Source organism: Euleptes europaea, chromosome 2 (genome assembly GCF_029931775.1).
Source record: "Euleptes europaea isolate rEulEur1 chromosome 2, rEulEur1.hap1, whole genome shotgun sequence".
NCBI lineage: Eukaryota > Metazoa > Chordata > Lepidosauria > Squamata > Sphaerodactylidae > Euleptes > Euleptes europaea.
This window is the reverse complement of record NC_079313.1, coordinates 102,950,965-103,014,604: the sequence shown is the minus strand read 5'-3', so window position 1 is coordinate 103,014,604 and position 63,640 is coordinate 102,950,965. Positions and strand designations below refer to the sequence as shown.

The 63,640-nt window shown below is 43.9% G+C and overlaps 3 protein-coding genes across 3 annotated transcripts in view; 2 read left to right on the top strand and 1 right to left on the bottom strand.

The window, feature by feature from the left end:
* The window catches only part of KLHL12 (kelch like family member 12), a 23,175-nt gene extending 12,983 nt beyond the window's left edge, over positions 1-10,192 (bottom strand). The window contains exons 1-3 of the mRNA XM_056844172.1: positions 9,965-10,192; positions 5,075-5,228; positions 2,361-2,578 (exon numbers count right to left, since the gene is read on the bottom strand). Coding sequence (XP_056700150.1) covers positions 2,361-2,578; positions 5,075-5,228; positions 9,965-10,147 — 555 coding nt within the window. The 5' untranslated portion in view covers positions 10,148-10,192. The remainder of the gene's footprint in view (positions 1-2,360; positions 2,579-5,074; positions 5,229-9,964) is intronic.
* A 19,309-nt stretch (positions 10,193-29,501) lies between these two features.
* LOC130473336 (chitotriosidase-1-like) lies at positions 29,502-54,253 on the top strand. The gene is made up of 14 exons (XM_056844859.1): positions 29,502-29,574; positions 30,722-30,844; positions 35,122-35,233; positions 38,669-38,775; positions 42,809-42,940; positions 43,903-44,107; positions 45,457-45,510; positions 46,799-46,964; positions 47,281-47,405; positions 47,538-47,661; positions 47,755-47,937; positions 49,120-49,239; positions 51,788-51,923; positions 53,751-54,253. Exons 1-14 carry the CDS (start codon positions 29,502-29,504, stop codon positions 54,251-54,253), a joined length of 2,163 nt encoding a protein of 720 aa, XP_056700837.1.
* A 4,131-nt stretch (positions 54,254-58,384) lies between these two features.
* The window catches only part of SHISA4 (shisa family member 4), a 19,135-nt gene continuing 13,879 nt past the window's right edge, over positions 58,385-63,640 (top strand). The window contains exon 1 of the mRNA XM_056845375.1: positions 58,385-58,448. Within this exon, the coding sequence (XP_056701353.1) occupies positions 58,388-58,448 (61 nt within the window). The 5' untranslated portion in view covers positions 58,385-58,387. The remainder of the gene's footprint in view (positions 58,449-63,640) is intronic.

Sequence of the window (63,640 nt, the reverse complement as noted above, 5' to 3'; positions counted from 1 at the left end):
CAGATCAGATGGCCTTGACTCAGGAGGAAAGACAACTGCAGAGGCTGAATACAGGCGGCACCTATGTTGTAGGTGGCACCACCGAGATCTTTTTGCACTTCCAAAGTTTAACAAATTAAATGCAATCCTATGGAGACTGAACTAAAAAACTATTATGCAGATAGGAATGTTATGCAGAAAGGAACATTATTTTGTTCCCCACCCCGTGTAATCTTATGCTAAATTACTCCAATCTAAACCCGGTCAAATCAATAAGTTTAGACTGGAGTAACTCTTCACAGGATTGCAACATTAATGTTTTAATTTTTCTGTTTTGCTTAACATCCAACCTGATGACAAGCCTGGGGAATTCAAGGTTTCTTGCTACTTCACAAAGGTTCAGTTAGTCCTAATAAAGATATTGTGCTCCTGTTGCTTTCTTCCGTTGAGCCAAGACAGCTGTTTGTAAGTTTTGTCTTTTGTGGGAGAAGACACCTTTGTCCCAACTCTCAAACCATACGTTGTTTTTATTTTTTACTCTATACTGAAATGCCATTGTGCTGTTGCAGAAAGGAAAACAAAAAAAATTCTTCCAGAAAAAATGGTTTCTTTAAAAAAACAAAAAAAATATTTTAAAAAAATTGAACTCTGTTCTGGAGAGCTCTCACAACAAAAATACACAGAAGTAACCTTATGTTCCTTCCAGGGTTGAGAATGGTTTTTTTAATGTTACTTTATTTTTATTTTACATATACATTCTTTAAAAAGAAAAAGAATGGAAGCAAATAGAAATTTTTGCCAGACAGAAATTTTCTTCCTGCGGTTTTCTTGGGGGGGGGGGGCGTTCTTTCTGCACTAGTACTCCATTGTGGAATAAAAGTTTTTAAAAATAATAAAAAACTTCATTCACTGGTGGAAGAGTCTAATATAAAAGAAAGAACCTTTTGAGAATGTTAAGGGTTTTTTAGTTCTCACAGGTTCACCAGGATTGTTGGGGGTTTCAACAGAACATTGCATGGAGAGTGAGGGTCTAACACTAAAGAATTTATACACATGTGCCTATAAAGCAGTCTAATCAGCTCACAGATTGAGTCATGGAGGACGTCTTAGAGAAATGATGCTTAACTGATGATGCTCACGAGAACTGTGAGCTGATCACATTCATATTCTAAGTAAGGTAGCTGTGAACTCTGGTGGCACTGCCATTTTAAAAAGACTGCCAGTGCTGGAACTGTTGATCAGGAAATCGTTATCAGTATGAACTGAAATAAGAATTAAATCGAAGGAGAAACAAATTAGCTGCTGCAATTCTGCCAAACCATGACAACTGAAAGGATTACCGGTTCTTTAGATCTTATACACCATCCTTAAATATTTATTATTTATTTACAGAATTTATATCCCGCCTTTCTGCACTTACAAGGGCCACCAAGCGGCTAACAATTTAAAACATACATGATAAATTCCATTATGAAACCATTAATATCAACCCCCTTCTAAATGTACATTATTAAAACAACTTAGAAAAGAGTTAAAAAAACAGAATCAAAATACATACAATCTAGTTTAAATACAAACAAAACATAAAAATATTGGTTAGAAAAGAGGGATCACTGAGGGAATGCATGGTAATTCCGATGCATGTGTGCATGTGTTAAGTGCCATCAAGTTGCTTCCAACTCATGGCAACCCTTTGAATCCATGTTCTCCAAAATATCCTATCATTAACAGACTTGCAAACTACGGGCTGTGGCTTCCTTTATAGCGTCAATCCATCCTCAAACCCCACCCTCCCCAGGCTATGCTCCCAAGCCCCATGAAACTCCTCCACTGAGTTTCACGGGGCTACGCCAGGCTTCTTGCAGGTGCAAGTTCATGCCTGCAAAAGGGGGCGTTCTTAGGCCAATAGAGCTTAAAAACCAGATAAAAAACAAGTAAAACAGGGTACAGATTAGCCACTGATAGCATTTCACGTGTTAATTCTGGGATTCTGCTTGTCAGGTGCCAAAACTGAGCAGCATCTCTTAACTCAGGGGTCCCCAAGACGGTGCCTGTGGGTACCATGGCACAACCTACACTTTTTCTGGCACCCATGTGTCTTTCGGAAGTGGGTGGGGCCAGGTAGGGCTTTCCTCCAGCAGGGTTTCTGATTGGCTTTGATTTTTTTAAATGTTGCTTTGGCAGCAGCTGCCAGCACAGCACAAGGATCTATACTATGTTACTGAAGTTAAGCCATCATTTAGTGGCTGGCTCTGCCATCTTGTGGCAGCCCTTTTGTTGCTGTGCCCACTGTGCTGTGTCAGAATTCCAAATGTGCCCTCAGGCTCAAAGGGGTTGGGGACCTCTCTCTTAGCCCCTTGGGTAGTAAAACTAACTTTTACCTGAATTTCGTCACATTTAATGAGCTTCTCCACTTCTTCTTGACTTAAGAGGATGAACTCTTCATGTTGAACTACATCTGGGAAGTGCTTCTGGCTGAATACTTCTGCTGCCTGCATTAAATCAACACAATTGTGTGTTTCAGCGAAATCTCGGATCCCCAAACAGTTGGACGGATCCAGCTGGCTTTCCAGGAATTCACAACAAGCCTGCTTTACCCCTGTAAGGAAAGATTATTTATATTTCAGTTAGCCTAGCCGTAAGTATTTCAGAGAAACAAAGTCAGCTTTTCAAGTGAGAAAACTAACCAACCACTAAAAAGGTAATTTTTTTAGAGCACTAATTCTGGTAAATGTGAAGCCATCCTTTTTATCTCTACAGCTGGTAGGTTAACTGAATTATTAGCGTGTTTGGTATCTGCTTGGTCAGGAATACATTCTAAAAACTGTGCCAAGTTGGTAAAAATCTATTTATCAATATTAAATACACATAATCCTATATAAAGGCATAAATAACGTATAGTTCTGAGAGTCATCTCCTTTCGGCTGGATGCTCCCAGGATGAAAGCAGACAGCCCCCATCCGGAAAAACACAGGGGGCGCCTGCAGCAGGAGGAGAAAACTAGCATAAATTGCTGCCTCCTCTTCTGAAGACTTGTGTGTGTGTGTTAAGTGCCGTCAAGTCGCTTCCAACTCAAGGTGACCCTATGAATCAATGTCCTCCAAAATGTCCTATCTTTGACAGCCTTGCTCAGGTCTTGCAAATTGAGGGCTGTGGCTTCCTTTATTGAGTCAATCCATCTCTTGTTGGGTCTTCCTCTTTTCCTGCTGTCCTCAACTTTTCCTAGCATGACTGTCTTTTCTAGTGACTCTTGCCTTCTCATAATGTGACCAAACTGAAGACTTGTGCCCCAAGTTTTTGGAGCGCCATGGTTGGATATTTGGCAGTAATAAAGGTATATACCAACTACTAATGTTTCCATTTGTTTCATGATTCCAGTCCTGATATTCTTATAAAAGTGTTGCTTTCACCATCTCTACATACACTGAAGTCCACTGAAGTTAAAAGTGCTTAGGGTGGCACTGTTAGATAAGTTGTTTGATACACTGCATGAAACCTGTATCTTTCATCAAGGTTCTTTGTTTGTTTGTTTATTCCCTTATGGGTTTTATTTTGTCATATCCAAAATTATGCATATCTATACATTACTGAAGAACTAGGCTATAAGTCTGTGTCTGACAAACGTAAATAAGGAAACAGCATAATTGCCTGCAATATTTATAAAATTTGCCACCTTTAGGGAATCTTCTTTTAAGATACCACCTTTAGGGTCTGTGGGGGGTGTTGAGAGCCATGTTGTGTAGTGATTAGAGTGTTAGACTAGAATCTGGCAGAGATGTGAAAGCCTGGAAAAAAAAACCAGAAAAATTTGGGGGAAAACTTCCCCCCCCTGGTCGGTTCCAAAGACCTTTTTTGCCCCCTCCTTCAGGTTTGCTCTGCCCAGCATTTATAACTTTTAAATTCAATTCCATAAATATGTCAAATGTAGCAATTTTTATGCTAAGTAAGTTATAACTCATGCATTTTGTATTGTTAAAGCGGTAAAATTAGTGTAGGTTTGATAGGACACAAAGTATTGAATATATTTCAATTTTCCCCAAAATTTAGTTTCCCCCTCCCCCCCAAACGGGGGAGGGGAAAGGGTTCTCCCCCTCCCCACAGCTTCAAAGTTTCCAGAAATTTTACACCTCTACATCTGGGAGACCCGGGTTTGACTCCCCACTCTGCCACTGAAGCTTGTTGGGTGACACACGCGCCAATCACACACTCTCAGTTTAGCCTACCTCGCAGGGCTGTTGTGAGGATAAATGAAGTAGACGAGAATGATATCAGCCACTTTGGATCCCCATTGGGCTAAAAGTATAGATTGGGGCATAAATGAAATAAAGTTTGGTTCACTTGCCATTATAAAGGAATCAAATTCTTATACGTAACATTTTCAGTTACTGGCTGCATACTAGAAAGCCAGTTTGGTGTAGTGGTTAAAGTGTTGGACTAGTACCTGGGAGACCTAGGTTCGAATCCCTACTCTGCCCTGGTACAAGTCCTGTGAATGGGTGCTATCTAAGGGCTGTCAATGGGCAGGCAGGAAGAAGTTTCTCTAGCCTAAGCAAGGAGGCTTCCTCAGCTTAACTGGCTCTTTCTCTAAGGGAAGCCACTTAATATGGAAGAAGGCTTCCAGCTTTACTCAGTGGAGTTGTAGGATACAGAACAATGACTCTATTCTCTAAATATTTTTACATCATGCTCACCAGCATGTTATTAAATCTTTAGGTTCGCTTCTACTACCATGCTACAACTCTCTGAGTAATTTAGTGGAGACAGCTAATTAACTCATGAACATTTTACTAAAGATAATGAAAACACCTTCAGAGGTCAGCCCATTCATGGGTCATCTGCCATTAAAACTGTTAACTTTCAGCTGCCTAACTGCAAAATTTGGACCTTTCAGTGAGTTTAATTATGTAAAGGCATACTAGCATTACAGAGAGCAGCTGGAGTGGTATTTTATTGTAGTTTAAATATACTATGCTGTTCAATTCACCACTTTGAACTTAACTGTACAGTAAATAAATATATGAAATGGCCAATATGGCTCCAGAACTTGGAAAATATCTCCATTCCTGATCTACAAAGTTATTGTCACTGCCATTACCTTTCAGTTGAAGCAGACAGGCTGCTGGGAGCAACTCTTGAACATTTTCTACCGTCACATGAACTGTCTCTGTATATACAAAGTCCAGCAAAATTTCCATTGTAGAGGCTGTTAGACCTTGGATATCCACATAGGGTTTGTCCTTCTCTGAAAGCTGCAAATTATGAACAAGGAAGGCAACTTTTATTTTCACTGGGTTATATTAACATCCTGACAATGGTCTTTATAGTTTCACCCAGGAAACTCAGGTACAGGCAATGTAGAAGAAACAGGAACAATTTTCATACCCCCATGGAGACAGCAAATGAAACACATTAAAATGCCCTACAGAGTTGTTTTGTGCAAAGATAATACCTTAAAAGGCCAGAGGAATAATGTTTTTTTTTTATTTTAGGTCAGGCCCTGAACTAGATAGCCTGATCTTGTCAGATCTCAGAAATTAAGCAGTGTTGGCCCTGGTCATTATTTGGATGGGAGACCACCAAAAAATACCAGGGGTGCTACACAGAAGCAGACAATGGCAAACCACCTCGAAAACCCAACGAGATTGCCATAAGTCAGCTGCAACTTAACAGGGGGGAAATACTTCTGTCAGGAGACAAATGTATTTACCATAACTAATTAACCTGCACCTCTGTTTATTAAAAAAAAACCTCATTACACTGAAGTCAAGGAATGAAACAACAGGTTATTACAACCACAACAACATTTTGCACCCAACCAGCAACATTACCAATCCTTCATGTCACATCCTGAGTCAGGAAGAAGAATGTGTTCTTCTGCCCCACCAAATCAACAGATTATATAGTTCTGATCTATCCGGAACCAGAGGCCTATTTCTGCCATATACAGCTGAATGAGCAGTTCTACCTCTTCATTGAACAGTGCAGTGACTGACACCATACTCTCAGCATACCAGTGAACAGTGCACTGTAAACCAGCTGCCATCTTCCCAATGCTACGCAAAAAAGAACCCTATATGGATGCTTTCTGGCAGCTGCAACGCTTCACTGGAATTTTACACTGAATGCTTTCTTCACTGTGTGCATGTTCAGAAAGCACCATCATTTACAGCAGCGCTTCCCAACCTGAGGGTCCTAGCCAGCTGAAGTGGGTCGCGGGCTCCTATTGGCTTATGGCAGCTGTTCCTTTCCCCTCCTTGCCTGGTGCCCAGCTGAACTCACCCTGAAACTCCGAGGTGGAGGCAGTGGAGTGTAGCAAGCCAGCCAACCGACTAACAGTCTGTAGTAAGCACGGCTGAAGTTGCAGCTACGCTTGTGTGCTGGGAAAGGAGTGCGCACACCTTCTTACCAAGCACAGAAGCAGCTGCTCCGTCAGTCCTCCTTTTCCTCGATAGATAGCGGAAGTGAACTCGGGCGCTTGCAAAACGCATTAAGTGGCAGTTTCTGCTGCAGCAAAACGGTTTTCTACCCCCCCTTCACTTGCCAACTGATAGAAAGAGGCAGAGAGATGGAGGCTGAACTCTGCAGTAGGAGCAGAAGTAAGTGATAGTGAGCTGCTTGGACCTTATCCCTCCCACCTGGGTTAGGCAAGTCTAGCTGTTGCTTTGAAGCCCCTCCTCTGTTTTTCCCTGGGGAAGCTATTTTGCTGCAGCCTTCTGAATGGCTTTGGGCCCCTTCTTGATGCATCCTTGTTTGCCTTTTTGGCTCTTTTGAGTTGTTACCTTTTTAACCAGGAGCTCCTTGCCTTGCTGCACTGCATTTTTTTCTTTTCTTTGGCTGCCCCCTCAACATTTCCTTTGATGTTAACACCATTTAGCTGTTTCTCAGTGGCTGGTTAATGAGGTGCATTTTAAAAGCCATAGGTGAATTGTACCTGCTCTTGCAGTTGCTATAAATGGCCAAAGGAATGACCGGGAAATTGCTGGAGCACTGCTCCTCCCTGCTTCAGAGGTGCTGTTCCTTTGCTGCCGCTTGCTCCAGCCTTGCATGGGGTAGCAGCAGCTCCCAACAGCTGCGTGTATGCAAGGGCACTTGTGTGCTTGAGGACCAAGATATCCATGACTCTTTGTCTCTGACTGCTGGCAAACCACAATTTATACACATCTTCTGGCCCCACTTGTTAAATCGCAAAGGAAGAGCCAAGGCAAACTAGGGGCTCTGGGGCTCTGCTTGTGGCCTATCCAGGAAGATGATGGGAACTTAGCATCTGTTAGACATGAAACTTACACTCCATTTCATTTTTAAAGTTAACTAAGTCCACTCTGTTGATTCATGAGCAACTGACTATAAATGTTAGGTTTTTAAAGTTGCCATGTTGCTGGGTGGGGTTTGTGATCAGTGTGGTAACTCTGGTGGAGGAACAGAACAATGTTTTTGTACCTTCCTCTCATATGAGTCCATATTATTTTGATCTGAGAAGGATCTCTTTGACGTGCTGCCCAAGCCTGTATCTCATAAGCTTAAAATGCCAGCTTCGCTCCTTGGGTAAACGGCAACCCTGTGCAACACACAAGGCAACACTGCTGCAGGGGACGCAAAATGGCAGGAACTTCAAACAACATTCTAGGGTGTGTGTAACTTTTGACACAAAGCTAGACCAATGAGGTCAGTCTCTATGCAAAAGGAGAAATACACATTCAACGACTCATACATGAGGTAAGTACCATCATCTGTATAAAGGAGGTTCCAACTTTTTGATGGAACCAGTATGGTATAATAATTGGAGTATCACACTAAAATCTGGGAGATCCAGGTTTGAATCCCCACTTGGCCATGGAAGCTTGCTGGGTGACCTTGGGCCAGTTACACAAACTCAGCCTAATTTATGTCATAGGGCTGTAGTGAGAGTCAAACTGAAGAAAGGAGAATGACATAAGCTACTTTGGGTCCCCACTGGGGAGAAGGTCAAGGTAGAAATGAAGTAAGTAAATACAATGTAATGTACAGAAATGTCACATCAGATGTGAATTTTTAGTATCCTATGTCTTCGGGTATGGGGGGGGGGGCTGTTAAAGCCACTTGAATAATTTCTGTCATTCTTTACCATTCAGGCTGCTTGGATTGTTTGGAAATTTGTTATCAGGCATCACCACTTTGATAAGCATGCTCACTTAATTTTTTTAAAATTTTATGTTCAATGTGAAATTCAGTGAGAGAAGCATGCTATAAACCCAGTATTTTAGCTCACAACACAGACAAGCAGAATACCTGGATTAATTGCTACCTTCAAATATTTCACATAAACCAAAATTCAGTTCATCTGATTCACCATTTGTCTCCAAATAACGATATTTTAGAGGCTTTCTTTTTAAATAAGCCATCAGTTTGATCTGACTTTACAAGCATGCTTACTTAAATTTCCCCTTATCATAAATATTATCAGGAAATTAAGGTGCACTCGGGCATTCAATACCTTCAGAACATAAGGACTAACCAAGAAATATTCATTCTTAGCTGGTTGAGACTTACATGTATGTCTTGCTGGCTGGGTGGGAATTACAGACACAAATAGGTGCTGTGTGACTGACTCCCTGGTTGACCTAGCAACCATGGCAACATAAACAGAACCTGATGGACTAAGTTTGATTCCTGTCTGCTAAGGACATGGAGCAAAGGGCTGGTTTTAGTCCCTTCCCTTACACAACTACTGATAAGCAAGATTCAAGCTTATTTTACTGGACCGGTTGTGCTCAGTTTTGACTAATGCACATGCAGCGATGAGCTGAGGTATTTGTTTTTTATGGACTGGATTAAGACCCAAATCTCCTTATTATCTGCTTTGATGGGCCAATACACACCTTTATTGGAGTGTACCAAGAAACCTTAGATATAAGAATCTCGATTCAATATACAGGAGCAGCTTTGACAAATCCCATTAAGCAAGATGTTCGAAGAACCACGTTTCCTACCTGGTACAGCCAAGAAAAAGAACAGAACAAGAAGCCTCCTTCCTAACACTTTCCAGCATGTTGACTGATCAGGCCAGCTCATGCCAATCACATATAATCATATAAGACAGCCAGAATCAAAGTGGGCAGCTGTATGTTCACCTATCTGTTGTGATTCCTATAAAGAGTCACTGTCAGCTCTCTCAAGAGAGCATGCTTCAGAAGAGCAGCCGTACTATGTTTTGCCACACTTTTTAGCTCTTAAGATACAAGAATCAGGTGATCAAGGTACAATGTATTAAGCTTGCCAGGGCCACACAGGGCTCCAAACGTTTGTGACAAATTGGGAATAGAGAATTAAAGCTAGGAGAACTTGGTTGAGCTGACTAGTCAGCCCCGCCCCTGGGAACACCTCCTTTGGCACCAACGTGAGCCCTTGCACTGGGGAAATGCTGCCACACAGCTCCCTGGCACTGGCATAAGTGGGCCTGTGCTGGCATTCATGCCAGCTCAGCCAGTGCAAGTGGAGGTCACACTGCCTCCTGAGGCAATTTGCTCCCCCCCACCGCCCGGCCAGGGAGGATTGCTTTGTATGTAACTAATGGACCAACATGCAAAATCTGCAATTGGTTGACTGTATTATGTGCATGAAAGAACATATTACAAAAACCTATGGGGCGGAAAGTGCTGTCAAGTCGCACCCAACAGGGTTTTCAAGGCAAGACCTTTGTTCAGAGGTGGTTTGTCTCTGTGTAGTGCCCATGAGATATCAGGCTAGCCTGGGCCATCCAGGTCAGGGCTACAACAACAACAAAAAATCTCTCTGTCTTATTTGCATTCCCACTAGATTTGACTGAAGGGGTTAAAGGTAGTGTCACAATTACATTTTGAAACTTTAATTTAGTTGAATATTTGGCTTCCTCTTGCGTTATCAACAGTTATTTACATTTTTACAATGCAATCCTATGCAAGCTTACTCAGAAGCAAGTATTTTCTTATAGCATGCATTAAAAACATTGCTCATGGTGCTTCTTGCCTACCTCACTGGTGAACATTGCACAGAAGTAGTCACTGCAAGCAGCTAATACAATACGATGGGCCGGAAAGTCCTTCTGTTCCACACGCAGAGTCACATCACAAAGGGTGTTACTTTTTCGAAGAGAATTCATTGCATTGAGAATGGACTTGGCATGAGAATTAGTCATTATATCTTTAGGAGCCATAGTGAGTTACTGCAGCCAGCAGGAGTGTTGAGAAGGCAGGTCCCGACTATCAGTAGCCTGTAAAGAGATGAATTTGCTTCACTGAAGGTATCTAAGAGCGATGAGGCAGAGACTGCCAAAGGCAAAAATGAAGAACCAGTACACTGGCCCCAGCTGATGTTTTCTCACCGGTTCTCCCATCTTTCCTACCAGACATAGCCAGGCTTATAAAGCTTGTTCTATTCAACTGCATTAGAGTTCTAACTGGGCTGATTGTACAGAGGTAGAATACAAAAAGTTGGTATGTTTCAACAGACTAAAATCTAATAACACACTATTACATCATTTACCTACCTCCAGATGTCTACCAGATTAAATGTACAACATCAGACAAATACAGCACAACACATTGTTTACAACACATTGGAACAAAGAGGGAGAACTAAGCTTGATAAATGTGGGGCTGGTGTGAAACCCACCCTGGACTCACTTCTGTGGGGAAAAGCGGATTATTAATAATATTTTAATATACACTGCCATGAACCTTCACACTCTAATAGCATGGTCAGCTAAATACAGTGTCACTTGTGTACCATCATCAATCATTTCAATTTAATTAAAAATTATAATAGTGGGCTGGATTTAAAGATGCCCTCTGCAAACAGAAGATACTCCAGTGAAACAAGTTGGGCTCTGCAATTTTTGGATATTTTCTCATTTGAGCTGCAGGCCCCCTGCACTGAAGCTTACACTGAACATTCAGATCAACTGTTATGGTTAGGGTTGCCAGGTCCCTCTTCTTAACCGGTGGGAGATTTTGGGGGCGGAGCCTGAGGGCGGGGTTTGGGTAGGGGAGGGACTTCAATTGCCAAAGCGGCCATTTTTCTCCAGGTGATCTGATCTCTATCGGCTGGAGATCAGTTGAATTAGCAGGAGATCTCCTGCTACTACCTGGCAGTTTGCAACCCTATTTATGGTAGCACAGGAGGCAGGAAGAGTTTGTTCTGCCATTTTTTCAGGGGAAAGGGGAACACAGGTCTCATCTCACTGAAGAGGTCTAGCTATGAAATCCAAGCTATGAAATATCCAAGCTATGAAATATCACCTAACGTTTTTATAATGCTTTAAAGTGTTCAAAGTGCTTTCTGCATATTATATCAGTAAGTGCTACAACATCCCTATAATGCAAGTCATTATTATTAGTCTGTATGGCAAATGGGGGCTGAGACTAAAAGACAATAGTTTGCTGTTAAAACAGCTTACAACCACAGTGAGATTTGAAAGGTGAATTTCCCAACACTGTACTGCTCATCAAATTTTAACAGAAAAGGTGGCATTTCTCAGTTTCAAGTCTCCCTTCAGATTTACAGCTTAGTAACCCCATCTAATATTTCACATCACAACATATTTTTTGTTTTAAAAAAATAATATATGCAAACCAAGAAAATACATTAAACATAAGCTAGTGGGCTTATTCCTCCCAGCCAGCTATTCATCAGGGGAAGTAGGAGAGGGAGTTAATTTATCATTTGAACAAGACTTCCAAGTCCCATTGCAACAGACACACAAGCTTCATTCAATGTTTGGTTGCAGCTCCTCTTAGCAATCACTATGTTTCAAAAACAGTGTGTGTGTGTGTGAGAGAGACCTATCTCTGCACTAAAAACTGAAACTTGGTATAAAATGGAAAAACTGTAAAGTTCAAGCAAAGGCATCCTGGAAATCTCTCATATATGAAGGTACTGTAGGCAGACTCGTGGAATGGGCTCTGGCTCAATGTACTGGATGCATGATTTTTGCAAGGCAACCTAGCACAGGTGTTTCTGGTGATACAATTAAGGCTTTCAGATAGCACCATAAGGATCTATGCCTGAAATCTATTTTGTACTACATAGGAGCCTCGAGGCAGTGGATCTACAAATTCTGTATAAAATCTATACACAGAGCTGTGAGTAGATGATAGAATTTTTTATGTATGGGACTACACTCCCCCACCTGTGCTAGGAACTGACAGTGGGAAGGCCCAGGATGAGATATAACCTGCTGTACCACCACTGCCCAAGGCAGCACTGTGCTGCTCTGGCCTGGGTCCTAGGTGGGGGCAAAGGCACACTGTTCTAGACCCCACTGATACCTTACGGGACAAGGTGTCCCATTGCTCTGCTGCTATCTGTGGAGCTGGCGTGGCATGAGATGTCATCCCCCCTATGCCACTGCCTCCCCAGGCTGAAGGCAGGCTACAAAGGCACTGCTACTGGCATCTCTCAGGGCAGCATAATATGACACCTGTCCTCACAGGCACTTCTACTGCCCACTGTGGTGGCATTCAGAGGAGGTATCCCACAACTGTGGCACCACCTCTGAAGCAGGAATGTCTAGGGTTAGCTTCAAAAGGTCTGGACCCCTCTGGGGCAGTTTAAGGGGAAGTCTTCCTACAGCTAAAATTCCTGAGGTTTAGTACTCCTAACATACACACATGAGCACGTGAAGCTGCCAAATACTGAATCAGGACCTTGCTCCATCGAAGTCAGTATTGTCTACTCAGACCGGCAACGGCTCTCCAGGGTCTCAGGCAAGAGGTCTTTCCCATCCCCTACTTGCCTAGTCCCTTCAACTGGAGATGCCAGGGATTGGACCTGGGACCTTCTACATGCCAAGCAGCTGCTCTACCCTTGAGCCACATCATTCAGCAAGAAACCCCACTGGCTACTGCAAAACCACTTGTGCTGGGCCGCAGAATTATCCGGTGACCTAAGTAACTTTGCAACATGGGCATCTATACCTTTAGTTTATCATAACGGGATCTATAACGGGCACTCAAGAGATCCCTGTGAAGGAAGCAGGGCACCCTGAGGAGGGCTAATCCTCATCCAGGCGCATGTCGGTCGTGGGCCACGGGAACGGTAGCTCAGCGGGGTCTCTTTCCCCCCCGGAGCAGCTCAGCACCCGCGGCCATGGCAACCCCCGTCGCCCGAAGCTCACCGCCGCGCCCTCCCCGGGAGGGGAGCGATTCCCGGCTCCTCAGGCCTTCACGGCGCCTTCCTCCTCCGCATCAGGCGCGCGCTGATGACGTCACTGTGAACGCCGAACCATAGACGGCAGGAGCCCATGCCTTCCCCCGCCCGGGCGGAAAGGCTAGAGCGACGCCCGGCGAGGGCCGCTCTCGAGAACAACTGAAGCGCGCTTTTGGCCTGGATGCCTTGCAGGCGTCCGGAAGCGGCGTTCACCCCCCCGTACTTAAAACAACAACAACACGTTAAAAGCTCTGTAGCGCTTTTTCACCTGGTTGGAACTTCATTTCATTCTCTAAGGCGGGCTGTAAGGATGAAGAAGAGCGCTCCAGGCTCCTGGGCGAATAGGCCCCGTTTAACGTCGCATTGCATACTTAGCCAGCCAAGAGCTTCGTGATTTCTGCACGTACCCCAGGGTTCAGGTTACACCAAAGGGCGGACTTTAAAAGAGATTCAGTGCTTTCCTTTGGCAAAGCTGTCCAGCTCATCGCCAGACTACGGAAATCGGGTCCTCTGAGAAAAGGAATGCTTTGGAGGATGGCAGGGTTTATTTTAAGCTTCCCCCCCCCCCCCCAACTACACAAGAAGCCAATGCAAGCACAAAATCTGCAATCCTGTGAGCACTTCCTAAATTTGTTCTAACTGAAAAAATAATAATGTGAAGGAGGATGATTAGAGAAAGGCACTGGAAGGAGCAGTTTACATCAGTACCCTTTCCTCACATTTTATCCCTGAATCCATGGTGATGGGGGGTGGTGGTGGTTTCAAACCTGAGTCTCCCTGATCCAAGTCTGAAATGCTAACCACCACACTACATTGGCTTTCATAGGGAGGCTGCTGTTAATCCCCCACGAATTCCTCTTTTCCTCACCCTGGTAGCCCCTCACCTTTCCCTGCTCCTTTTCCCTCACCCACCAATCAATCCACCTTTTATCTGCCCCCCATCTTCAGTTATGTTTATTATTTATTTACCTTATTTATACTCATCCTTTCTCTGCAATTGGGACCCAAAGCAGCTTATAACATTCTCCTCTCTTTTATCCTCAGAACAACCTTATGAAGTAGGTTAGGTTGAGTGTGTGTGACTGGCTCAGAGCCACCCAATGAGTTTCCACAGCAGAGTGGGGATTCAACTCTGGTTTTTCCAGATTCTAGTCTGACACTCTAACCACTATATCATGCTGGTTTTAATGGGGTGAATGTTCTTAGCAGTAACAAGCAGCCGGGCCTGGGTGAGTGATGCATGGTGTCAAGTTGCCTGGTTGTTGATGCCAGGACTGGCAGCAATGAGTCCTCCCTCAGAGGCCAAAACAGCATGGAAAGGGCTGTGGATTCTCCCCCCTGCCTTTTATTGTCAGATACCAGTGCTCGAATGCTAGCAATACTGTTGTGGTTGCCTAGCAATGGCCATTGAGGCATCCATTTCTTAAAGCCACCAAAGGTCCTTTTATCATCTTGGATTTAAAAAAACAACTTTTTTGGGAGGGAGGGGGGTTCAGAATTTTCTACAAACCTGGCGCTTTTCTCAGGTTTGTAGAAAGATGTCATTTCTTCATGGCCCTAGTCTTTGGATTTAAGTGGCCACAGATGGCGATACATTGAGAATTAGATATATTGATACTGTTGGACCAGAAGTAATTATTCTAAGCCCCTTGTTCAAGTGGCTCAACACACATTAGGCTGTATTGTCTATCAAAGTAGCTAAACTCGCACCCAGTCTGACATTTCATAAACACTAATCTGCAACTTTTTGGGAGGGACAACTTGAACATCAACAACGTAAAATGCAGAAAATCAAATACTTAGCTGTTGAGAAAATATAATGAAATATTGAACCAGATAAATAAAGGAATAAATAAGATGGATGATGTGAAAAGACAAGGTAAGACAACAAGACTTCTTCCCTGAGAGGAAAACTAATCTAAATAGATATAACATCTCTGTCTAGTTCAGGGTTTTAGACTTTTCATTTGGAGGTGAGTGGTTTGGATCAAATCTGGAAACGGGGTAGGGCTTAACCTTGAACTAAGGGTCAAGTTTAAGCAATGACAGCTCAAAAATAAAGAATATTACATAAATTAAAAAAAATATTTTGGTTTATTGGAGTACACTAATTAGAAGATATAAAGTCTATATACACATTCTTGGAATTCATCCATGCAGAATATATTCTGACTAATTCATGCTATCTTGATGTTTAGCTATATTAAGATCCAACTCCCAAAGGATCTATTTATGTCCATGTAGAAGAGCACCTTGACTGCAGCTTGCCTCTTTATTCCACCATAGAAAGATCTTGATTCTACAAAGGGACTAGAATTACATTTCTGATGTATAGGATGAAACAGCAGAGTAAGGCCTAATTTAATCAGCTTTGTCAGTTCTGGTAGTAACTGTCACAGATGATTTCCTTGTTTTCCACCCAGAAGATGAAACACATCCTTGACATTATGGTCAATATTACATGTAGTTCTGTTGAAGGCTTGGTATTTGCAAGTCATTTGTGAAAGTGTGCCATATACGCTTCCTTGATTGGCTGTCCCTTGGTAGACCTGGCTAAAGTGGTATTAGTGGTCAAATGCTCCTGAGTGGCCTAGTTCAAGAGCTCCCAAACTTGGGGATGGTAGGAGTGGTAGGCTTTTTATTCAAAGCTGGGGAAGGGGCTTGCTGCTTGCCCACAGAAGCTGACTGGCTCATGACCAAATGAGATTTCTCCACCTGCTACTTCTTGCAATTTCCAGTAGATGGTGGTAGCATATAACCAACTCCCATTACAGTTGGAGGAAAATAATTCCAGCAGCAGCAGTAATGAGCTGTAGCAAAAATAAAGTCTTGTGATGCCTCAAATACTAATACAGTTTTATTGCTGCATAAGCTTTCATGGACTAGAGCCCAGTTCTTCTGATGTCCACAGAGCTTATGCTGGAATAGCATTTTAGATTTTAAGGTACTACGAGATTCCTGTTTGTTTTCGTCAGAAGTAAGAATTGAGATATTCAGATATGCTAAAAATACCTCAATAAAACAAAAATATAGTGGCACATTAAAAACAAACAACATTTATTTCAATATGAGCTTTCATGGGTCACAGTACACTTCATCAGATAGATATCTGATAGAAAACCATACTGGGGAATTTTTATGGGGCAGGTTGGGGAGGGAGGAGTGCATTACACTATGAACCTTCCAAGTATAAATCTCACACAGGTGTTACATATGATTTCCAAGTATAAATTTCAGTGTTAGGAGGAGCTGATGTAAAAAAGGTAAGTAAAAATCCTGTCATAAATCAGCAGTTACAAATACTGGTCAGGGAGGTCAGAGGTTCAAACAGATAAGCAAATTATTTAAGTGAAAATTAACGAATTAGAAATAATTTTCAATTAAATTCATGGAATACTGATATATCACTTAAAACATTTGCATATTTGTTTGAACCTCTGGCCTTCCTCATCATCCAGTGTTTGTAACTGCTGATTCTGTTGATTTACAGTAGGCCTACTACAACCAAAGCAGATGTGGAATTACAAAGGCAGAAGACAATGCAGTAAAAGGAAGATAGTACCTACAACAGTCATTGCAGTAGACTACAGTCCTGTTCCATGATAAAGATGGCCTCCTGGGATGTATTACAGTTCTAATCCCTTAGTAGAAATGCCCTTCTGAAAATTTCTGCTTTGAGACATTTTTTACTTGAGTGGGCCACAAAGGACAGATACCTGTTGATTTTAAACTTTGAAACTATCTTGGATGTTATTTATTTATTCATTAATTCATTCAAATTTATAGCCTCATTCCCAGCAAGCCCGGCTCAGGGCGGGTAACAACCATTAAAATACATAAAGCCATCAAACATCAATAAAACATCAGCAACATCAACAAAACATTACAACCATATAAACAGGTGGCCTTAAAATTACCCAGATGTGACAGGATTTCAGCAGGTCAACCCCGGAGGGATGGGGAGGCCAGTAATGATGGATCCACTTGTGGCTGTTCTCAGTTATAGCCTGGTGGAATAGTTCCGTTTTACAGGCCCTGCGGAACTCCTTAAGATTCTTCAGGGCCCCGATGTCACCAGGAGGACTATTCCACCAGGCTGGGGTCAGGGCCGAAAAAGCCCTGGCTCTTGTTGAGGACAGCCGCACATTCTCCGAGATGGGGACCACCAGCAGATTACTGTTGGTAGAGTGTAAGGCTCTTTGGGGGGCATACCAGGAGAGGCGATCCTGCAGGTACTTGCCTTGCCTTTGGTCTTGTCTTGCCTTGTACTTGGTCTTGCCTTGCTTTTGCCTTGCTAAGTAACCTTTGGATTAGAGAACCATTATACTTAAGTATAATAGGTTAGCTATCTAGCTTTGTTCTTTTATTCTCACTGTTATTTGCTCTTTGTTGTACATTCCTGCACATCCTTTTTAATAAATCACTTTAATTATATTTTGGTGTGTTCTTGAATTTGGGAGGCTTCAATCTTGGCCCAAGATTCCAACTTTGGCCCAAGATGGCTGCAGCTAATTTGTTTTCGGGAGTCACCTTGTGAGTGTGCAAGCTTACAGGCTTGGTTTCTTGTTTAGACCTGGAAGGGCTAGAGGCTTGGTCCCTTGGTCTCTGGCTGTCTAGGTAGTTAAGGAACTGGTGGCAGCAATATCCTGACGTTTGTGGATTCACACTTCAGCCTTTTGTTTGTTTTGCCCCTTGCCCAAAGGTACCACTCTCCTGGAGTGGGCCCACCTGACAATGTGGAGGTGGTGAGTTTGTGACACACTGTGCTTCAATAGTTTTTGCTCTTACTTGGCTGGCCATGTTCAAAAGGTGATTCTGGGGACTAATGCTCAACCCCATGAGGTTCTACTCTGTCCTCCATGTTATTAAATATCTTCATGAAACTGCTAGATAAGTTTTGGGATTTGGAGTGAGGTACCACCAATATGCAGATAATACCCATCTCTATTTCTCCTTAACAACATAGTCAGATAGGTCTGTGGAAGTTCTGAACAAATTCTGGAGAAGATAATGTGATGAATCAGAGCAAATAAACTGAAGCTCAGTCCAGATAAGACTGGGAGGCTGTTGATCAGTGATAAATTTATTAAGGGAATGTCCTGTCCTGACAGGGGCTGTGCTATCCCTGTAAGGGCAGTTTCATCATTTGACCTGGCCTATGGCTGGTGACTCAGGTCTCCATTACACATAACAGGTTTGGTTGATATGCCACCTTTGACCATTCCTGGAAAGATTTGATTTCTCCACCCTGCTAATCTTATCCCATCCATTTTAGACTACTGCAGTGTGTTTATGTGAGGTATCCTCTGAAGACTGTCTGGAAACTTCAACGAGGTGGCTGTACATTGCTGGGAAATGTATGAACTCAGTATTGGCAAACAGTTTTTAAGAGGATAACAGTGGGATAAATAATGGAGAGTTTAATATTCATTCCAGCTTTGTGACTGGATTCTGGATGTGGTAAATGTGGTTGCAGCAAACTGGAGTAAAATGTCAGTGTGAAAGGCTGGTTATACTACTCCTCTAAAGTATAAAAAGACATCCTAAACTGAAACTAAACCATCTTCTGAATCTGTAACCATCAGCAACCCTCCACTGACCTTTGGAAGGGTCACTGAGCCCTTCTAGATTTGCACTGGATTAAGAGATTTTACTTGCCATGTTCTGCCAATACAAATACTTTCAGCAGACTTTCTACAGTGTTTGTTTAAATTCTGTACTTGGTGGTGGTGGATAGTGCCGTCAAGTCACAGCTGACTTATGGCGACCCAGTAAGGTTTTCAAGGCAAGAGACATTCAGAGGTGTTTTGCCACTGCCTCTTCGTCACAACCCTGGTAGTCACTTAGGGTTGCCAACTGCCAGGTAGTAGCAGGAGATCTCCTGCTAATTCAACTGATCTCCAACCAATAGAGATCAGATCACCTGGAGATAGACCAGGTACTAGCTGGAGATCTCCCGCTGTTATAACTGATCTCCAGCCAATAGAGATCAGTTCACCTGGAGAAAAATGGCTGTTTTGGCAATGGGACTCTATGGCATTGAAGTCTCTCCCCTCCCCAAACCCCGCCCTCCTCAGGCTCCGCCCCCAAAACCTCCCGCCAGTGGCGAAGAGGGACCTAGCAACCCTACCTGGAGAAAATGGCTGTTTTGCAATGGGATTCTATGGCATTGAAGTCTCTCCCCTCCCCAAACCCCGCCCTCCTCAGGCTCCGCCCCCAAAATCTCCTGCCGGTGGCGAAGAGGGACCTGGCAACCCTATGTCCACTAGAAGTCTCCCATCCAAATACTAGCCAGGGCTGACCAAATTCTGTACTTAGAAATTGCCAAATAATAATTTGATTATTTGGCCTGGTTATTTGACACTGAAATGAAATTTGGTTACCTAGGAACTCTTCCCATTTCCTTCAATGTTGAAGAGAGATTTTTTTAAAAAAAGAATGAGAACTGTAGTAGAACTACAGGAACAGCCCAGGGGCCTTTTTTTTATTTTAAATGGAATAGGATTGTATTCTACTGCAGTGATCATTATAGGTATCACCTTCTTTTGCTGCATTATCTTATAACATGTGTGGGTAATGCCCTCTACCCTAGTGTTCACATTTCAGCCAGTGGGAGTGCACTCTGCTTGTAAGTTATGATTGGGGTTCCAGAACCCATGGGGCAAACTGTTTATTTTCCAAAGAGGGGGAGAGTTGGAGAAAAACGAGAATTTTGGGTCAGTGGGAAACTCAGCCATTTGGCCAACCTGCCAAGGGGATCTGACAGATGGGCATCATAAAATTCAATCAGGGAGAGAGCTATGTGCAAAGAGGTTTTCTGGCAGAGAGTAGAGCAGCACCTACATGGGGAAGGATTTCTAAATCTGGATTGCGGGAAGGGAGGTTTCACCTAAGTTGGCGGAAGTGTTAAAAGGTGAACCTTTCCTTTGTTCTGGGTTCAAACACTTTGCTCAGATGCCATGACAGGGGGAATGTGTTTACTCCATCTGAAGGTAACTAGCAGGATGTAACTCAGTTAGACCTGTTTTCCCTTTATTTCCTTAATTCTGTATTCTCTTACTACGATGGCTATTTCCATGTATCTGCTCTAGGGTAATGTTTAGTAATAAATCCTCTTTCTTGTTCAAGAAGGCAGACTGTGCTTGAATTCCCATCCACACACTAAGACCACTCATACACACTAAGGGGAGAGCTAAGGTAATTGGAAGCTCTGCCTTTTGTACTTGCTCAGAGACAGCTTCACCAGCATACCCCAAGCCACTGGTTAATGAGAGCCTGGGTTTTATATCTTGGTGGCATGAAGAGGAAACATGCTTTTACATGCAGGCAAACATGCAACACGCATGTGAGAACACACAGACCCAGTGTGAGAATGTGATAGGTATCACGTACTTTTGCGGCATTGTCTCATAGCATGTGGAAAAAGGCCCTCTACTTAGGGTTGCCAGGTCCCCCCTCCCAATCGGTGGGAGGTTTTAGGGGGCGGGGCTGAGGTGGCAACACACATGCGCGTGATGATGACACTTCTGGTTTTACTTCTGGAAGTGCCACATCGCTGCAGCCAATTTAATACTCAAACTCCCAAAATTTGAGTGCAAAAGCAGCCACGGCAATGCAACGTTTCTGGAAGTAAAAACGGAAGTGCCGTCGCTGTGCGCGCGTGACTGCGTACACACACACGGCTCGGAATGGCTGGGTGGATTGGCGGGCAATTGCCTGCCAATGCCACTCACCTGGCAACCCTACTTCTACCCTAGTGTTCAACGTGACATTTCAACCAATGGGACTGCATTCTGTGAGGTCGAACCCTGCTGCAAATTTGTAGCTGGCAGGAAAGGGAGCTGGGGGTTGAACCATCAAGCCCAAGGACAGAGTTCTTGAGTGCATATGTATGCTAAGGGTACTGGCTGAAATAAGACCATGATTTACTATTTCTCACCTTGCTAGATTGTTGCACCTACTTGGACAGAGAGGGGGGGACAGCCAAACTGCTCGAAAGTAATCTCTTCCTCTTGTGCCAGAAAGATCTGAACAATCCCAGGAGGGGGGCTCCCCCAAGGGGAGATTATAAATTCTCTGGACACAGAGAATAAGCTCTCTTGCTCTTTTCCTTGGACAGGCACAAGGAGTAAGCTTTTATCTAGGGACTCCATTTTGTCCACATGGCAAAGGACAATGGGGAGAAATCCCAACCATAAGAACTAAGGTAATGCTGAACTTCAAACTACTGCGACTTCAAGTAATACTAGCCTGTCATAATTAAACAGTGTTCAGGATAAGTACTGAGTGAAGGGAAAGGGGACTACATGTTTTCATCTTTTCTTTGTGTCCTTGCTCAGCCCGTATGATCAAACAGGCCATGTATATTCTTATTATTCATTTATTAAATTTCCTTATGTTTTAAACGTTTCAAGCTGATCTCTGGAACCATGCCCTGCCTGTTGTTTGGAAACTTTCCAGTCTTTTTGTATTGTTTATATCAGTCTTTCACATTGAACCTCTGCCTGCAGCTGTGCTGCCGTTTCCCCTTTAAGTAAGAACCAAGAAGCTTTGCCTTCCTTTCAGCTTAAAAGGAGAATGCCCTGAGAGGCCTGAAAGCCATTGTCAGAAAGATCACAGGCTCATGTAGATACTCCTTAATAAAGTGGGGGCATGCTTTGTGCAGGGAGGGGGAATCCTGGTGAGGAAACAGCCTCTATCACTGGTGGTTAAAACAGCTCTTGAATCGGTGACACTCACTCACTGAACTGTTCTGGATATGTACTAAATTTAGAGACAGCTCTTCTACAGTCTGTTTGTTTAAATTGTGTGCTTTGAACCTATGAAACAATTTGGTAACTTGACCCTAGTTATTTTATTTGTTGACCTGACATTGAAGTGAACTTCAGTCACTTGGAAATTCTTCTTGTTTCCATTCCCTTTTTGCAGTTTAATGTTCCTAACCAATCAAAGCCACACCATTTTCATCTCAAACGTTGTTTAGGCTCTCTTAGTTGTTACTCCAGAATCCAGATGACCTGCCCAGGTAGGTGTCATTGGTGAGTATGTAAACTCTAGAGATGTGTGTAGAAATTTTATTCAGGTATGAGTTCAACTTGTTTTGTTAATTTTTTGTTCAGGTTCTTTAATAATCACCTTTTGGGGTTCACTATTGTACGTGGGTGTCCCACCTCTAACTTGTGTCTAAACGTCAAATTGAGATGAAATTCTCAGAAACAGTAGCATCCTCAAAAGGATTCTTCCACCCCATAATGTCAAGAAAATTGGAAAGGAATGGAAAAGTGCAACGTTTTTCTGGATCCAGCTCCCTACATCAATACAATAGGAAAGGGATTGTAGTCTTCACTACAATTGTCAAATTGTAGAAAGAAAGGATTTCCCTCCTGTAATTTATTACTTAATTTGTGTCAAGAACGCACCAGGGCTTAGACCAGGAGATTGCTTTCAATGCTAGGGATGGTACTTTGAAGACCAAGCACTTCTGAGAAAGCAGAGCACCTTTTCCTCACTACTAAATAATTGCAGGCAGCTGCTTCCCAACAAACTCAATAATTCAGGACCAGGTTGTCTCAAATATAAGGGCTGCGCATACAATCTCTTTCTATCTCTGCTCTTGATTTTCTCCCTGCCACCTCTTTGTCAGCTTCTAGCCACACATAAAACAAAGACGCGTTTCTTAAAACAATTTACCAGAACCTTAGAAGAAAGCAATTTTGGTACTTCAAATATTGATTTTGGACTTTATTACTAAACTGAAGTGTGTGTGTCACCTCTATTTTGAAGTCCTAGAAACTTACATTGCAACCACTGTCTGGCTTCCTGAATCTGAGTGGGCTAGATGTTACGCCAAGCACAGAGGGTCTCCTTTATTTGGGGAAATTAGCTGGAGACTAGATAGAGCTTTGCAAGAGGCTGGCATGGGGATTTTTTTAACCAATTATGCGCCAGTTGAGCAAACCAATGGAAAATACCCAATAAAGAGGAGGCTTTTATGTATTTTAAGGATTTTATTAAAGATAATTAAATTATTGCACACACACACACAAAATTCCCAACACATACAGAGCTAAGAAAGCAAAGGTTTGAAGGGGTGGTCACAAGGATAAAAGGGTTCCAGGGGGAAATTATATTACCTTCCTGAAGATCAAGGTCCAGAATGGAAACAGCTGCAAGGAAAAGCTAGCAGTGACCTGCACCACTGGCAAAGGAGCGGTACATGCAAGCACAGTGGCTAACACCTTGGATCCAGGGGAAAGTGACAGCACCTTTCTGGACTGACTGGGTCATATTTATACCAGATTTCTGCCCTGAGGCAGGGTGAGTTGTTGAGAGTGGACAAAGGTTTAATTGCTCGATATTGGAATAGGAAGGTGCAGTGAGTAAGGTCATCAGAGATGATGGCTGAACACTTAAGAATTCAGTGTTTGAGCCTTGAGTAACAGAACTGGAAATTGAGGTGGGGTCTGGAAGGAGGAAGTCAGAGAGGGCTTGCCTGGGTTTGGGATGAGATTAGGAGTTAGTTACAATAGCATCTATGGGATCTGGCAGGATGCTTGCCATCTATTGCAGAAAAAGTATAGAAACGCTAAATGCTTATCCATTGTCTCTTTGTCCTCTTCGGAGAGCTGCGACATTCCTTTCCTGGGAGGGTATGGCTCACCTTTTGCTGTTTTCAACCCTGTCAGCTCGCTTCAGCCTTGCACAAACAAGATGGATGCCAGGAGACCCCTTTTGTCTCTGGCTGCACAGCACTGTGCCATCCTTCTGCACCACCTTTTTTATCCTGTACACCATGTAGGGGTGTCCCAAGATTGCCCAGGGTCTGGTCTGATGCCATAACATAGAGCCAGAAGACTCCAACAGTAAAGGCATCCAATTTCCATTTAACGTTTGATCTTCTGGAAGTGAGATTCAAGAGTGGATAAACTAACTAATCTAGTTTCTTTGCTTGCCTCAGTAACTTATGTGACGAGCAATGATAAAGAATAGAGGTGTGGTATGTCAGTATAATCTGTAGGGCTTCACTCGAAAAGTGTGTAATGTCTTGCTCAGTGTGGGTTTGAGTGGGTATTGTTTTTTTTTCTTTGTTCACTTGTTGGTGAAAGTATGAGAGGAGACTTGAGGGTCTTTTCTATTTTGGTTGTGAAAAGCCCTCACTTAATAAACTGCCACTCTCCTCTGCTTGGTAATATGTTACGTATAATAATGGAAGGGTCTGCCTGCCTGCCCATCTGTCTGTCTGTGGCAAGCATAATATCAGAAAATGAACCAAAGAGTCTCAAAATCAGCCACTAGTATCAGGATTGTGGGTGTTGTAGTGTCCAAACTGCAGGGACTAGGACCATGCTGGTGCAGGCTATGGCAAGAAAACTCGTCCCCCCTCAGTGCTATTTCCAGTGGAAGCAAAAGGTTGCTTGTCGGTCATACACATAATATTGGTCACCAGCTTTAGGACAACAGCGGGAGTTGCAGTGCCAAAAAGTGAAAGGAACCAGAACTTCCTGTCCCCTCTTAGGCCCTGAAAATACCCCCTCCCCTGCTATTTGCAATGGAACTGAAGGTTGACAGTTCGTGGCAGGCATAATTAACCAGAACATAAAGCTAGGAGTCTCAAACTTGGCCACCACCTTCAGGATGATGATGGGATTTGCAGTGCAAAATATGAAGGAAACCAGAATATCCTGGCCCATGTTATCTTAAGAAACCTTCACTTCTATGCTATTTGCAATGGAAGCTAAGATTCTTTGTGGCATGCATAACACATCAGAAAATAAAACCAGACTTCCCACAATTGATGGTTGTTGTGAGGACAGAATGATGTGAGCTGCTTTGGGTTTATATTGAGGAGAAATGCAGTACAGAGAGGGAGGATGGAATACATCCCCTCCTTTCCAAACCAAAGGGAGTTGAAGAACCTCCTGAGCTGTCACAGCCAGTGTGTAGTGGTTAAAGTGTTTGACTAGGATTTGGGAGAGCCAGGTTTGAATCCCACCTCTGCCATCGAAGCTTGGTGGGAGACCTTGGGCCACTTACACACTCTCAGCCTAATCTACCTCACAGAGTTGTTGTGAGGATATAATAGAGAGGTAAATGAGCCCTGTGGCACAGAGTGGTAAGCTGCAGTACTGCAGTCCAAGCTCTGCTCACAACCTGAGTTCGATCCCAACGGAAGTTGGTTTCAGGTAGCCGGCTCAAGGTTGACTCAGCCTTCCATCCTTCCAAGGTCGGTACAATGAGTACCCAGCTTGCTGGGGGTGAAGGGAAGATGACTGGGGAAGGCACGGGCAAACCACCCCGTAAACCAAGACTGTCTCGTAAATGTCATGATGTGGCATCACCCCATGGGTCAGGAAGGACCCGGTGCTTGCACAGGGGACCTTTACCTTTAAATGATAAAACTAATTTTTACTATAGTTTACTAAAAGGGATGATCACTGTAGCTGTTGCTTCATCAGGTATTGCTGCGACTCCTTTGGCAGAAGGCAGAACTGCTCATTCAGTATTCAAAGTACAGTCAAATATTAAAAGTGCAGCAAGCTCGATGGGGTTGGCAAGTAAAGCAAGCAGGAACACCTCTAGTTTTTTTGAAAGAGAAGATGGATGCCCATGTCACCCTGCCCTGCCACCAGGCAAACTAAAATTGTAGAGAAGTCAGAGAATTCTGAAACCCTGGCCTAAGAGAGTTTACTAGACCACTGGATGGTAACCACCTGCGATTAAATGTAGAACTATTGTGAGGCACTCCCACCTGCCTCTGGTGTGCTCTGGAGACACTTCCCCCCTCTCCAGTGCCTTGGTATTTTACCTGTTATAACTTTGTCCACTCAGATATACCAAGGAGATGAGAGGCAAACAAACCCAGAATTTTTGTTGTTTCTAAACAGGGGGAATAAAGATTTTGGAGCTCAGGAATAAACTATGTGAATGTGGCTGTGTGAGAGACTAGAGAAACAGTTTTACTATAGGAACTAAGAGAAACTGAGAATAAGAGCCAGCCAGAAACTGACAGTCACATGAACACATGAACCTGCCTTATACTGAATCAGACCCTTGGTCCATCAGAGTCAGTATTGTCTATTCAGACTGGCAGCTAGGGCTGTCGATTCGGTTCGGCCCGAACCGAAAAACAGCCGAATTTTCCCCGATTCAGCGGTTTTTAGTTCGGATGGAACCGAACTCAAAAAAGGCTGGAAACCGGGGAGCCGAATTCGGCGAGTTTGGGGTGTTCGGCGAATAAATTCAGCAAATTCGGGGTTCGGCACAGCAGCATAACCGTCAGTTAGTAAGCAGCATTCTCCCGCGGCCAATCGGTGGCCAAGCAGGGTCTTCTTCTGGCCAATCAGTCGTGATTGAGCACGTGAGCCCAGCTGCTGCGTGGCCCGGGGAGAGAAAGAGAGAGTATCTGTTTGTGTGAGAGAGAAAAAAATTTTTTACATTAAAAAAAATTTTTTTTACATAAATTTTTATTGAGTTTTTTTAACAGAATATATATATATAAACAAATTATAAACAAACAGTACAAAACAAACAAATAATTTTTTTTCAACAGCCCTACTGGCAGCGGCTCTCCAGGGTCTCAGGTAGAGGTCTTTCACATCACCTACTTGCCTAGTCCCTTTAACTGGAGATGCCAGGAATTGATCCTGGGACCTTCTGCATGCCAAGCAGATGCTCTACCACTGAGCCACAGCCCCTCCAACAGTCTACCTTGTGGGGGTAGAATAGACATGTTTCCCTCTGGTTTCCTAAACCTACTTAAAGATCACTTGAGCTTTTAATGCATTGACCTCAGCCTGCTCCTCAGCTTCCCACTTCTTTGGAAGCCTAAGTTTCAGTGCTAACAATGCAGTTTGTGCCCTTCCTAGACAAACACACTAACCCAGTCTGCTTCTACTTGAAGAGTCTACGAAGGACAAATTATAACCTCTCTGTAGGACTTCCTGATCCTATCTGAGGAGAGGGCAGTTTAAAATGCACCTCTTTTCTCTTCCAGCTCCCCCTTCCCATCCCTTTTTGAGGGTTCCAAGGGGCCTGATTGGCTGGTTCTGGCTTCTCTTGTCTCCCAAAATAGTAAATGGCAACAGGCATTAAACAACAGTAAAATATAAATGAAGAGTAGCCAAAAGAAATACTTGGTGCTCCCTGCCCCCAGCCCACATTTGGGCAATTCGGTGGTAAATTGTTCAAATGGGGGGGGGGAGCACTGAGTCTTTCCCTCGGCTACTCTACATTATACTTACTATTGTACTGTTTTACTGCTGAAATTCCACTGGGCAACAAAAAAAACCCATGGGGGTGCTTTCAGACATGGGGGGGACATGGTCTGGAGAGCCTGCCATCTGCAAGCCAAGCCAGATTGCCAGATTTGTCTACTACCTGGCGCCACCACAGGGCCCGAGAGCAGACCGGTCTGGAAGGGGCTCACTGGCCAGCAAGCGGGGAGAGCGCCAGCCAGTCTCACCAGTCTGACTTGACCGGGTAAGAACATAAGAACATAAGAAAGGCCCTGCTGGATCAGACCAAGGCCCATCAAGTCCAGCAGTCTGTTCACACAGTGGCCAACCAGGTGCCTCTAGGAAGCCACTAACAAGACGAGTGCAGCAGCACCATCCTGCCTGTGTTCCACCGCACCCAAAATAATAGGCATGCTCCTCTGATACTAGAGAGAATAGGTATGCAGCATGACTAATATCCATTCTAACTGCCATGAATACCCCTCTCCTCCATGAATATGTCCACTCCCCTCTTAAAGCCCTCCAAGCTGGCAGCATCACCACATCCTGGGGCAGGGAGTTCCACAATTTAACTATGCGTTGTGTGAAAAAATACTTCCTTTTATCTGTTTTGAATCTCTCGCTCTCCAGCTTTAGCAGATGACCCCGTGTTCTAGTATTATGGGAGAGGGAGAAAAACGTCTCCCTGTCCACTCTCTCCAAACCATGCATAATTTTATAGACCTCTATCATGTCTCCCCTCAGCCACCTTCTTTCCAACTAAACAGCCCTAAGCGTCTTAACCGCTCCCCATAGGACAGTTGCTCTAGTCCCTTAATCATTTTGGTTGCTCTTTTCTGCACCTTCTCAAGCTCTGTAATATCCTTTTTTAGGTGTGGTGACCAAAACTGTACACAGTATTCCAAGTGTGGTCTCACCATAGATTTGTACAAGGGCAGTATGATATCAGCAGTTTTATTCTCTGTTCCTCGTCTAATTATAGCCAGCATGGAATTTGCCTTTTTTACAGCAGTTGCACACTGGGTTGACATCTTCATTGAGCTATCCACTACCACCCCAAGATCCCTTTCTTAGTCTGTTGCTGCCAGCACAGATCCCATCAGTGTATATGTGAAGTTGGAATTTTTTGCATCACTTTACACTTACTCACATTGAATCTCATTTGCCATTTTAATGCCCATTCTTCCAGTATGCAGAGATCCTTCTGGAGCTCTTCACAGTCTGATTTTGTTTTAACCACCCTGAATAATTTGGTGTCGTCTGCAAACTTGGCTACTTCACTGGTTAAAGGCTGCAGTCCTGTGCATGCTTGGGAGTAAACTGGCAAGATTTAGTGAGACTTGAGTAAACATGCCCGAGAGTAAGCATTTGCCCCCCTCCTTTTAGTTTCACAGTGGGAGTTTTCAGACATTGGGGCCACTCAGTTAATTACAAATGAAAGAATCCCACTGCAGGGCTGGTGACGTATTTCAAAAAATACACTAATACAAAGCAGCATTATCAGGAGGGAGAGACTCAGAAGTTTTATATTTCACTGGGGATGCATAATTGATTACAAGGTACTCCTGGAATTTCTTTGGGGCAAAACGCCCCCATGCGTAGAGTTTTGAGAATTCGGATTAGAAAACTGCATCTGCAGAGCGACAAACCCAACGCAATCTTTCCGTGCATAAATGGCCCATAAGGCCCTGGACAGCTGCCACCAGTAAGAGCAGACAATACCAATGGCCTGATTAAATATAAGGCAGGCTAATGTCTAGTTCCAAATTCCCTTCTAGCAGAGGTCTACTTTAAGGTTAAAATTTTGTACTTGCTTTTTCATTTAAAAGTTTGGCATCATTAGGACTATTTATTGCTATTGGCATGTAGAGGTTTCATTCATGTCACATAAAGGTGAAAAATCATTTCATTTATGTGAGTGTAGCAATCTTCCTTTTGCTGAGATCAGTTGATGTGCAATGTCAAATACTCATGGGAAAATTAGCATCCATTTCCTACTAATGGGATTAGTGCATGCCTGATAATCTGATTAATGCTCTACAAATCTTCAAACCACATCTCTCAGACTGATGAAAAAGAAGTTATTTTATTTGCAGAATCTGTGCCTGCTTTGTGGTCTTAACAATAATGGAGAGCTTGTTGAGAAGTCTCCTAGTCCTGTTGTGCTTCCTGATTGCAGAACCAGTTGAATGTGTGAATGGTAAGATAATCTCTTTAAAGTGCCTTAATCAGTTTGGCGGGGGCAGGGAAAAAGAGAAATCAAATCCAAATTTTACATACCAGAAAATCATATATAATGAAGAAAACCCGTTCCGCCACTCATCATAATGTTCAATTAATTTCAAAACTTTTTACTTGTATCTTGTTTTAAACTGTTGATGTATGTGCCTTTTCCTGCCTTTATTCAATTTTCTTCGCACACCCCTAAATGTCTTAGTTTGTACTCCTGGGGGTTTGTGTACCCTAAGTTGGGAATCACTGCACATAAGAAGACCCCTGCTTGACTAGACAAATGGTTCATCAAGAAAGAGAACCAGCATGATGTAGTGGTTAAGAGCAGTGGTTTGGAGCGGTGGACTCTGATCTGGAGAACCAGGTTTGATTCCCCACTCCTCCACATTAGTGGCGGAGGCTAATCTGATGAACTGGATTTGTTTCCCCTACACATGAACTGGATTTGTTTCCCCTACACATGAAACCAACTGGGTGACCTTGGGCTAGTCACACTCTCTCAGCCCCACCTACCTCATAGGTTGTCTGTTGTGGGGAGGGGAAGGGAAAGTGAGTGTAAGCTGGTTTGATTCTTCCTTAAGTGGTAGAGAAAGTCAGCATATTAAAACCAACTCTTATTATTATTATTTACATTTTTACAATGCAATCCTATGCAAGTTTACTGAGATGCAAGTATTTTCTTAAGGCATGCATTAAAAACATTGCATATTGTGCACCTTGCCTACCTCACTGGTAAACACTGCACAGAAGTAGTTTCTCCTCCTCCTTATACTACTACTACTATCATCTTTCTCTTTACAGTGTTTGCTGGGCCAGTTTCCTCTTTCTCCCTCCTTGCTTCTGGCCTCCTCAAGCCCTAAAACACTCCCCAAATTCTAGGAGATAAATTACTCCCAGAATTTTGGGGGTGTTTGGGGTCATTTCGGATATTCCTGAACAGACCAAAGCAGTGTTTTTGTGTGTGATATATTTTGGCTTGGGTATACTGGGATGCATAACTCTTACCTAAGACCCTAGAAAGCGGCTGCCAGTCAGAGTAGACAGAGCAGGACTAGACTGATCACTGTTCTTGCTCAGTGTAAGCCCATTTAATATGTATTTGATCTTTTCTGCAGAGGATGCCACTGAAGAAAAAATTCCATCTAAATTCTGCAATGTCTATAAACATGTTGCCACTGTTGCTGGAACAGGAGGCTCTAAAACCATGTCCTTCTGGCATCTGAATTGTCCATTTGAAGGTAAGGAGAAAAATGTCAGTAGCTTCAACATTACTCTGCCCACATATTCCCTTAGGAAGATAAAAACAAGGATCTTTGAGTGATGCCTCCAATCTCCTGCCATTTTCAGCATAGTCATGGCATCTCTGCACCAAAATAAAAGGTGTCTTTACAAAAAACTGTGCTCTGTTATCATTGAACCATTTTGATTTGAAAAGAAAATGCATTTGCCCAAGATACACCAGGTGAAGAGCACATTTCTTTTCAAAAATTCTTAGCTGAATAAAAAGACAGGCTTAATACTGGTTTTGGAGCTGACCTATATTTGAGTGTGTGTGTGGGGTGAACTATTCAAAATAATCTTGGGCATTTGCAGGGAGCACTTAGTGGGTGAGGAAAGGGTTAACTAGCCCTTTCTTGCCCTAGCAGTTCCCTCCTGCAAGGGCTTCCTCCCTCCACACGCTGCATTTTCCTTAACAGATAAGCATAGGAATGGGAGCTTCTTCTAATATGTGGCTCAACCCTTAGTTCACATCCTGTGCTTGGGATATATTTCTTGTTGTTCTGACTGTAGAAAGCAGCACAGGATTAGACTGAATTGTCAGCTAATTCATATAGACAGAAGCACATAAAGCTTTCATTCATGTCTATATGGGAAGGCAGTGTGAATGAGTGGGAGAGAAGATGGCATGGCATAGGCCAGTCTCACCAGATATTGTAAGTGAAGCAGGGTTGATATTTGGATGGGAGATCATTAAGGAACTCTCTGCAGGAAGACTTTGCCCTGTATGGTGATCCCAGTTGCTGATTCTCTAGAGGTCTTTCATCACAAAAAGTTGGTTCCACACTAGAAATCAAATATTTTAGCTGCATGGATTTTTTTAAATTAATGTTTAGAATGTAGGGAACTTTTCCTGACTCTGTGGAATCAGGGAACACAGAATGTGTTTCACAACTTCAAAACTGTTATTTTTCTTCTTGAAGCCAATAAAAATCAGCTTTTTCCTTTGGCTGTTTTTTACATAAATGTTGAAACTATACTAATCTGCATTAGATACCAAAGGAATTAGAACAGTTTCAAAACAGTTGTAGGTGGGGAGAGGGACAGTTCAGTAGAATGTATGCCTTGGAGAAGGTCCCAAGTTCAGTTTCTGGCATCTCCAACTTAAGCATCTCAGGTGGGAAGGTTGGGGCAAGTCTGTGCCAGAGACGTTGGAGAACTGCTGCCATTGTGACTGGGAATGCATCCACAATCAGCATTTTTTCCCCTGGAGTATTTGCATAGTTTCCTTACTGATGTATTCCATGGAATACAGACAACACTGATTCCAGATTTTGGCATTCCCATGTTTTCCCTCATTGTCATTTGTTTTTTAAAATTCAAGTTCTGATTTGTCACAGATGTTTTAGTGTGCGACACAATTATAGCACAAAGCTTTCAGATGTGAAGGAAGTCATGTTGTCTCACCTGGGCTGCCTTCACACAGCAGTGAGCAGGACTGAAGCCTGCAGGAACAGTTTGGAGGAACGATTTTCTAATGTAGCTCATGAGAACATAGAATCTAGCCTGCCGCTCTGGCCCCACCACAAAGGTTTGATGAAACTGACAAGGTTAGGGCTGCCAGGTCCCTCTTTGCCACTGGCAGGAGGTTTTTGGGGCAGAGCCTGAGGAGGGCGGGGTTTGGGGAGGGGAGGGCCTTCAATGTCATAGAGTCCAATTGCCAAAGCGGCCATTTTCTCCAGGGGAACTGATCTCTATCGGCTGGAGAGCAGTTGTAATAGCAGGAGATATCCAGCTAGTACCTGAAAGTTGCCAACCCTAGACAAGGTGGAGAAAGTCTTGTCCGTTTCACCTACATTTTTTGGGAGGAGGAGCAGTATCACAGTGCACACAAGTGCTAGTATATATACTCTGCATTTTTTGTGTTTAAAGTGCTCATTTTGGGGAATATGGACAACAGGAAAGCCCTACGCCACACGCCCTATGCCACAAGGCCTATCCCAAAAGGGAAAGGGTGGATTCCATGAATACAGGCTGGAGGGAGGGGGAGACAGTGGAGAAGCTAATGACAGATGAGAAAGCTAACCTAATTCTCACCATGGCTTTGCCAAGTGCTGAACACAGCATGTGAGCCTCTCCCTGGAGATCAGAATATAGTTTGCCTTGTCTTCTTCTAATGCCACGGCATTCCCTCTGTCGCTGGGGCACCTGCTCTCTCCATCTGGGTAGGGACTCTGACTATTTTTAATATATCCAGTGTGATAAAATCTCTGTCACGTTAACACATAGGGACTAGATAATATGCAATTGCAACAGAATGGGACAAACACTGGTATGGTACTAACAACAAACATTGATATTCATTGGTTTTACTGAACATTTATGAAACCAGTGAATATAAATAAGTGGCCCCCACCAATAATACAATCACACTGGAGGACATGGGGGTGGGTTATGCACAGCAGCTACTGTCATTCATATCCAGACTTCTTAACTGGCATGCTTTTGAGGGCCCCTCCCCTAGCATGGTCTTTGATTGACTGAAGTCAGGTGCACTTTTGTATCTGCACCATCTACTCTCTTCATGGTGACAATATTTTCAAATGATGGCCATGATGCAGTGTGCAAGTATAATGTGTCTCCACAATGTGTCTATGAACTTGGGCAGTTCCTGGGAGGGGGGCATCTTGGCCATCTTCTGGGCACTGGGAATGTGTGGGGGAGGTAGTTGTGAGTTTCCTGCATTGTGCAGGGGGTTGGACTAGATAACCCTGGTGGTCCCTTCCAACTCGACGATTCTATGATTCTATGTGCACAATATATCTACTCAGTATATCTAATTCTCAAGGTGGCCCCATCTGTGGATGGAGCTTTGAATGGACAAAGCAGATCTTTCTATGAACCTGAAAAACTCCCCATGTCTGCAGAAAAACCTGAAACCTTAAAAATAAAAAAATGGGGGCTAATCCCCCCAAAATAATAAAAGCCACACCTGTACCTTGGTATCTGAAGAAGCGAGCTATGGCTCACAAAAGCTCATACCCTGCAAGAAATTTTTGTTAGTCTTTAAGGTGCTACTGGACTCTTGCTCTTTTCTACAGTACCTTTAAGAAATTAATGCCTTCTGCAGTGGCCATTATGGGGATGCTAGGCAACCACAGCAGTATTGCTAGCCTTCAAACCTTGGTTTCCATCAGTAAAAGGCAGGGGGATGGCCATTTTCAGGGCTGTTGTGACCTTTGAGGGAAGACTTATTGGGGCTGGGCCCAGCAGCAACCACTTGAGACCATGTGACTTGCATGGCTCATCCTAGACTGGCTGCTTGCTACTGTTCAACTGTAGCCACTCCCCATGGAAGCCAGTGTGGTGTAGTGGTTAAAGTTTCAGACTGTAGATTCCCCGCTGTGCAACTGGGCCTGGCTCTGCAGCGGGCACTATGCAACTGGCCTGGGCCTGGGCCAGTGGCCAGCAGTGCAGAGTTTTCTCAGGGGGAGTGAAGGAGGGAAAGGTGATGACTGGGAGAAGATAAAGGGAGGTTGGCTGGTGGATGGGAAGAGTAGAAGGAAGCAGGAAAAAGGGGGGCTATGGGGGCTCTCAGGGAAGGGAAAGGGGAAATAGTGGGGGAAGGGAAAATGAGATGCCCCTTGCAAGGCCTTGTGGGTCCCCCATTTGTCTGTTATGATTTTATCTCACCCATCCTCCAAGGAGCTCAAGATTAACAGACATGTTTCTCTCCTCCTCTATTTTATCCTTGCAACAACTCTGTAAAACAGATTAGGCTGAGAGACTGGTCCAAGATCACCTTGTGAGGTTTGTGCTAGAGTCCTGGACTCCCCCTGAACTCCCCAGTCCTAGTCATGGATCCAGCAATGCACAAAGAGAAATGTAAATGGTCTAAGCACAGTTCTGCTTGAGCATGACCATGTGAAATACCTAGGGCTTTCTTCCCTATATTTTACATTGCCCAGAAATCACTTCCACAATGTCTTCACACTTCTGCTTTCCCAAGGATCTTTGAGAAAATCTTCTGGTCGATCCAAGCCCTAGTCTAATACTCTAACCACTACTCCACACTGGCTGAAGAGTTCGTGTCTTTCACCAACAAAGCTTTTTGTGTCATTAAAATCCTTCTAATATATTTGCATATGACAGCAGACCTAGATATGAGCCACAAGAAGGAACCTGTATTTTTAAATGAGAAGTAGGCAGTGTTCACTGCTCAAAACTCTGCTTTGTTCTGAATAGTGTCAAGATGAGAACATTTTTGAGCTAATACCACCATGTTGTCCCCTTCCAGGCCATTATGCTCTTGGAGATGTGGCTAAAAGAGGTTCTGGACAACCTGTGACTTGGGCTTTGATGGTAAAGGAAGAGGGTAATGGTCTTCTGAAACATCCTCAAGGTTTCAGGTACTTTATGGAAGTGATAATTGTACAGAAAAATTGCTTTTATTTATTGAACTTAATACAATGAATTTGGAATCACTCCCTGCTACAAAGGGTGGCAGAAAACTACGAAATGGCCAACAAATGCTGAGAACTACAAGTAGATGTTTTGAGCAAGTGGGTATAGTAGGGTCACCTGTCCCCAGCTGGTGCCACTCAAAGCGGAGGTGGAAGAAATTTTTTTTAAAGGGCCATCTGCGTGGCATCACTTCCAGGAACAACCACAAATGACGTCACACCTCTCTAGGAATCACTGAAATCTGGCCAGTTCCTAAAAAGCTGTGATATCACCTCCAGGAAAACCTGTATGGCCACCCACATGTCCCCCCAGTCTCCCACTGGTTGCCAAGAATTTCATATTGAAATTCTGTACTGAGGTCCCAAACACTGGCATGTATCCAACCATGCCGTTCTACTGATGGAACAGCATTTCTCTTTGCAGAAGAAGAGATAGCAATTTCTGCTTCCCCCTTCTACTTTGCCCAGGTACAAAATTTAAGGTGGTTTAGTGGGCTGCTGCAGGCGAGGGAAACAGGAAAGCCCTAGTCTGCAAAGTTCTCGGATAGCAGGGCACATGTTGCTTTCCATTATCTTCTTGTCCCAAGACTCCTAAACAATGTTCTTATGCCTTCACTTGTGTTTTCCAAATGTCTTGAGCAGCAAACCTCAAGCTGTGGTTTCCTTTCTCTACCATTTAGCTGAGAAAAGCGGCTTAAGAATAGGGATGATCATATTTTATAAAATGAATGATAAAAGCAAATGAACAGGTTTCATTTGTTTCCATTCATTTTGTTTCTCTGATACCTGGCAGTCTAGGACATAGTGAAAAGAGAGGAATGGGTAACCGAAGGAGAGGGAGTCAGGAGAGATGAATTAAAAATATTGCAAGAGAATTATCCTGAAATGTCTAGTACAGCCTAGTTCTAAACTCTGCATTGCCAGAAAATCTAATCTTTCCTATGTTCTACCTGCAAATATATCATTCCCCAAAACTATGGAAAAGTCTTCAGATGTGACAGTTGTTCAGCACTATTTCTAATATTGTATTTTAATGTTTTGGATTTTTAGAGAACTCTGGAGAAAGAGAACCCATGGAACAAAGAATCAAGTTAAAATATTAGAAATGGTGTGTCCAAATGGATATAAAGCTCTAGGAAATGTAGTTATTAAGGGCTACAATCAGGATCCTGACCACCATAAATACAGGCAAGTCAAGAGCACAATTTTCTTCTCTTGGTTTAATATAGGTCTTTTTACAGAACTTTAAAAACCATAATAGCTAATTGTTACATTTTTAATTTTTATTTTGATTGTGGGTAAGAAAATAGGTCTGAAGGGGAAAACAACTACATCCAAGCTTTACTCATGTTAGGTCTCTAAAAAGAATCAGCTTAGCAGGATTTTGAGATCTATAAACCAGAAGGAGCCACAGTGTAATTCCACATGAAACACTTGTTGGGAAATACGTGTGAGGGTTTAGACAGGGTACAGTATATAGTAGGTGTCCAAGAACTGCATAAGAAAATGAGATCACCGGGTAAAGACAACAGAGGTCAATGGTGAAGGGCCTGAGAGAGAGGATGAGAAGTGAGAACCATTTATTATATTTATTGACTATATAATTGCTATTTAAAATATGGTGGCTGTAATCATATTCTGGCCCTGACCTGGATGGCCCAGGCTAGCCTGATCTCGTCAGATCCCAGAAGCTAAGCAGGGTCAGCCCTGGTTAGCATTTTGATGGGCGACCACCAAGGAATACCAGGGTTGCTGTGCAGAGGAAGGCACTGGCAAACCACCTCTGTTAGTCTCTTGCCATGAAAACCCCAAAAGGGGTCGCCATAAGTTGGCTGCGACTTGATGGCACTTCACACACACACACAATCTTATTCTGAGTTGCCTGTCCATAGACTTCAGTTGTGGCTCATGAGCCACATGGGGCTCTTTGACATGCCTCCAGTGGCTCTTCTGCCACTGTTCCCCAATGTGGTACCCACCCGATGTTCCAGGAAAGTGTGCAAGGCCATTGTCCTACAGGGCTTGTGGTAGGTAGGTAGTTCCCACCTTGAAACAGCCGCTGCTGCAGGTACTGGAGGATGGGTAAGCTGTGAACCTCCGTGAGCTGCAGGCCTCATGCTAGATATGGAAGTAAAGGGCCCATCCTCTCCACACCCTTCTTCATAGTTGCCAGACTTTCATCCTAGTACCCAGGCAGCTGCTGGGAGGTGAGCAAGCTGGCCACAGAAAAGGGAGAGAAACTGACTTTCAGCCATGTCCTCCAGCCATGCAGAAAATTATGTGGGTTGCCACAGCCTTTTCAGCATAGACCTGTGCCCTGATATGATATGATGAAGATGAAAGGGCATGAGATACCACTGGCTCGTAATTTTTTAAGCTAGTACTTTAATGTTGGTTGAAGCTGATTTAAGAGAGTACGTCTTCCAAACAGATGTCCAGTTGTCCTCAGAGGTATTAGATTTGATTTATCTCTGCTTCTTCTTAGTATATGAGGGAGCTAAAGGAGAGTTCTTTTTTCTCCAAGTAGAATCTCATCTTTGAGTTCTCAGCCCTCATGAGAGTAGAGTATTGCTCGGGTACTATGTCAAGAACAGATTTTAGACATCCAGCCACAAGACCAAAAAAAAAAAAAGAGGATGGAGAATTCGACACAACCAAAATATTGTCCAAAACTCTGAGCTTCAGGTGTGGCAGAATTGCAGTGAGCCTGGAAGCTGTTGCAATGTCATGGATCCTGAGTCTGTTCCAGAAATAGCATGTATCCCTATTACTTGGGGCTGTGGTTCAGTGGCAGGGCACCTACTTTGCATGCAGAAGGTCCCAAGTTTAATCTCTAATAGTAAGTGATGTGAAAGACCTCTACCAGAGACCTTGGAGAGTTGCTGCCAGTCACGATAGACAATACTGATACACTAGTGGTCTGTCTCAGTATAAATCTCTCTACAGAGGTTGTGCTAGACCTCAGCTTGCATGTTGTATCATTTTTATTATTTGTGGCAAAAAGGCTGTGACAGCACCAAGTTCAAGGCAGGGGAAGAACCTTAGAACATGTACAGAAAGGCTCTAGGCTTCTCTGTGCACACTCAGAGAGGATTGCAGAATGGGACAGAACTATTCCAGGCTCCATCAAAACTACCCAAGTAAAATCATATGATTTTACTCATCCCTGCTAGAAACCCATGATTTCAAATTTGCCTTTTGTTTTTGACTTTTTGTGGATGATAAACATGGGACAAAACCGATCTTTGGAGATTAGTGTGAGATACCCAAATTAGTATCATAACTGAACATTAACCAATAGATGCCACAATAGAGCCAATGACAAACAGCTTCAAATACATAGATAAAATTGATATTCTTTTAAAATGATGATTTCTGTAGATGTGTCAATGAAAGTCTGCTAGTACAAGGAAAATCTGCACTTATTTCAAGTCTGACTGATGATCTTGGAGCATGGGAAATTGAAGCTGATCATGCTGTAACTCCAGGTAATCCTAATTAATATAACTGCTACAATTACTTAAGAGCAAGAGAATAGTAGGGGGAAGAACATATAGCTATCTCTGTTTTGAAGATGAATCTTTCATAAAACTTGTGAGACCAGGTATGTAACATTTGGCAACTGGAGGTACTTTTTAATATGTATCTGTGTTGTGTTTACAGACACAATATTACGAACAGCTTTTGTGAGCTTAATATTGCCTAAGGAGGGCCAGTTTTCTTTGCTTCTTTACTTTGCTAGAGGAGCTTAAATGCTTATGTCCTTTCTTACTTATTTAGAAAACGTATATGCTGCTCCTCCAGAGACCTGATCAAGGCAGCGCACACAGTGAAGCAACAGACAATAAAATAATTTTTTAAAATATATATTATTAATTTTAAAAGCCATAAAAGAAGCCAGGGGCATAAAGCAGCATGAAAATATTAATCAGTCCTAAACATTATTCATAGAACAATCCCCAGGCTAGACAAGATGGACCATTTCAGTTAAAAACTTGGGTAAAGAGAAATATTTCGGCTTTGCACCTAAGGGACAGTAAAGTAGGTGCCAGAAAAGCCCAACAGGGAAGGCTTTTCAAAAGTAATATATGTGAGTATATGTAAAAGTGTTATCACGTCACAGGTGACTTATGGCAACCCTATAGGGCAGGGGTGGGGAACCTTTTTTCCGCCAAGGGCCATTTGGATATTTATAACATCATTCATTGGCCATACAAAATTATCAACTTAAAAATTAGCCAACCAAGCCCCAAGCAGGCAGCTGCCCCAGATGACCCCCCCCCCCGGTGCAGGCAAGCAGGCAGGCATCCAACCAGTGGCGCACTCACCCACCTGGTGGCACAGGCATAGCCGGGCATAGCCGTCCAGCCACACGCCGGGCATAGCCGTCCAGCCACACGCCAGAGTTGCTCCTGCTCTGCATGGTCAGGGCCGGAGTCTACAGCCGGCTCCTGCTACCTCTGCCTGCAGGGATGAAATTAGGACACACTGGCTAAGAACTCCCCCCCCCCCATGTGGTTTCATGAAGATATTTAACAGCATGGGAGACAACAGGTTCCCGTGAAGGGACCCTATAACACAAATTTAATGGAATCAAGCAACAGTCTTCCAGCACTACCTTCTGGAATTAGCAAGCCAAATAAGAATTGAACCATCAAAGGACGGTGCCCCCTATTGTCAATGCAGCCAGGGTGACCTAACCCAGGCTTGAACCTAGACTAAAATGGGTCTAGATCAGGGGTTTCAAACTCATTTGTTATGGGGGCCGGATCTGACATAAATGTCACTTGGTAGGGCCAGGCCATGCCTCGCCAGCCCAGATCGGGACTGGAGTGGGTGGTTTCCTCAGCTGGCTCGCGGGCTGGGTAAGAGCTCTCAAGGGGCCGGATCTGGCCCTCGGGCCTTATGTTTGACACCCCTGGTCTAGATAATCCATATCCTCAAAGAGCACCTGAAGCTGCATAGCTACCACCCACTCTAGCACTTTGTCCAAGAATGGAATTTTGGCAACTGGGCTAGCTGTTTAGGACATTTGGGTCCAGGGATCAGGGGCAGGTTGGGGGAGAAGGACCCCACCTGACCTACCTTGGCCTCATCTCCAATTCTATCCCCAGCACACCAGAGCTCTGCACCCCAAAGGAAGGAGGGACAGCCTTCTGGCCAGCCCCAAGCAAGAGCCTGAAAGAAGCTTTTCTCCCCTCACTTGATTTTCCATTCCCCACTACCATATTTCCCATTGATACCTCTGATAAACTTTGCAGGTATAAAACAGAAATCTACAAAGTCATTTTAAAATACTAATATTGAAAGAGCGCAGATCTGGTAGATAAAAAAAAAAATCACAGAGTAAGAAATACTCTGTGGAAAGTGCCGTCAAGACGCAGCTCACTAATGGTGACCCCGCAGGGTTTTCAAGGCAAGAGACATTCTGAGGTAGTTTGCCATTGCCTGCCTCTGAGTGGGCTGAGAGAGTTCTGAGAGAACTGTGACTGGCCCTAGGTCACCCAGCAGGCTTCATGTGGAGGAGCACGGAATCAAACCCGGTTCTCCAGATTAGAGGCTGCCACTCTTAACCACTACGCCACGCTGGCTCTCATGAAATACTAGAGGTTATCAAAGCATTAAATATTGTTAAAACTCCAAGAAAGAATGAACTCCAAGACAATTCTATAAGCAATTCAGCAACAAAATACTAACTTCCCTAATTTTTTTTAATGCTGTTCTAGAAAAGGGCAGAATTTCAGAGATATAGTGAAAAGCACAAGTAGTGGTAATTCGCAAAGCAGGTATGTGTTGCATTCCACAGTACATTATTTCCTGCTGAAAAAGGACAGAAAGATCTTTGCTGGCTGGCAGGATTAATAATAAACAATTATGATTTATGCTATCAAGCCAAATGTCAGACAACATCAGACATGCTTTATAACTTATCAGCTATAGCAAAATAGAGTCCATCACATCCCTGCTGGCTGGCACGATTAATCTTTTAATCAAGGAAGACATAATAGACATTAATGCTTTATGCTGTCGAGCCAAATGTCAGACAATATTAGACAAACGTTAGACAATATCAGACATGCTTTGAACATTATCCACTATAGCAAAATGAAGTCCATGCCTCTCCCAAAACTTTCACTTAATGCTGAGAGAGAGCTTGGTGGAATGATTCATCCCAAAGATGCTGAGACATATGAACTTTGGACCAAGTTCTTCTGGAAAATATTTTATAGCAACCTAAAGCCATATGTGAAAGTTAACTTCCAGTTGGTAGACTTCTTGGTTTGGGGAGAACTCAAGAGGGATAACTGCTGTCTCCCCTTTTCTTTGCTATCTCTCTAGAGTCCCCGGCTGAAGCAGTTAGATACAACCCCAATGTTATTGTTATAAAAACAAAACACCACAAAATTAGCCCTTTCTCTGATGATACCTTACTTTATGCCACCTTCCCAGAAACCTTAATTTCCTATATTCAAGAGAAATTCAATAAATCTAACAGAGTCTCGAGTTTCAAAATAATTATGACAAATCTAAAATTATATCCATCAATATGTGTAATACAGCCAGATAATAGCTGAAAAAAACTTCTTATACAAATGGATAACATTCCCATTGAAGAACTCAGGGGTTGACTGAAGCAGGCTTACTTAAACACAAATACTTGAAACGTTCTTTTCCAAATGCTCTGACTCGCATCAAGTGTCACTTTAGGCAAAACCATAATGACACACCCATTCAAAATAATCAGACAGAAAATGCACAAACAGTAATCCTATGAATAAATCATAGGTCCTAACAGAGGAAGCAAAAGAGACTCAGACTTTGTTTCTCTGGAACTTTTGGTGAAATGTGTCAGAAAGTCAAATGTATGACCTACATCATCTGACTATCTCTTCAAAGGGGAGATGCACAAGTTCTTCCTTTGCATATTAGACCAACAAGATGTAAAATGCATGATAGGGCTTGCAGTTTTTCTGTCAGTGCTCTAGTATGTTAGGCTGGCTCTTACAATCTGTCAGGGGAAGGTGCTGATGGTCACAGATCTTTTTGGCAATCCTTACCCCAGTAGTCCTTTATGACTCCAAGAAAATTTATGTCAAAGGTTGTGAGACTCTTGTGGAGTAATAGCCACAGGTAGGGAGCCTGCAATAGGGAGGAGGGAGGAGACAAAATCACCCTTTCTGGCTCTTCCATTAGCAGAATTCCTCTGATGTAGGAGAGACGAGAGGGTGATTTCACCCCCTTCCCTCTCCCCACTAAAGCCTCCCAACCTGTGTGGTTATTAGACCATGTGGGTCCCACCTTAGGAATAAACTTTCTCAGGGTTGGAAAGGGCTGCTAGGAAAAGAGGAATGGGAGAAAGATCCATGACCCTTGAGTCCGAGGATCACAGGATCCAACCCGGTGTACGAAGCCACCCTTAAATCTATTCAAAGTATTGACATTGGTCAAAATACATAGATAGCATGCTATCAATAGGACAACAGTGCTATTATTCTAACCTTTATATCTGGATTATTTTAGATGGTTTATCTGCAGGGACTTTTATAGTTATGACCACTCACAGTGACCCCACAGAAAATGTCTATGTCCTCAATGAATACAGCGTGATGTTAAAACAACATGCATCTCTTCAGCCAAACAATTCTGAGGATGGTAAGTTTGCTGGTGAGAAGAATAAAGTTATTTGATGTATTAATATCAGAATAACATATTGATATTTGTAGACCTTCTGCCAAACAGAATTGTTGGGGGCCAATGCTCTGTCCTGATTTGACCCCTGCCGAGCTGAGGACAGCCAGGGCCCGGATACCCCAATTGAGGGAAGCCAGGAAAGGGAGATGGCTGAGACCCAGGCATAATGCTCCAACCCACCCAAGAACAAGGCAGGGAGCCAAGCAGCAGTGGGGAGGGGTGTGGTCAGAATGCAAGGCTGAGCTCGGTCTTGGGGAAGGCCAGAATGGAAGAGGTTCAGAATGGGAAAGGCTAAGAGGCAGCCCTGAGCTGCAAGGGAAAGGGGCAAGGCAGGGAGACAGGCAGCAAGGGAAAGAGGCAGGAAAGGCTTTGCTTTCAGTCTCCCTGGTAGAGCAGGTGGAAGGGGATTGGAGACAGGCCAGAGGAGAAGGCACCACACCTGGCCAGGGAGGAAGCCAGCGACTGAGTTCAGGAGCGAGGGAACAAATCTCCAGGTACCAAAAAGCCCTTGCCTTCCCAATTCTGAGGCTGGTGGACCAATTGCCCCCTTTGGTGGTGGGATGGCAGAAGGCAGGGAGGCCTGTCTGTGGGGTGGCGAGCCTCACAAGAATGTTAGGAAAATTATGTATATAGCAAAAGGCTTACATACCCAAACATACACTGCCAATTTAGCAATGTGGTTGATAGATAAATAGATAATGTAGTACTGTGATACTGATTAATGTGGAAATGCTGCACTTCATCTTCTGCTTGGATTGGCAGTATTCAGAATGTGTTCTGTGCCATTCCCATGTGTCTCGCAGGTGTCAGATTTGGTGAGTCACCTGACGCTCCAAAAAATTTCTGATCAGCTTTACAGCATAAGCATGAAACAAAACTGTTAATTTGTTAAAACAACCACATAATCTTTGTTTTGTTACCAGGGTCTCCTTGCAAGATTGTATGTTACGTCACTAAGTGGTCTCAGTACCGGTCCAAACCTGCAAAGTTTTACCCAGAGGATGTAAACCCAAATTTGTGCACGCACATCACATTTGCCTTTGCGATTATAAGGAACAACCATCTCTCCTGTAATGGATGGAATGATGAAAGTGTTCTCATCCCCCAGATCCAAGCACTAAAGAAGAGGTTGGTTTTTTTAAAAAGATACTTAGATACACCATTGAGATATAAATGTGAGTTGAGAGGGAAAGACTGTTTTGATGCATAGGCATTCTGAGGGTAGCCTGGAGAATCAGATTCTATTGTAGCATAAATTGATCTAGACCACTGGTTCCCAACCTGGGGTCCATGGACCCCCAGTGGTCCTTGAGAACTAAATTAAGGTCCGCGAAACAAAGTTATAAACCCATAATAAATTAATCTTTTTAATTAAAAGTTATCTATTATAAAAAAACATATTCAAATATTATTCTAAGTTTAATGTTTAACTAACAGTTATGATTAAAGTTTATTTTCAAATTCTCTGAATTTTTTTGAACCTTGGGGTCCCTGCACCGAACAAAAAAGTCCTAGTGGTCCCTGGTCAAAAAAAGGCTGGGAACCACTGATCTAGACACTGGGAGGATCCAAGTGATTCTAGCACATCTGATGAAGAATTTGACAGGTTTTTAGGAATAAAGTTGTAAGAAAGGGAATATTGTTTTGGCCTTATGTTATATGATTTAGTAAACACCGCATGTACGGGAAGAACCCTAGCTCCCACCTCTAATCACTGGGGAAGGGGAGTCAGGAGGCAGTTGGAAAGATACAAGTGCTGCTAATGCTGTACAATACAGGCATGCAGGTACTGAGTGAATAGTGAAATCCAGGGCTGGCACATAGTGTCATCAACAGCATACATGACAGTTAGTACTATCCACTGACTAGCTGTGTGTCTGCACAATGCTGCAGTGCAGCCCTGGTTTCTCTGCTGCCGCCTCCAGATGTCCTCTAGTGAAAGCAACAAATTTTCTTCAGTGACTTTCAGGAGCCGTTGTTAGAGTTTTCCAGGCAAACTGCTACACAAGCCATGTTGGTTATTTAGGTAAGTGTCCAGTAGCTGCCAAAACTTCTAGTAATAAGAAGCATGTGTGTGTGTGTCAAGTGCATTCAAGTTGCAGCCGACTTACGGCGACCCCTTTTGGGGTTTTCATGGCAAGAGACTAACAGAGGTGGTTTGCCAGTGCCTTCCTCTGCACAGCAATCCTGGTATTCCTTGGTGGTCTCCCATCCAAATACTAACCAGGGCTGACCCTGCTTAGCTTCTGAGATCTGACGAGATCAGGCTAGCCTGGGCCATCCAGGTCAGGGCAATAAGAATATTTAAATATCCTAAATCTGAGTTCACATGTTTGGTTTGCTGAAGCCTTTGTGTGTGTGTGTGTGTGTGCGTGCGTGCGTGTAACAACGATGGCTATAGATTTCCTACATAAAAACCCAACAACTGTTCCCGATTCTTCCTTAAATATATCAAATATTTTTCCTTTTTTTCACAGAAACCCAGCCTTGTTGACTCTGTTAGCTGTTGGTGGAAGCAGATTTGGCACTGCGTGAGTTGTCTCATTCACTTTTGAAATGACAGGGATGGTGATGGCAGACTCGATGAGGAGCTGTGAACTGAGTTAGAACTGTCATCTGACCTCCATTTGTGACCCTCCTCCTGCTTGAGGCAGGGGAAGGTGGGGAAAGATCCACTCCGCCAATGCCTCCTATGACTTCTTGCAATTGATCCAATGTGTTGTCTCAATAGGCTCTGGTCCTGCATAAGCAACAGCAAATCCTGTTTGGTTGGTCTTCTCTTTTGTGGTGCTGTCTGTGCTAGGCAAGCACAGCAGCAAATGATTTGCTTGTATCCCCTGGAAGGCAGACACCTGAGGGGTAGAGACACAGGCTACATACCTTCCTTGTTGACAGACCAGGGCAGAGGCCATTTCCCCCCTGAACTTGGTAGAGCACAGGCTGCAGAGATGGGTTGCAGAGAGGCAGAGGCAACATTTTTCCCCAACTGCATGGTCAGACTTCGGGGCAGAGCTAATGAAACATGAAAAATCAGTGATAAGGAAGGATCCCAACTCTACCTGAAAGACTATGAGGATCATTCCGAGCTCGGGCAATGTTTTAATTGTATTTAAAACCTTGGGGGGTTAAGATCAGTGTTATGGCACGGGTGTGGGGTAGAGGCAAACATTTTTTAGTTCAGGCCCAGGTGAACTGAGAGAGATCAGATCACCTGGAGAAAATGGCTGCTTCGGCAATTGGACTCTATGGCATTGAAGTCCCTCCCCTCCCCAAACCCTGCCCTCCTCAGGCTCCGCCCCAAAAACCTCCTGCCAGTGGCAAAGAGGGACCTGGCAACCCTAATTATTATGATAGATCAGAGGCCGCTAATCTTAAACTTTTAAATACCAGAAGAAATTCTGGCCATTTTGAGCTGCTCTTACATCTTTTACTTCCTAAGGAATATAACAATACCTAATTCTTCTTCTGCTATGTTCATCTGTACCTCCCTGAAATCTGAAACCTAAAATCTCTGTTCGAACAGCAGATGTAATTTGTAATTCTATTTACAGAATTTATGGTTTCTTTACTAGCAGCCTGAAGAATAAAGTCATGAGCTCACAAGCTATTATATCAGTTTGGGAGCAGCAGTTTTTGTTTTTGTTACTTGCAAGAGGGGAAAGATCCATTGAAGTGAACCTACAGTGCTTTGATATATTTCTGTAGTGTTAATGAACCAGAGCCCAACAATTCCTTCACCAACTCATTCAGAAAGACGACTAAACTTTCAAGCTCTGTATAAAACTGTTGTTTAATGAAGCAGTCTCTCCCCCCCCCCAGTTTCAGCCCCATGCTTTCCACAGCAGCCACCCGCAAGAACTTCATTGACTCAGCTATACCCATACTGCGGAACTATGACTTCGATGGGATTGAGCTGCACTTTGAACATCCTGGGTGTAGGGGAAGTCCCCCTAAGGACAAGCATCGCTTCACTTCGCTAATAGAGGTATGAAATCAGTGGGTCTCTGATTATTGGGGAAGGGCCATAGCTCAGTGGTAGAGCATCTGCTTGGCATGCAGAAGGTCCTAGGTTCAATCCCCAGCATCTCCAGTTAAAGGGACTAGGCAAGTAGGTGATGTGAAAAAACCTCTGCTTGAGACCCTGGAGAGCTGCTACCGGTTTGAGTAGACAATACTGACTGATGGACCAAAGGTCTGATTCAGTATGAGGCAGCTTCATGTGTATGTGTTCATGTGTGTATGTGTATTTGTTTCTACTGAGCAAGCAGGGAAGAAAGTTGAAAAGACCTTTGCTTTCCTAGGAAATGACGGCAGCTTTCGAAAAAGAGGCCAAAGAGACTGGAAATAAGAAGCTGTTGCTTACTGCGGCGGTTGCTGCTCGGAAAGAAACAATCGATGCTGCATATGAAGTTGACAAACTATCAAAGTAAGCTGAAAGAAAACTGTGCTTGATTTTCCTGAGAACAGTTTTGGGGAAAATGAAGCCGACTATAACAATGACAAAATCTTCGTAGAATTGGTTTCTTGCGCTGATCTAATTCTACATTTTTTGTTGCAGACATCTTGATTACATTAGTGTGATGGCCTACAATTTCCATGATGGTTTTCCTGACAGAGTGACAAGGCACAACAGCCCCTTATATGCTGGTGATCACTCTGAAGAAAGCCTGTATGCCACCTGTGTAAGAACCTGTAACATTGCTTATTTTCATAATCATCAGACAAGTGTTTGAGATTGGCAAAAGAGATATATTTTCTTTCTGTCTTTCCTGCAGAAGTTTGCCATGCTGTACTGGATCCAAAAAGGTGCTCCTGCTGGCAAGCTTCTTATGGGGTTTGCCAGCTTTGGACATACCTTCAAGCTTAGCACCATGGACACATCAGTGGGTGCCCCTGCCTCTGGACCTGCCCGTCCAGGACATTATACGCATGAGGCTGGACTCTTGTCATACTATGAGGTAAAGTAATAGAGGAAATAAGAAGCTCTCTGCTTTTTTAGCTTTCCTATGGCTTACCTAAGAGCCACTTGGCTCAGAGTGGTAAGCTGCAGTACTGCAGTCAAAGCTCTTCTCATGACCTGAGTTTGATCCAGGTGGAAGTCGGTTTCAGGCAGCCGGCTCAAGGTTGACTCAGCCTTCCATCCTTCCGAGGCTGGTAAAATGAGTACCCAGCTTGCTGGGGGTAAAGTGTAGACAACTGGGGAAGGCAATGGCAAACCACCCCGTAAACATAGTCTGCCTAGTAAACGTCATGATGTGTCACGGCTTACCTAGCATACTGTTACCCCCAAGTCAAAGGTCTAGCTCAACATATGGTAGCTCAAAACAATATTTTGGCATTGTTTTAACTTAACTTTTGATATATTGCTGTTTCTCTTAACAACAGAATAAGCTGTACTAGGCAGCCGTGTTTCTAGTAGAGTCAGTGTGGTGTAGTGGTTGGAGTGTTAGACTACAATCTGGGAGATCCCAGGTTTGAATCTCACCTCTGCCATGGAAGCGTGCGTAACCTATCTCACACGGTTGCTGTGAGGATAAAGTCAAGCAGAAAATGTTGTAAGCCACTTTGGGTCCATATTGTGGAGAAAAGTGGGGGATCAAATAAATAAAAGGAATTTCTTGAGCCAGTGCTGTGGCTGGAAAAGCTGTGGTTGGAGAAGATGAGTATAGTCACGAACAGTGCTTTTTTCAATTACATTGGGTGGGGAAACTATCTTTCATTCTGGACTTAGCTGTGCAGATTCACATTACCATAGTCAAGACTACTACTACCGCATATATTCTTTGTGGGGCTGCCCTTACATCCTGGAAACTGCAATTAGTGCAAAGTGTGGTAGCTTGACTTCTGACTGGGCCTATCCAATTTGTGCATATTACACCTAACAAAATTGTTCAATAACTGCATTGTTCATAGGGTAGGTGATTCTAACCATCATAGCCTGTTATCAACTTAAACAGGTGCCTTTAAAAAAAAAATGTATATCAGAAAAGCTCAAACTTGTGTTAGTAGATGAGGGAAAGAGAGGTTGGGAAAGAGAGACATATGGGTTGGATCCATATGTTGCATCTCTTATTATAGCACTGTAGTCAAATGTTATGATACACTGATAAGATCATTCTAATACCGTGGTATGTTTGCAGATCTGCCACTTTATAAAGGATGGTGCCACTGTTCAGTGGCTTGAAGACCAGAAGGTTCCATATGCCTACAAAGGTTTTGCCTGGGTTGGATATGACAACAAAAAGAGTTTTGGTTACAAAGTAAGGCCTTGTTTCCTCACTATGACCTTTTCTTTGCTTCAGCATTTTGCTTCTCCAAGTGATCAGCATATATATCTATATTTCACAAATAAAACAGTGACTCTCTCGGACACATGTGACATTTAATTGTCACACCAAGGAGCTTCTACCACATTGCTGACAGTCATTCTTTATACCTATTCTAGATTATTTGCAACTCAATCACATTCAAAATTTATTGTTTACACAAGCTTTGTTGTGAGAAGAGGGGAAGAGAAGTAGTGCACTGACGTGTGTATATGATGTATCTTTCCCATACACACAGATTTAATTTCTAGTGACCAGCATGGGACACTAACAGCGCATTCCTGAGATCTAAGGGTGAAAGCCCTTAGGAGGTTAGGAAGGCGCTGTGACAGCGTCCTGGGCCCCCCGCGCTGGTGTTCGGGCAACTAACGCTGGTGTTAGTGGCCTGAATGCTGGTGGTAAGGCCCGGATACCAATTGCAGGACGCTGCCATGGCAGCACCACCCCGGGACACCAACTGGGCCTTCCAGCAGCATCCCAATGCCATCAAAGGCTGCACCGGTGTCCCGGGAGGCGATCCCGGGCTGTTCCAGTGCCAGCCTGGGAGAGGAGTCGCCTTTAGGTGGCCTCGAAAGCCCTTTTGGGCCAGGAACGACCCTTTTTATTTTTGGCGAGATACGCCATCTTTTAGGTGTGTCCCCATCTGGGGACAGGGTTCAGGCATATTGGGAAAACCTTTATTTTAAGGGTTGTTAGTTTATGAAATCAGGATTGGCTTGCAGACCATGGTTCAGATCTTGGCTTCCCTCAACCAATGTGGCTTTCTTCTGCCACCCCTGCAGAGACCTGCCTGCCCTCCTGCTCTGTGATAGCAATGGCAAGAAAGAATCTAGGATTACGCCAGAAGTCTACCTTCTTAACCCTAGTTAAGACTGCCATCCTAAGGTTTATACCTTTCTAAGACCCTTTAAGTCAATGGGATTAGAAGGATGTAACTCTGCTTAGGATTCATGAATCATAGAATTGGAAGGGACCACCAGGGTCATCCAGACAACCCCCTGCACAATGCAGGAAATGCCAAACTACCTTCCCCCCCACACCCCCAGGGACCCCTACTCTATGCCCAGAACCCTATGAAGGTTGGATGAATTTTTGCAACCCTATGAAGGTTGGATGAATTTTTGATGCGGGGAGGAGGTTTTGATGCAGGGCCGAAACCTCCTTTGGAGGCAGCGCAGCCGCATTGCCTCCAAAGCCCAGTGCAGGCATTCCTCTCAGGAATGCACTGTAAAATTTGAAGAACTGTAGTACACATGTGGCTTAGAGTCCAGTAGCACTTTAGAGACCAACAAGATTTTTGAGAATCAAAACTCCCTGCATCAGATACAAGGACACATGCACACAAACTAATAAATTTTTACAAAATGGCCTTCCAAACATCTGCTCAAAAGGGCAGAAATAAGGGCAAATTAAGGACAAATTAATCACCATCTTTGTCCCTGTAAACATGCAAGAGGAGTATATGAGATTCTACGTGCATAATTTTTTTTAAAAAAATGGGACTTCCAACCACAGCTATACAGCCAGGGTTAAGGTATGTGCCCCTCATACATTTAAACTTTCCAGTCGACATCCATCAAAGGTATAACCTTAACTAGTGTATCCTTACATTAAAAGTCCTGTTAGGTACGGTAGCTCTCCATGAACTAGGCTGATTTTTCCCCGTCAGTACTTTTTAGTCAACAATTTGCATGTGTTTGGGAGCTGAGTCTGCCTTGTTATGCTTCCCACTTTTTAAAAAAGCCTGTGCCAAGAAAAGCTGGATTCTTCTATTCGTATTAATGATGCAACACAAGAAATCTGCTTCTCTTAAATAGAGTCCATTACTACCAGTTCTTGAGGTAGATCTGGTAATCTGTCCATGGAAGGGGCTGACTGATGTTCATTTGGGCTTTCCCCTCCAACCAACAGCTGTGTCCAACCCCGGGAAAGTTTTATTCCCCGGGTCATGGGACTCATCTGGAGTAACCCTCTCATGAGTTGGGAGATTGCAGAGGAGAGGGGAAAGGGGTGAAAATTATCTGTCTTCTGTCAGCGAAACTCCACTCACTGAGCAAAGAGAAGGGAATGATTTTGCTCCCTCCCCTCCCCACCACAGCATTCCAACCTTGGTGGCCATTACTCCATGTGAGCCTCATGACCCTGGGAACAAATTTCCTGGCATTGAGCATGGCTGCTGGGAGGAGAGGAAAGCTGAGAAGATTAGGGATCCTTGTGCAGACCTCATGAGGTCTTTTGTGCTGAATCTAACTCGTTTGGGAGAATGCAAAGAATAATTGGTCCGCATACCCTGACGTCTAGAAATTTTACTCAGTCCTTCCTCTGGTTGCTCAGGCTGTGCCTGAAACGGCTCCTGGATTTGCCAGCTTCTTTTAAAAAAAAACACGAAAATTCCCAAGATGGTCAGTACAAATATCTGTGCTTGAGTGTTGCGATCACAGAATCACAGAATTTACACTGCCTTGGTTGCTTTCACCAACAGGCCCAGTTTGTGAAGAAGCATAAACTTGGCGGAGGCTCTGTATGGACCATTGACCTGGATGACTTCAGAGGCACCTTCTGCAATGAAGGACCTTACCCTCTGACAAGAGAGCTGAAGCGACTGCTTGCGGGCAATGGTGAGCGGATGCCAGGGGGACTTTTAAGGGAATTACCAGAAAAGAAAGCCAAAGCAGCTGTTCCCATTCAACATTTATTATGTTCTTAATTATTTAATATTGATAATCTGTCCAGCAAAAAACAAAACATTCAAGCTGGCTCAGAATCACCATCAAATCACATTTAGTGCAGCCCTTACTTTGCTGCTGTGCATGAGAAAGATTTGTTTATTTATGTTATTTATAATCCACCTTTCTCACAGGGACTCAAGGCAGATTACACACAGTACATCAGTACAATCACAAAAAATGGGACATTTAGTAACCAATGCATTAGGATTTTAGAAGTCTGGAACCACCATAAAGACTTGATGCATGGCATAAGTATTCACTCGACACATTAAACGGTACAGAAATTACATAAATAGGATCCTATTTACAATAAGCTAAACTCAGCAGTATAGACCACAGTCCTTAACCATTTATCCAAGCAAGTTTGCAAACCATTTTGTACAGTGCAATCCCTTACCTGCACAGAAAAGCCCTCTTGAATAGTTCAGTTTTGCATAGTTTGCAGAATGCCAAGAGAGCAGAAACTTTCCCAGTCTCCTTCAGCAAAGCCATTTCACAAGGTAGGAGCCACAGTGGAGAAAGCACACGTCCAGGCAGCTGTTCATTTTGCCCATTTGCAGGTTGGCACCTGCAGAAACCCCTGCTGACTTGAGTTTAGTTGTCATGGCAGAGTATAGGGAGAGAGGCAGTCCCACAAATAAGAGTGGCTCAGGCCATGAACAGCTTTGTATGTGATAGCCAATACCTTAAACTGAGCCCTGTATGGGAGTAATATGCATGCTCCATCTAGTGAGGGGGACCAAAATTTGCTTTCCCCCCCCACCCACACTGCAAGCATCCACTTTGTTCCCCATGTTGTAGCACAGTATTTCAGGAGGCATGAAAGGCTGCAGTAGGAGGAGGACATCATAAAATTCTCATCTTCAAATGCCAGCGTGGTGTAGTGGGTAAGAGCAGTGGTTTGGAGCAGTGGACTCTAATCTGGAGAATCAGGTTGGTTCCCCACTCCTGCACATGAAGCTAGCTGGGCGACCTTGGGCTAGTCTCTCAGTCCTACCTCACAGGGTGTCAGTTGTGGGGGGGAAGGGAAGGTGATTGTACGGTAAGCCGGTTTGATTCTCCCTTAAGTGGTAGAGAAAGTCGGCATATATAAACCAACTCTTCTACTTCTTCTTCTGTTGCCCTGCAATGCATAAGAGCAAAGCCTGTATATTTTACTAGAATCTAATTTCTATGCAATAATTAACTTCCAGCTCAATTCTGAATATGTTTAGTGGGAAGTAAATGTCAATAAATTCAGTGGGATTTACTTCCTAACAAAACACACATAGAACTGTTGCCTTTCTGTCCATTACATATTAGTCACAATATTTATGTGGTGCTCTACAACTGGATCATCAGAGTTATTTGAAGGTAGTTAATTGCTCTAGATAGTCTCAGGCTAACCTGATTTCGTCAGGTCTCAGAAGCTAAGCAGGGTCAGACCTGGCTAGTATTTGGATGGGAGACCTCCAAGGAATACCAGGATTGTGACATGGAGGCAAGCAATGGCAAACCACCTCTGAATGTCTCTTGCCTTGAAAACCTCACCAGGGGTCGCCATAAGTCAGCTGTAACTTGATGGCAAAAAATGTTAATTGCTATAGCTTATGGTAAAGCTTATCACCCTTCCTGCTGCAGTTATTTTTTATTATAGTGTCCAATAGGAATAGGTTAAGATATTCAAATACTGTTGGTACAAGTAGTCAATTATTTGATCCTGCATATATCTTTCAGTGTGTAGTGATGCCGGACATATCACAGTACAAACGGAAACCATTCAACCATCCACCACCTTTCGACCGTCTACCACCCTTCGACCATCTACCACCTTTCTAACTCCTGCCACCCTTCAACCGGCCTCCACCCTTCAACCATCCACCACAACTTTTCTAACTCCTGCCACCCTTCAACCGGCCTCCACCATTCAACCATCCACCACCTTTATAACTGCTGCCACCCTTATACCGGCCTCCACCCATCAAACTTCTACCACCCTTCGACCATCTACCACCCCTCTAACTGCTGCCACCCTTATACCGGCCTCCACCCATCAAACTTCTACCACCCTTCGACCGTCCACCACCTTTCAAACTCCTGCCACCCTTCGACCAGCCACCACCCTTCAAACTTCTACCACCCTTCGACCATCCACCACCCTTCAAAATTCTACTACCCTTCAACCGTCCAGAAAGGATGACAGCACTTACCGCCATTCAGGAGATCCAACTAAACATTAAAAGTGTTCTGGAGGGCAAACTTAACTCCATGAATTATCTGCATGAGCCAATCACCTGCAAGCGCTACATATTTGTGAGCAAAAATCCTCTTAATGAATAGATTAACAGCCTCCTCTCCTTACAATAACTATAATTCCTCCCCTCCCCTTCAAATGCAGCAATAAAACCATTCATAGATCATGGTCATTTTGTTTCATTGTTTGAAAGTAGCTGGGGGCATTTCATTTCATTTTTTCCTCCTGTTGCATTGTATGTAGACAAATGGAACTACTTCAGAAAGAGTGAAAATGAGCCCAGTATTTACATCACAGGGGAGTTTGTTTCATTTATAAAATGTCCTCTTTAGATTGAGTCATCCCTCACATGTTCCATGTTACACAGCAACACATACACAGCAAAAAGACACCTAATCATCATTTATCTTTTGCTCAAAGGAAAGACTGCCGAGCAAAAGTGTTATCCAGATTTCACACCTTTCCTGTAACTTGATTGTAATATATGAGGACCTTATTTGCTCTTAAGACTTCATAGCAGAATATCTGGGGGAGGTTCAAATATCACACAGAGGACTTCTTCTTCCAGCATTCAGTTTTGGAAGGCTTAGGGCTTGTTCTACATGAAAGCCAGTGTGGCATAATGGTTAGAGTGTCAGACTAGGATCTGGGAGACCCAGGATTTAAGTTGCTCTGATGTATGCCCCATGCAAATACCTCTATATCTAATAGTAAACTGGCTGGTCCCTGTGTGGATAATGAAGGCAGAAAAAAAGGTAAATATTTCTTTATACTCCAAGAACTCCCCAGGTATAACAGAAATATGACAAACAAATCTATGACAGCTAGATAAATTCAGATAAGGGGTCTCAATACATGAACGAAAAGGCGGTGCCAAGAGAAAGAGTTTAGATTTGTTAGGACCTGAGGAACTTTCTCAGACAAGCTAAACCTGTACAAAAGCGATATGCTTCACTTGAACTAAAGGGGTACCACTCTGCTGGTGCTTAATTTCAAAAGGTGGCAGTCTTTAAATTAATCCCAGGGGAAAAGCCAACAGAAAAGCCAACTGGGGAGCCTCCAGTTCGGGACAACTCAATCCAAAGGAACAACAGTTTAAATACTCAGGGAGCGCAATGAAACTTGGGAGTGAAAGTAGGTTGACAAAGGAGAATTAATTGTGTGGACAAAAGGGATGAAGGTGGCAAGGGCTGATGGCAAAGAAAATGTGGTATGGGTATCTTCTTCTTCTTAATTACAGTGAATTATGGGTCATAAACAAATTATATGACAATGCTAGAAGCCTGGGGAGCTGGAGTGCTTGGTGCTAAATGTCAACTTAGATACAATGGATGCTTCAGAAACATGGAGGAGCTGGGAAAATCAATGGGTATAAGCTCCATAGTTAGAACAGGGAAGTAGGTATTAGGGGGTGTTGCTTTGTATATCAAACAGGGTACAGAGTTAAATAAGCCAGAAAACATTATCTGACAGAATCATTATGGGTGGAAATACTTGGCCCTAAGGGTTATTTAAAAGTGGGGTTCTGCTATTGAAAAGGTAAAAGGTAAAGGTCCCTTGTGCAAGCACTGGGTCATTCCTGACCCATGGGGTGACGTCACATCCCAACGTTTCCTAGGCAGACTTTTGTTTACGGGGTGGTTTGCTAGTGCCTTCCCCAGTCATCTTCCCTTTACCCCCAGCAAGCTGGGACCTCATTTTACCGACCTCGGAAGGATGGAAGACTGAGTCAACCTTGAGCCGGCTACCTGAAACCAACTTCTGTTGGGATCAAACTCAGGTCGTGAGCAGAGCTTGGACTGCAGTCCTGCAGCTTACCACTCTGCACCACGGGGCTCCTGGTTATTTAAAAGTGGGGCTCTGCTATTGCCCGCCTAATTAAACCCTTGAGACTTATCTCGAGATGGGGGAAGAAATAAGGGAGATGACTACAGCACATAATGTTGTGATACTGGATGACTTCAACTACTCTCACATTGACTGAGTAAACATGTGCTTGAATCATGCTGTAGAAATTAGGTTCCTAGACATCATAGATGACTGTGCACTGGAACAGCTGGTCACAGAGGCAACCAGAGGATCAGCGATCTTGGACTTGGTTCTGAGTGGGGCTTAAGACCTGGTGCAACATGTAAGCATTGTTGCACTAGTTGGGAACAGTAACAGCAATGCTATTAAGTTCAGTATTCATGTCAATGGAAAATTACCCCAATAGTCCAAAACATTCATATTTCATTTCAAAAGAGGGAACTTTACAAAAATGGGGGTGACTAGTTAGAAGGAAGCTGAAAGTGAAACTCATGAGAGTTAAATCTCTAGAGGATGCCTGAAAGCTATTTCAAACGCACTAATTGTTGCACGAATAGAATGCATATCTTTCCCAGGTTGGGAAAGATAATGCCAAGTCTAAAAGGATACCTGCCCAACTAACAACCCAAGTCAAGGAAGCCATCAAAAGCAAAAAAAAGGCTTCTTTTAAAAAGTGGAATGTCTGCCTCAACGAAGTGAACAGAAGGGAGCGCAGGGTTTGGCAAAGTAATGTAAGTTAAAAATTACGCAAGCAAAAAGAACATTTGAGGAGCGGGTTGCTAAAAGCATCAAGACAAACAATAAGCATTTATTTAAATATATCTGGAGCAGGAAACCAGCCACAGCAGCAGTTAGCTTTTAGACGACCAAGGAATAAAAGGACTGGTAAAGGAAGATGGGGAGAGGGCACAGAAGCACAATGAATTATTTGCCTCTGCGTTCACTGTGGAAAGTTTGGGCCAGGTACCCACTGGCCAGAGCCCTGGGGTGCATGGTTTAGAGGTATCCCAAGGTAGAGTTCAGTGTGCAAAGCCCCCCACTGTGCAAAGCCCCCCAAGCTTCTAGCGTTAGGCTAGAAGGCTAGTTGTGCAGAACCAAAACTGTAGCTTAGTGGCATATCAAAGGAGACAGTCTCCCAGTCATGACAGTGTATGATGCAGGACGCCCAAAGCTTATTTTGGGGTGCAGAGGTGTGTCATCTTCAGCTCCTGATTCTGAATCCCCATGTAGGTCTATGTTGGAGAAGGACCTGAAAACCAGAAAACTAGCGAACTGCGACGAAGATCAAGTTTTGTTCCAGGTACCATTCAGAAAAAAAAGAGAGGATTGTTTAATTCACCTATAAATTACAATGGGTAGCCGTGTTAGTCTGTCTGCAGTAGTAGAAAAGAGCAGGAGTCCAGTAGCACCTTAAAGACTAACAAAAATATTTTCTGGCAGGGTAGGAGCTTTCGTGAGCCACAGCTCACTTCTTCAGAGAGAGAGATATAAAGTTCTATGCGATGTTAAACATTACTGTGCATCCTTGTAATTTTTAGTAGTAGAAAAGAGCAAGAGTCCAGTAGCACCTTAAAGACTAACAAAAATACTTTCTGGCAGGGTATGAGCTTTCGTGAGCCACAGCTCACTTCTTCAGAGAGAGAGATATAAAGTTCTATGCGATGTTAAACATTACTGTGCATCCTTGTAATTTATAGTAGTAGAAAAAAGCAAGAGTCCAGTAGCACCTTAAAGACTAACACACACACACGTGTGTTAGTCTTTAAGGTGCTACTGGACTCTTGCTCTTCTCTACTACTATAAATTACAAGGATGCACAGTAATGTTTAACATCGCATAGAACCTTTTAGGACGGCCGTTGTACGTTCAGCGCCGTCATCCTTTCGGGAAAGACGGCGATTCCGAAAGCGGGGCGCTTCCCTCCGTCCTCGAGGGCGCTTCCTGCCTGCCTGCCTGCCTGCCTGCCTGCCTGGCAACTGAAGAGGCATCTGGGTCTCTAGGCGGGTCACCCCTTACTTTTGTAGCCAGCCCCCCCCTCCCCCTCTCCCCGCCGTCGTACCCGCCAAGGAGGAGAGCGAGATCTCGGGCGGCCAGCGAGCTCAGCAGCATCTCCCCGCCAGCGAGCGAGCGAGCCGAGCGCAGGGCCGGGCCGAGCTGCGCATTCCGGCGGCTCCCTCCCTCCCTCCGTCCCTCCGGGCCGCCGCGCCCGGGTCCAGCCACGCGCCTTGCCGCCTTCCCTCCTGGGGACGCCTCGTCTCGGGTTGCTGGAGAGCCCTCCTGCCCCGCCGGCCTTGGGAGCCGCACCGCCGCGATGGGCAGCTGGGCCCTGGCGGGGATGGCGCTTTGCAGCCTGGCGGTGGTCGCCACGCTAGGTAAGGGGGAGCGGCGGCGGGGAAGGGGGCGCCGAGCCGCGCCGCAGGCAGGCAGGCAGGCAGGCCTCCCCGCCGCCCAGCTGCCCTGGCCGCCCCCGGGAGAGCGCGCCTCCTGCGGGCCCTGCTGCCCAGGAGGGGGAGGCCCCGGCCCCTGGGCGACCTCTGGTGAGGGGTCAGGCGGGGGGCGCCAGGGGGGCGGCGGCGGCGGCTGGTGCTGCTGCGCGTGACCAAAACGAGACCCGGGAGGCCTGGCGGAGCCCTGGCCAATGGGGTTCGGCGCGGGAGGGCTTTCAGACCCTCCTGGTCCAGGGGAGCGCCGTCCTGCGCGCGGTGACACCCTGCTCCACCCAGACGGCCATGGGAAACGCGCGGGAGGTTCGGCCTTGGGCTTGCCGCTCCCTAGACACCCGTTGCCCCCATCTGAGCCCTCGACCCTCTAACTAGCAGAAATGGCAAAAAAGTACTGCTTTAGCGAATCAAACAGAAAACGAAGATATTGTCGAAGGCTTTCACGGTCAGAGTTCATTGGTTCTTGTAGGTTATCCGGGCTGTGTAACCGTGGTCTTGGAATTTTCTTTCCTGACGTTTCGCCAGCAACTGTGGCAGGCATCTTCAGAGTAGTAACACTGAAGGACAGTGTCTCTCAGTGTCAAGGGTGTAGGAAGAGTAATATATAGTCAGAAAGGGGTTGGGTTTGAGCTGAGTATTGTCCTGCAAAAGTATTGTCCTGTAAGTATCAAGATAATGTGCTAATGAGGGTATGGTATGTTAATATGGAACCATTGTATCCTGAAGTGATCTGTTAATGTGTGTAATCCAAAGCTAATCTGTATGGCTATTGTTGAATGTTGTCTTTGTCTGGAGGTTTTTCAGGGCAGGAAGCAAACGGCTACTCCAAGAATGAAATCAGAAGAGCCATTGAACCAAACAAAAATCAGAAAACTCAAGAAAAACAGTCCCCCATAGGAAAGGTATTCTTGCCATTTATTAAAGGAGTCACTGATAGGATGGAGAAACTTTTGAAAAAACATAACCTACAAACAGTGTTTAAACCCACCAAGAAAATACAACAAATGCTACGATCAGCAAAAGACAAAAGAGACCCCCTCACCTCTGCAGGAGTATATCGTATACCTTGCAGCTGTGGAGAAGTTTACATCGGGACCACAAAACGCAGCATACAAACAAGGATAAAAGAACATGAAAGATACTGCAGACTTGGCCAACCTGAGAAATCAGCAGTGGCTGAACATGGACTGACACAAACAGGACACAGGGTCTTATTCCAAGACACTGAAAGACTGGACAATTCTACCAACTATTTTGTCAGATTGCACAGAGAAGCCATTGAAATTCATAAACATCAGCACAACTTTAACAGAAAAGAGGAGAGTTTAAGAATGAATAAGGCTTGGCTTCCTGCCCTGAAAAACCTCCAGACAAAGACAACATTCAACAATAGCCATACAGATTAGTTTTGGATTACACACATTAACAGATCACTTCAGGATACAATGGTTCCATATTAACATACCATACCCTCATTAGCACATTATCTTGATACTTACAGGACAATACTTTTGCAGGACAATACTCAGCTCAAACCCAACCCCTTTCTGACTATATATTACTCTTCCTACACCCTTGACACTGAGAGACACTGTCCTTCAGTGTTACTACTCTGAAGATGCCTGCCACAGTTGCTGGCGAAACGTCAGGAAAGAAAATTCCAAGACCACGGTTACACAGCCCGGATAACCTACAAGAACCAGAAAACGAAGAATTTGAGAGAGGGTGGGAGGCATGGACGATATATTGTGACGATGAACTCAATCCGGGGAAAGTTAAAGGCGATCTCTTAATCTAATCCATCGTTAAAGGGTAGAATGTGATGATAAGTCGATTACTGTAAAGATTAAATGAAATAAATATAAAGGATTAGAAATCTAATATAAAGGGGAATGTAGAGATCTCAAAAGGATAGAGGTGGGAAGGGGGGAAGTTGAAATAAAGTTAATAGCTGTGAGATTGATTAGATAGGAATTGTTTATGTTATGTAATTATGTAATTTTTGATGAGTTTATATGAGGAAATAAAAAAAAATTCAAAAAAAACGAATCCTCGACACTCTGCACGGGGCTTATTGTTGAGTGCTGAGAATTTAGCTGGGGGATAAATGTGCGTTTAGAGAGTGGCAAACCCAAGGCAAAACCTCCCACCCGCCTTCTCCCGGAGTTAGGAAGGTGTCACTGCTTAGGATTGCAGCACAGGCTGCCTCTGAGCATGTGGAGAATGCCCTCAGCAGACTGAGAATAGGGAGAAAGGGCCACTTTCTGTTGCTGTTTTCAATCTGCTTTCTGCAGCCTAGGAGCCTGGCGCTCTCATTAGTGGAACCAAGTGTGTACCTATGACAGGTGCTTCAGTGTGAGTTCCTGGGATTCTTTACGAAGTATAAATCGCTCAACTAGACAAACAGTCACGGCAGGCAAGATTTTCTGATAGTTTGCCCACCATTAATCTTAGTAAGTATTGGATATACTGTTGAGCATACTCTGAATTCATGCTAGACACACTGAGGCCATTCAACAGGCCTAGCCAAAACTCTACATTAATTGTGTGTGCCTTAGAACATGTCGCAGAATCTTCTGCAAGGCACTGCGGTTCTGTGCCAGATGTCTTCAACGGGTGAATTTATGTGGGCAAGGCTCTCTCCAGGTCCAGTTTGAAAGCCACTGTCATACACTATATGGAAGACCTTCTGGCAGAGGTGGAATTTCCATCGTCTGGGCCTTGCAGCTGACTTACAGGACAGCCCCCAAACCTGTTTTATAAGGATTTTTTGCTTTGGTAATAATGACGACATCTGCAGTATGGGTCTCTTTGGACAAGATGCATGTGCTCTGTACATGTGCTCTGGATTTGTGCTCATGATGAACCAACTGGAGAGCCAAAGCAGTGTAGCAGTTAGGGTGTTGGACTAGGGTCTGAGAACCCAAGGTTGAAACTGGAACTTGCTGGGTGATCTTGGGACAGTCACTGCTGCTCATCCTAACCTACCTCACAGGGTAGTGAGGATAAAATAGAAGAGGGGAAAATAGTGTATGTTGTCGTGAGCTTCTTGGTGGAAAGGGAGGATTAAAACATACCAAACAATAATAAAAATGTAATGCATGAAGAACGACAAAGTGATAATCACCATGTGGATAATTTAGAGCACTAGTACAAGCCAGTGAGAATCTAGTAGTGTACTAGGGCCAACCCACACATGCCCTGTATTGTTCCCTTACTGGGCTAAAAACATCTGTGGTGTGAATGTGATTTAGATATTGGAAACAGCACGTAGGAAAGATTAAACTCCACTTTCCCCAGTGTTGGTGCTCTGATCAGACTCCTCTTGGCATCAGCTAAACAGATAATCTGAACAACAAATATACTTATCTAAAATATCAATAGATCTCTTGTCACCTCTCTCTCTCCCTCCCTCTGTGTGTGTGTGTATGTATGTGTGTGTGTGTGTGTGTGTGTGTGTGTGTGTGTGTGTATATATATATGTATGTATGTATGTATATATATATATATATGTGTGTGTGTGTATATATATCTTTCAGAAATGTCAACCTCTGATATTATAAAAAGGAAACATTGACAGATCCAGTCATGGCTCTCCCAGTTCACACATGGTTTGGCCTTTGAAACATGCTCCCCCCCCCATTGGAATGTCACTGTTAAATCAATTCTGGGTTCTTTGTCAAGAACCTTTTTGATAATCCACTGGGAATTTCTGAGCATGCGCCACTGAAATGAAAGGGAGCTGCAGAGTGGTAGAACGCGCACAGGGGGAGCTTCCAATGGCAGCTCCACTCTGTAGCTACTGTGGCTGTGACCATCAGATTATGCCTTATATTCTAGATTCCTGGGCACAATTGCTCATCTTGAAAGCCAGTGAAAATGCAACTACCTATATCTGGGCACTTTCCCCCCTTCCTGCCCCTTCTTATTTCCCCCATTGCCCGTGTGTGATGGTTCTGTGTAAATTAGGGTTGTCAACAACCAGAAGAAAATAATGCCCTCTCCCTTTAATAGAGGCTTAATATGTCAAAATGGGCAGGTGAACCTTTTCATGGTATGGAGGTGGACAATATCACCTGTTAAATAAAAAACCCGTTGAGCCTCTATTAATAGGGTTGCCAGGTCCCTCTTCAACACTGATGGGGTGGAGCCTGGGGAGGGTGGGGTTTGGGGAGGGGAAGGACTTCAATGCCATAGAGTCCAATTGCCAGAGCAGCCATTTTCTCCAGGTGAACTGATCTCTGTCAGCTGGAGATCTCCTGCTAGTACCTGGAAGTTGGCAACCTTATCTATTAAAGGGACAGTACTTTTTTCCTCCAGGTTGCTGGCAACTCTTGTATAAATTATTTTTTATCTGTGGCCCACTCTCTAACCACATAATTATGCTATACACATAATTAGAGCGAACCAGAGGGAAATAAACATCCTATTCGGCTTGAGTTTTTAAAAATAAATAAGCTATTTGGCATTGTTCCCTACTCTATTGAGTATATTCAGTTGCAAGCAACGATGGTGGTGGAACAGGTTGTTGCCTGTGTCTTGACTGTTCTCCAGGAAAGTGGACTCATCAGACTGCCCTGTAAAGTTAGTATAATAGTTGCCAGTTATGGTCTGTATCATACCACTCCACTCAACAAAGTTTAAAGCTTTCCTGCAGTCTAAGGAGCCTGCCTCAAACTTAAGTTGGTCTTCTTCCGGTAGAAGACTTACTTAAGCTGAAGGAAGGCTTCATACATTGCTGAGTGGACTGGAGGGATACAGGCTAAGGTTGTTGTCTTTTTTTTTTTTTTAACGATTGAGATAATTATGCTGCGATATAAGTCCTAGAGAGGGAAGGTGGCATGGTACAGTCTGTTCTCGTCAGATCTCGGAAGCTAAGGAGGGTCAGTACTTGGAAAGGAGATCACCAAGGAAGACTTGGCAGAGGAAGGCAATGGCAAACCACCTCTGCTTCTCACTTGCCTTGAAAGCCCCTTGCTGGGGTCACCATAAATCAGATCCAACTTGACAGCACTTTACTCACACACACATAAGAAGAAGAAGAGTTGGTTTTTATATGCCGACTTTCTCTACCACTTAAGGCAGAATCAAACCGGCTTACAATCACCTTCCCTTCCCCTCCC

Coding starts and splice junctions, on each gene's coding strand:
- LOC130473336 (XM_056844859.1), top strand. CDS start 29,502: ATGGAGAGCTTGTTGAGAAGTCTCCTAGTCCTGTTGTGCTTCCTGATT. Junction 46,965..47,280: donor GCTTCACTTCGCTAATAGAG/GTATGAAATCAG, acceptor TTGCTTTCCTAG/GAAATGACGGCAGCTTTCGA. Junction 51,924..53,750: donor GCGACTGCTTGCGGGCAATG/GTGAGCGGATGC, acceptor TATATCTTTCAG/TGTGTAGTGATGCCGGACAT.